The following is a 62,333-nucleotide window of genomic DNA, read 5'->3' as shown; positions in this document are numbered from 1 at the left end:
ACTCAACGCCGACTTCAACTGGGATGACTGCTTCGCCGCTGTATACCAGATGGAAAGGCGTGACGCCCGTTCCTTCCTTTGGAGTCGTTCGGATGGCCCATAGGACGCCCGACACCTCATCCACCCAGCTTCCTCCCATATGATCGAGCCGAGCGCGCAAAATACGAAGAATTTCCCGATTGGCTACTTCGGCTTGACCATTGCTTTGGGGATATGCCACGGACGTGAAGTGTTGCTCGATACCATAGCTTTTGCACCAATCTTCGAGCAACTTTCCTGCACTACAACAAAAACCTTCATAGACATCGGTTTTCCACCGGTGTCTATTTCATTTTCGACCGATGTCTATGAAGCCGATGTTAAAAGTCTGCCATTTTAGACATCGGGTTAAAACCAGTGTAGTATCACTTAACGACACCGGTCTTCGAATTGGTTATTAACCGGTGTAGTATCACTTAACGACACCGTTTCTATCACGCCCCGGAGGAGTCTCTGTCCGAAGAAATTTCGGCAGCATCTCCCCTGTACGGCGGACAATCTGAAACTTTTCTATAAGCACTATATACCTCAGCCACATGCGGCTGGAATAATAACAATAAAAGAAAACAAACACCACGCAGTTAATATCAAATTCAGCCTCTGGCTGACACAACCACGCAGTTAAAAATAAAGCAGCCCACTCGGCTGTACCAAAACTAAAACACAAAACTGCTAGCCGGCTAGGCTTACACAACCAATAACAAATACAAAATACCACATAACAACATCAACACTCCAAAAATAAAACCAGAGTACAAAGCTAAACAAACTGATACATAAAACAAACAAAGCATACGTGAAACCGATAAGTCTTCTGATGTGACGTGGGGACCAGCAGACAGGATGCTCCAAGCGACACCATAAATAACCTGGTACCTGAAAAAGATAGTGTCAACGGGGGTGAGTTCAACAACTCAACGAATACCAATGGACATGAGTAGTAAGATATATCTAACAGCAACAAACATGGAATACAGCTTCCTAATCATATATAGGAAATATGCAAAACTGAAAGGTAACTGAGGAAGCTGTACTCACCAGGAACTCCTATCCAGACAAAAGGGTCGTCAAACCGAAAGTGTCAATAATCCTGTATGCAGGTCAAAGGTATGCATCCAACCAAAATGCAGCAACCAAATACAGCAACCACAATCACAATAATATAAATACATCAATGCATATGATGCTAATGATGTGTCCTGGTCACCCCTGACGCCAGTCAATCCTCTCACACACAAATGGTGAGACCGAGTGGGTAGGGCTATGACAACCGTGCACTCTGTCGTCACTGCTCCTGATGAGTGACCGAGTGGACGGGATGCTGTCGGAGTACTCCTGTCCTGTGACCCCAAATCATAAATGGGGGAGCTCAATGCTCTCAACTCCGGTACACGATGGCGGGAGGTATCTCTGCCACTACCACGGTGAGTCACACGACCAGCGGGCAAGCGAGTCCACCGTCACGGCTACTACTGTTGCTACACTAAATGCCGTGAGCTAAACAGAAGGAATCGATCGCCGGCTACCACGCCGGTCATATGACCAACGGAGCAAAACAGCAGCGCCACACACCTGCGATATACCACTAATCCATGAGTGGTGGTGTGCGCATCATGTAATGGCGCTGGGCTCAACCATAGTGGAGCCGACAATCGCACAGCATGCAATCATGATGCATGTTACTATGCATAGCAAAAACTGATCAACATAACCATATCCATATATATAATATGGGTACCACAACATCAGTGAGTCAAATCTACAGATCTAGGGTATACAGGTCCTCTATGGTATAACAACCTAGATCCTAAACATATCTCCCTTCCATAACATATGTACCAACAATATACACAGATCAAAGAATCAAAATCTAGGTACACGAATCATATGTGATATACAAATAGAGGTACACAAGCCGGTCATGGCATAAAAACCTAAGTATCAGATAATCTCGATACACATGACTGAAACCAAAAGTCCAGAACCTAGTCCTAACCTCAGTAAAACATGGTATGTCACTTATTCTAGAAACTAAGATACTCATGGTAACACAGTACTCATGGCAATAAATCACATGATATAAGCACGGATACGTCACAGGCGATAAACCTAACATGCTATGGATATCAAACAATGACATACCAAAGACAAACATGTTCATTGCTTGTAGTTATAAAATACTATGCATATCCAAAGACAATATCATAAAAGATAAGTCAAGAGGTACCCGCCTCCAATAGATCGTATGTCTTCTAATCAGAGCTCTTGTCTCAAATCAAAACCCTGAAATAAATATACAATCAATCACTTAGGTTTATCGTAGATCGGACAATGCAAGCCAAAATCTCAATAAATCCAATCTAACAATCTCATCCTTTTCTTCCAAAATCCATCCAACACATGAAAATCATTTCTTAACCAATCCATTCAAATTGGGACTTGCAATAAGCATAGTCCATCACAATAACTTAATCTAAACCAATCATAAGAACTCACCCAAATCCAAGATGATCGCTGATGGCTCACAGTCGAAGGGGTTCCCTGCCCAAAACAGAATGACCGGTGCTTTGGATCGCTAGTGAACAATGTTGGCTAAGTTACAAAGACTGGTAGATAAACAATCACAAACTCTAACTACAAATCAAACTTGCATCACTACAAATCTGATATCATTCTTCTTACCTCAACACCAAACACCGCTGTAGGGTTGTCAACTCTCTACTCAGGGCTGAAGCAAGGATCGTTGCTGTTGAAATTTTAAAGCTTTGCTGCTAAAATCCACCGTATAGATTCTGTCCAGAACAGGTTCAAGAACAAAACACCCTTAGTTGGAAACGATTTACACTGTTCGGATCAAGAACAGAAGATGAAAAATCAACATTCCAAACTTACCTCAACCGGAACCTAGGACACAGAGGAAGGCTCGGCCGCACCTAAACTAGGCACAGAACAGTAAGGGGAGGAGTGGTGCTCTGCCCACAGAGAGAGTCGGAGAGGTGGCTCGTCGCCGACGGCAGAGGGGTCAGCGTCGCGGCAGAAGGCCGGCGATAGGGCACAGGGAATCGGCTCGCGGTGTGCAACAGGGAGGAGCGGCGGTGGTGGCTCGCTGCTCTCTAGGGCACAAGAGAAGATGAAGAGAGGCGCGGTGAAGAGATGAGAAGAGGAAGAAGCTTCGGCGCTGCACAGAGGAGAAGAGCACAGAGAGAAGAAGAAAGTCGGCTTCTCCCTTGGTCCGGCTTAAGCACGCGTGGGAGAAGAGAGGAGAGAACCGCCGAGTGGCCGACGGTTAGGGCACCGAAGGAGAAGGGCGCGGCGGCGTCGGGGAGAAGAAGGAAAGAGCGCGGGGTTGGCTCGGGTTCGGCGACAAAAGCAAAGGAAAAGAAATAAAGAAATAAAGAAATAAAGAGGAAAAGGATATATAAATATAATCTTTTCCTCGCTTAAATTGGGTAGCCTAAACAGGCTTTTCCGGACCCCGTTCTTGTCCCCGTTAACTCGTCCATACGAGCTCCGAAAAATTTCCGAAAAATATCCAAAAATTCCGGAAAATTCCCTTATTAATATTCGCCTATTTTCAGTATTTTACAGTTTCATCAACGGTGTAAAACCGATGTAATATTGTATGTTAATAACACCAGTTTTGGCAGCGGTAAATGACCGATGTAATATTAGTTAATAACACCGGTTTTGCAGCGGTGGAAAACCGATGTAATATGTATATTTTTTAACAGCACAAATTTGATTTTAAAACCGACAATAACAAAAAAAAATACACAAATATTTATAAATTATACAAATATTCTTCATTCAATAATATCCATAAAATACACAAATATTCACAAATTATATAAATAATCTTCTTACAACAGTATCCATAAAATACCCAAACATTCTTTTTACATCAAAAGCTAGCTAATAGATATCAAAATCAAGATAGAACATTCTTTTAACAACACATCAAGGTAGAACCGCACTTCAAATGTAATCTAGCATGCATTCCGCCCAATCGAACCGCACTTCATCAATTTCAACTCTAGAGTAGTTGAGATTTGTAAACTGTAAAAACACATAAATAATATATTAGTAAAGATGTAATTTTGAAAGCTGGAAATGGTAAAGATGCAATAATGTAACCTCACTCCAAGTGCCTTCTCCACTGCCGGCACCAAGCGTCCTCATAGGATTCAAATTTTACTCTAATGATACAATTCTACCGCTTTCTGCCTCCCTCTCTCTCTCTCGAGCCCTCACCACGCTGGCAGAGGGCGGGAGGTGTGGCAGCAAAATTTCTTGATTCAGAGCCACAAGGAACAGGTGGTGGAGGTGGGTCACACAAAATCATATTAATATTTACTCATTAATTATGTGTAATAAACAATGCATCATCAACATACAAGCCACTCGAGAGAAACTTAGCAGTGAAATAAGATTGATTACCTGAAAGATCATTTAAGTGCTTTAGATTAGCAACAAACTTATAGAACGATGGACTCAATCAGCTCCTGCAGCGGGGCGATTTCCTTCTTGTCGATCAACCCAAACTCCTGCGTCACAATAACACGAACATGTCGATTCTCAAATGGGTATGAAAGGTTGACGAAAGCAATGAAATTTTAAGTGGAGGTAGGCACTTACATAAGTGAAAAGAATGAAATGCTTGAAGCAGGTGTTGAGATGTGCTTCTTCCTTGAGGCTCACAATCTTCTGGAAATGAGAGTGATAAATGTGTGCGTAAACACGGAACAACCGCTTGAATATTGTCTTCACGACGTCTTTGAAGTTTGCAGGAAAAGGTGTTCCTACAAAAAAAAACATCAGATAATGAAGATCAGCAATTTAAGCTCCCTTAGTTGTTGTTGTATTAGAAGAATGATTAATTGAACACTTGGATCGACAGGCTCTACCGAGCTTTTGAGGGAAAATAGATTCATCGTCGAGCTGAACTTCAATCGACTCCATCAGGTACTCAACATACTTTGGCGCTGAGACTTCAATAGGTTTCTTTATTTGCACACCATCCGCCCATCTATATTCGTACCTACAAGTACAAATATGCAAATAAACATATGATACAAATACAACTCATTGCGGGATCACAGAAGTAAATTATTTGCAAAATTTGATATTTTGCTTCCCTATGATGATATTGGATGAAATATCGTGCAATTCTTCTAAGAAATATGTATGGATCATGACCCATAAAGGTAACTCTGCTAATGATGATTCCTAAGGGAGGTAAAGTATCAGCAACTTTCAATCTGGTTATGACAAAATGGAAAAATTATAACAAGTTAGATTCACTGAAACTAGTATCTTGCAATAAGGAGGCATTAATGGAATTTACTCAAGAGTATTAGAAATATACACTGAAAATTTATGAATCAAGAAATATATGCAACAAAAGTTTCAATACAAGGTAAACCTCTTGATGCTAAAGAACCATAAAAGAAGCTTTAATAAAATAATAGTTGAATTTAAGTAAAAACTCGACAAACAAACCATATCCGAACTAATTGAGACCAACTGCATACTGAATCTTTACCATTTCCAGCTTTCAAAATTGCATCTTTACCATTTCCAGCTTTCAAAATTGCATATAACTATCCGAAACAACACCCTTGAACAAGTTTAAGTAAGCATATGACTATTCCTACTGCCAGTGACTATATATTTATGTATGAGCACTGATGAGCTTACATTGCACTAGACGTGCAATTTTGAGATACAAGATCATGCACTGTAGCCATGGATAAAGGGACTCCACTTAGCTGAGTTGTAGCTTCCACAGACATTACCACAAGCTTCTTCCATCCCATCCTTTGAGACACCCTCGTTACATATGTTTGCGAAAGCTCGTATATACTTCATGCCATATTGAGTGAGCGATCCACAATGCAACTCGAATGCTTGGACCTAAGGTTTTTTGTTAACACATGGTCATGTTTAATAAAATAGATTGTGAAGATGAATACGCTAGAGCACAATATTTACCACTGTTTTCAAGCAAACCCAATCATCAACCAGAGCCTGACCAGATGGCCTCACGGTTTTGAGGACTAAAGGTGTAACATCCGATCCAAAAATTAGATTGCCGATGAGTTCGATCCTTTAGATTGTGATTCTCACTGCCATAAATATAATTAGAAGGTTAGCAATGCCATCATATTGAAAAGGCTCCTATGTTTGGAGGATTTATACCCTTAAAAACAGGCTGTGTCAAAATTAAGAACCAAGATATGACTTTTGCAACAGTAAAATTTACATTCTGTTATTGTGACAACAGTAACCACACGCTAATTTCTTGACAAAGTTTTTCAAGAAAGACCAAGTTATGGCTTTGAGAAGAGTAAAAGGTCAAAAGCATTTAATGTCCGAAGCAAACTTTTCTTGGGGAAATTTTAAACAAATAAAGCTATGTCATTAGCAAGACTTAAAAGTGTAGCTATTCTGTAATGCACTAACATCTTGTAATTAAAACTAAGTTACTAATCAGAAAATTCAACAATTGAACTTGGATTCGATGCTCTAATCCAATTTGTTGTACTTCAGTGCCTCTTTGTTGTTTCATCTCAAAAGAAACAAAATCACTGAAGAAGGAAATACATTTAAAAAAAAAATTCCTTAGCGGAACCAAACAATCTAATGTCAGCCCATTAACATGAAAAAAAATAAATAAAATGCAATAAAATGTTTAGACCTTTTGAACTTGACAACAGATATGACTTGTTTAGGTATAAAACTCAAACCTGTCTTCCATCCATGCAACGCTGTACAAGTCACCAAGGCAAGTCATATATTCCGGTGGTGGTGGTGGTGGAGGATCCATCCCAGGACAGTAAGTTCCCTAGCTGCTTTCAACCGCATTGGATGCTGTTGTCACATATACATTAAGGTCTTCTGGCATTAAACCTTCAAAGATACTGCCACTCTCACATGTTTCCACATAAATAATCTAATGATCGATATATTAACATTTGCATTCATCTAAACAAACCAAACGTTTTATTATGGAATGAGCACTCTCTGTCGATAACATATATAGTGCATATTGAGGAACAATTAGAGAATAATAACAACAATAGAGAATAACACTGGCTGCCAAACTCATAATGTTTCAATAGCTTCCAAGTGATCAGAAGGTTACTGCAACCAATACATAGCTTGACTAAGGCCCAATTTCACCAGAAAAAACAGTAGCACAATGGTTTTTGGACAAGCATTTTGATGCTCTTTTCAAGATTTACAAATTAGCATCTAGATTTGAAAGTCATGCTTCTCAAGGTTAATGCAAGCAAGTGTAACGCATATGAAGTAATGAAATCCAATTATCATGCTTGCGAAATAATTTGATAGGAAAATAATCTCTATAAGTAGAGAAAAGAATCCATCTAGCAGATGGATAAACTACCAGGTGATATAAGTATTAATATAGAAAAAAGGATAAAAGCACAAAAGATAAATGCCACCATGAGACGCGCAGACTTATCTTGCCAGTGAAAAATCCTATTACTGGCCAATCCAAGCCACATCGGTGCTCTGTCAGCTGACTATTCTGTATTTGGTGGCAGATCCTTGAGTATCTGAGATCCTACAAACCGTCTTCGTAATCCAGATTATGATAATCCAACGCTTTCTAAGTAGCGCCAGTTGCATCCGTTTCTAACGGAATAATGCCGCCTCAAGCATATGTGGTTCAGAACTTTCAACAAACACAACCTGTTCAAGACCAGGCTGAGGACACGGATGACCTTGTCTTCTTGCTTCAGATACTTGTACCTGTTGCATTACTTTAGAATGGCACTTATAGTTTCTCAATAACTGCATTAATTGTGGATTTAAGAGTGTTCGAACGAATATAAAAATAGGAAAAAGGATGCGTGGGCAATTTAGAAATCTGGATATGGCGTTCAGCTTCAGAGATCATGTGAAAATACTCCTTGACCTCTAGATTCCATGTAACTATAGCGGCGAAAGAAGAGGTGCGATTGGCACCCAACGACAACGTTAGTCCATCCTCCCACGGATCTTCGGGACGCTTCAAGGCGTCACATAACTGACTCGTCCTCCCACATGAAAAGATGTTTATTGGGCAAGTGACTGAATCTTCACCGGCGCTTGAGGGAGGGAGGCAACGCAAGTTGGAAGAGGTTTAGTGCCTCCATGAACTCCTTGGTGCCAGACCGTGCGACAAGGTGCGGCGTTCAGCTTGCTCTTGTTGGTGAGACCCTCGAACCGGATCTTATCGAGTGCCTGCAGTCACACGATTTGCTTCAGCAACGACAACACAGGGGAAAAAAACGGGAGCAGCAACATGAAAGCAGCGATGTCTCACATCTGAGGCGTTGCTAATCAGCTCGCGCAGGAAGATCTCCTTGTTGGAGTAGAAGGTGTTGATGATGAGACTCAACAACTGGTTGATCTCCGCCTGGAACGCGAAGGTCTCCGTCTCCCCATCTGCACGTCCGTCATCACCTCGATCGAAAGAAACTGGTTTCGCGAACGGGAACCGGAATCGAATGAATCAAGTGCTTCGATGTGATCTCGTCGGCCCCTACCTTAGCCGGGAAGAGCGAAGAGAGGAAGGAGGAGGAGGAAGAGAGGATTGGACGAGGAGGCAGGAACGATTTATGCTACGATTTTGTTTAGGACCGAAGCAGGTGATTTTGATCCTAATCGAGAGAGGAAGGGGCATCGATCCAGGAAGGGGAAGAAATCCAAGTAGGGGAAGAGGGAGATGAGGCTGAGAGATGGTCGGAGGTTTAGGTTTAGATTTAGGGTGAGAGAAGGGGCGCGATATTGGTTTAAGTTTAGAGGGAATTTTGCGAAATATTGTAAATTTTGGCTGGTGAAAAAATTTAATTATTTTTTTTTGGTTCATTAACACCGGGTTTTAAAAACCACTGTTAAAATCAATGTCTATTAACAAAAAAAAAGGCGCTCATAGACATCGGCTAAAAAACCGATGTCTATGAGCGAAAATCTGTGCTCATAGACACCGGTTTTTGAAAAAATCGGTGTAAAATACTCAAAGACATCGTTTTTTTGCTTAAAACTGTTGTTGTTCCACCGATGTCTATGAGGGTTTTTCTTGTAGTGCTGTGAATTGCCGCCCGTTATCGGAGATAAGTCGACGGGGGATGCCGAACCGACAGATGATGTTCTGCCAAATAAATTTCTTGATCATCTGCTCGGTGATCTTGGCTAGCGGCTCGGCCTCCACCCACTTGGAAAAATAATCAACCGCCACCAATAAAAATTTCCGCTGTCCGGTTGCCATGGGAAACAGACCCACAATATCCATTCCTCATTGGTCGAACGAGCAAGAGACAGTAGCGGCCTTCATTTCTTCCGTCGGTCGATGAGAGAAATTATGATACCTTTGACAAGAAAGGCACGTCGCGACGGTCCGAGCGACGTCTGCTTGTAAAGTTGGCCAGAAGTATCCGGCCAGCAGTATCTTTTTAGCTAGTGATCGCCCGCCCGGATGACCTCCGTATGATCCTTGATGTACTTCTTGGAGGATGTAAGCCGAGTCTTCCGAGTTCACGCATTTCAATAGCGGGCGGGAGAAAGCCTTCTTGTATAATTGATCTCCAATGAGTGTGAACCGACCGGCTCTCCTCCTTAACAGCTGGGCTTCGTTCCGATCGGACGGTGTGGCGCCCGAGCGTAAAAACTCCGTGATGGGTGCCCTCCAGTCGCTCGGAAACGTGAGGCATTCCATCCGGTCGACGTGCGCCACCAAAGATACTTGTTCAATTGGCTGCTGGATGACGACCGACGTTATTGAGCTTGCCAGTTTAGCTAACTCATCGGCCGCTTGATTTTCCGCTCGGGGTATCTTCTGGATAACGACCTCTCTGAAATTGGCCTTGAGCTTTTCGAAGGCTTCCGCATAGAGTTTGAGCCGAGCGTTATTAATCTCAAAGGTACCTGTGAGTTGCTGAGCGGCCAACTGCGAATCCGAATGAAGCGTTACCCGACCGGCTCCAACATGCCGAGCTGCCTGCAAGCCGGCTATGAGGGCTTCATACTCAGCTTCATTATTTGTAGCTTTATAATCCAGCCGGACGGATAAGTGCATCTTTTCTTCTTGGGGAGAGAGCAGCAGTACTCCGATCCCGCTTCCGAGCCGAGTGGACGATCCGTCCACATATATCCTCCACATAGCTTTCGGCTCTGGATTCTGCACCTCAGTCACAAAATCTGCCAAGGACTGCACTTTGATTGCCGAGCGAAGCTGATATTGGATGTCAAATTCACTCAACTCTATCGTCCATTTGATGAGTCGCCCGGACGCTTCTGGATTCAGTAATACTCACCCGAGCGGGCTATTGGTTTTGACAATGATGGTATGCGCCAGGAAGTAGGGACGAAGGCGCCGAGCGGCGAGGACCAGAGCGAAAGCCAACTTCTCGAGTCCAGTGTAGCGAGATTCAGCATCTTTTAAAATATGACTAAGAAAATACACAGGCTCTTCCCCGCTCGCCCTCACTAGTGCCGAGCCGATTGCTTGCTCGGTTGAAGACAAGTAGATACAAAGTGGCTCACCCGCAGCCGGCTTGGCTAATACCGGGAGAGAGTTCAGATATGCCTTCAAATCTTCGAACGCCCGATCGCATTCTTCGTCCCAGTGAAACTTAATGGCCTTGTGCAAGATTTTGAAAAAAGGAAGGCTCCGGTCGGCGGTTTTGGATATGAATCTGGACAAAGCAGTTATCCGACCGGTCAAACACTGCACTTCCCTCATATTTCGCGGAGGCGACATGTCTTGTAGAGCTTTCACCTTGCTGGGATTTGCTTCGATACCCCGCTCGATCACTATGTATCCTAAGAAACACCCTCCTTTTGCTCCGAACAGGCATTTCTGAGGATTTAGCTTGACTCCATATTTCCGTAACGTTCGGAAGGTTTCCTCCATGTCTTTGAAGAGGTCTGCCGCTCGGGCGGACTTGATAAGAATGTTGTCCACATAAACTTCTAGATTTCGTCCGATCTGCTCCTTGAACACTTTGTTCATCAAGCGTTGATAGGTGGCTCCCGCGTTCTTCAATCCGAACGGCATCACATTATAGCAGTAGGTGTCGTCGGCCGTCACGAAGCTAACTTTTTCTTGATCTTGCCGGGCGAGCAGCACTTGATGATATCCCTGATAGGCGTCGAGCATGCATATCAACTCGCAGTCGGCCGTAGAATCCACCAGTTGATCGATTCGGGGCAAGGGATAAAAGTCCTTTGGGCATGCCTTGTTAAGGTCCCGGAAATCGATGCACACTCTCCACTTGTTGCCGGGCTTGGAAACTAGCACCACATTCGCCAACCAGCTAGGGAACTGGACTTCGCGTATATGGCCGGCCTCCAAGAGTTTCTCAACTTCCGCCCGGATGATGACGTTCTGCTCGGCGCTGAAGTCCCTTTTTCTTTGCTTTACTGGCCGAGCGTCCGGTCGGACATGTAGCTCGTGCTGTGCTATGCTCGGCGAAATTCCGGGCAACTCATGCGTCGACCAGACGAAGACATCACAGTTTCTTTGGAGGCATTTGATCATTTCTTCTTTCTGATTGGCTTCTAGATCGGACGCAATAAAGGTCGTGGCACAGACCACATTCGATCGGGTCGGATGAATCTGCACTTCCTCTTTTTCTTCATAAACTAAAGAGGGAGGTTTTTCAGTTATAGCGTTCACCTCGATCCGTGGCGACTTCCGAGCGGAATTGGCTTCTGCTCGGACCATCTCGACGTAGCATCGTCGAGCTGCTAGTTGATCTCCCCGTACTTCTCCCACTTTGGCCTCGACGGGAAACTTGATCTTCTGATGGAAGGTGGAGACAGCTGCGCGGAACTCGCTGAGCGCCGGTCGTCCCAAAATGACGTTGTATGAAGAGGGAGAGTCGACCACCACGAAGTTTGCTGTCCGCGTCCTCCTGAGCGGCTCCTCTCCCAGCGAGATAGCCATTCGGATTTGTCCGACCGGCAAGATTTCATTACCCGTAAACCCATAGAGGGGGGGTTGTCATGGGCAGCAGCTCGGCTCGATCAATTTGTAGTTGGTCAAATGCCTTTTTGAAGATGATGTTGACCGAGCTCCCTGTGTCAATAAAAACGCGGTGGATAGTATAATTTGCTATTACCGCTTTGATGAGGAGAGCGTCGTCATGCGGCACTTCGACTCCTTCCAAGTCTCTGGGCCCGAAGCTTATCTCGGGTCCGCTCGCCCTTTCCTGACTGCAGCCGACCACATGGATCTGGAGCTGTCGGACGCTCGCCTTCCTCGCTCGGTTAGAGTCGCCTCCGGTCGGCCCGCCAGCAATAATGTTGATCTCGCCTCGGGAAGTATTACTTCTATTTTCTTCTTCCCGAGCAGACGGTCGAGACCGTTCTCTGGACATTCGGCGATTCTCCCGCCTCGGAGAGCGATGCCGATCGGACGTCTGTGGTTTTCGTCTGTCTGCTTGCGTCCGATTGGCTTCATGATTTCTCTGTCGCCTATCGAATGAGGGCGATCGTCGACCACCACTTCGGGGAACGAGATGAGTAATCAAGGGGAGACTTCGACAATCCCTTGTGTTGTGCGTATCCGTCCGGTGGAAGGAGCAGAACATGGGGGTCCACTTCTTTTTTGGCTTGGGTCGATCGGCTGCTACTTCTTGGACATGAGTCCTAACATTGGGGGAGCGGAACGCTTCGGCCCTCGGTCCTCTCGGAGGCTGATGAGCGATGTGTGGCTTCCGCTCGGTAGGAGGTGCCCGCTCGGTTGGAGTTTCTTTTTTCCGGGCGGCTTGGGCTTCCTCCACGTTGGTGTATTCATTGGCCCGATGCAGCATATGATCATAGTCTCGGGGCGGCTTCCGAACGAGCGAGCGGAAGAAGTCCCCGTCCACGAGGCCTTGTGTGAAGGCGTTCATCATGGTTTCCGAGGTGGCCGTAGGGATATCCATGGCCACGTTGTTGAACCGCTGGATATAAGCTCTGAGCGGCTCTCTTGGCTCTTGCTTGATGGCAAACAAGCTGGCACTCGTCTTCTGATAGCGCTGACTGCTTGCAAAATGATGGAGGAAGGCCGTTCGGAAGTCCTTGAAGCTTGTGATGGACCCGTCTGGCAGTCTCCGAAACCACCGTTGAGCCGATCCAGCGAGGGTGGTCAGAAAAACTCGACACTTCACCCCATCTGTATATTGGTGAAGGGTAGCAGTGTTGTCGAACTTTCCCAAATGATCATCCGGATCGGTGGTCCCATTGTATTCGCCGATTGTCGGAGGCACGTAGTGCTTGGGCAGAGGATATCGTAGAATAGCCTCTGAAAATTGGCGATTAATCCGCTCGGGCGACGAGTCCGCTCGAGGGGCTTTTCCTTTTCTGTCTTGTCTAGGCATCTCATCCGAAGAAGATCCCCGATCTCTATTGGTTGCTGCAGCATCGGGGGTGCGGAATAGGGCCCGATGAAATGCAACGGTGGCCTGCGGTGCTTCCGCTCGGCCACCAGACGCGGACGTTGCTTGCTGCTCCGGCCGCTCGGCTGCTACTTTCTGTTTTTGCTCCACAAGCTTGGCGGCCCTCAACTTGATCAGAGCGTCGAGTTCCTCCAAGGAAAGCGTCACCGTGTGTTGTCGTCCAGCCTCGTCCATTGTTTCCGTTCGGATGCAGGAGCGTTCCCACAGACGGCGCCAAATTGATCCTGTCCGAATGCTGAATCAACGGACGCTGGGCACGTGGTGCTCCCCGGCTGCTGACGTGGATCTTCGACTGGTTGCACGAACCTCCGGCGAACCTGCATAGAAGTCGGGCCGGGAAGGGGTTCCCGGCGGCAACCCTCCGACGCTCAAGTCAGACAAGCAAGCAGTAAAAAAGAGTGGCCCCAGAGATGTTGAACGCGTACCTCCGGCGAAGTATAAGCCTCTTTATATAGAGTGGTGAGAGAGCTCCTGCACGTCCACCGAGGCACATACATGTCCGCAGCCCATACCTCGGTATGTGTCTGTCAGAAAGCTTACATGACGCCATACTGCTACAGTCCAAGTATGTCCTCGATGAGACAACAGAACACCTCGTTGTCAGACTTGGAATATGGCCTAGCCATAGGACTTGACAGCTGTCATAAGATGTTCTTGTCCTTCTCTACCAACCACAGGCTGGGGCGTCCGGCAGGCCGGTTGGACGGGGAGTTCGTCCGGCCAGCCCTCATCTTACCCGCCGGCCGGACGGCACTCACATCCCGTCCGGCCTGCCGTTGGTATCGATATGCTGGGGATATTTTCGGTAGGGTACTATGTAGGGACTGTTAGCAGTATGTCACCTTCTCTTAGGCCTTCCGCTCGGCTCCTTGCTACTGTTCCATTGAGCGTCGGAACCCCGACTTCTGTCGGGGCGCCTTTTGCCCTCGGCTATTCACCGGTTGACCGGCCGGGGCCGGTCGGGAGGTCGACCCCTCCTTCTCCGGTCGGCCCCTTGGCCTTTTGACTCCAGCGTGGCATTGACCCCTCAGAATGGGGGTCCCCTGTTCTAACCGCCAGATCAGATGTTATAACGAATTAGCGTTGCAGATGCTCTAAGAGAGATTAAGGAGAGAGAAAGTATGATGAAAAAATGAGAAAATAAAGAGAGAGAAAATAATGAGAGACAGTGTGATGAGAGAGAATACAGAGAGAAATGATAGAAAATGTGTGATGAGTGAGAATGAGGAAAGAAAAAATATGTTGAGAGAGAAAGTGTGATGATAGAATGAGGAGAGAGAAAGTATTGCAGAGAGAACAAGGAGAGAGAGTGAAATGAAAGAAAAATTGAACAAATATATTAAAGGTATTTTCATCCAAAACTTAATTCTCATTCCCGTTCCATCAAAACTCAAGGGAGGGGTGAATTTCATCCATACCTAACTTTTTGAATTTCATTCCAAAATCTTGATTCCATTCTCATTAACCAAACACAAGATTTAGAAATGAATCCATTCCCTCATTCCTAAATCTCTAAACTAAACGCTACCTTAGTTCATTAACATTTATGACCAAAACTCATAGATGATTAATTAATAAACTTATTCAAAATTAATTATATTTTATTTGATATATGAAAAAATCAATTTATAATTTTTTAATAATATTAATTTATAATATATTAAAAATTGAAAATAATATAAACTATTAGCCTGATATTTTATCTAAATTGTAAGATGGGACTCTTAATTTCTTGCTTTTTAGGAAGACTTGTAGGGAGACTTTTTGGGTTGTAAAACTTCTCTCCCAGTCTTTTGCTTTACAAGGTTATAATTCATGTAAACTCCAAATTTACAAAAGAATCATGTAAAATAATGCAGTATAGTGGCCAGCTCACTGTTGCATCTCAACATCATGAACCCATAAATCCATCTGCTTTCCAGCCTGATGACCAGTCTTCCTTGCCATAAAAGCAAACAGATTGATGGCCATTCTCAGGAAATTGAGAAAGAGCAAAGCACAGATCCCTCCATAGACAACCAAATCAAGCAAGCTCCAATCTGCAATTCCCAACAACAGGTCAATTGAGTCCTCTGTAACAAATACCCAACTGATGGCTTCCACTGCCAGCCTGATCACCAAGCTAAACCTTTCCTCCCTAAAGATTCTGCAAGCCATCCTGGAACAAAGTGCAATGGCTGTCAACACTGTGGCCTTCGACCACCCCCGGTAGCCAACAAGGCTCCCGCCAACAACCAGTGCATCCTTGCGGCACACACACGAGAGGCAGAGGCCGGAGAAGGTGGACTCTCTCAGGGCTGCCAGCCCTGTGTAGTAAGCCACTAGGATGGAGTCCAGGTGCAAACTTGCATGAAGGATCGCTGAAACAGTTGATGCTTCAAGCACCGAATACTTGATGTCGCTCTCGTCTCTGTTTCTGAAAGCCAGAGCTGAAATGTAGACGAGTTGGAGAAGAGCTGGGCCTATGTGTGAGAGGGAGAACATGGTGTTTATCCTCTGTCCATTTGCCAAGATCAGGACAACAAGAGGAAGCGCAATTGGACCCGAAGGCAGCAGATATCTTCTCTTCAATCTACCAATACTGAGATCAGCACAGGAGAGTGGTCTTCTGCTAAAATCAAGAAGAGTGAAGACAGTAGCAGAGACAAAGGATGCGAGGACAAAGAGGACCACAAGAAAGTCGATGACCGGAGGGTAGTCTTCCTGGTAAGTGCTGTCGCAGAAATAATGATAAGGGCAGTTGATGAGATCTGTGGTTTCTTCAACCTGCCATCTTGTGCACTTGAAGAACAACTTCTCTAATTTCCTCATACTTCCCGCTTGATGAAACAGTTCACGGATTCATTCTTCTGTTGCTGATGCTTTATTAGCTTCTGGCTTCCACCATCAAGCTTTTGCAGTAGTTTGGAGCTTGCTTTGAACCTCTTGATGTTGGTTGGGATGCAGCTTTAGCTTCAGCTCTTACAAAACTTGATGGAGCTTCCATCTGCATCCTTAGAGTGGCAGATTAGTCATACATATGAGAGATCAAGAGTTGTTTTCAGGTTGGTGGGTTAGGGCAGATCAGAAACTTGTTTGACTTAGTTCTGAAGCCATAAAAATTTCATAATTGCAGGTTTGGTGAGGTAGCAACATGAGACCAATACCAATGTGTAATTCTTTACACAAGCTCCTAGCAGCTACCTTTGAGCAAAATACAAAAGCAGGTGAGGCATAAGGCAGCAGGTTTTGCTCCACCAGGCATGACTTTTATGTGGAGCCAGCAGTAGATTTTTATAAAGTTAAAAGTCAACTCACCTGCAATAGTCCAGTTTAGGGGTAGAAGAAAAGGGAATTGGAATACCTTCTTCATAGGTCCAGTGGAATTGCACCAGCTTCCACTATAAAAAGATAGGAGACAAGTGGAAGCCATACGCACAAACTTGGTGCCAAATTGTGATGTTCCAAGAGTTTGGCCATCAACCTCCAGCAGCAGTAACCTGCTTATGGGAATAGCAGTAAACAAGAAGAGTTAGGCAACTTGTGACTAGAGGAAAAGAGCAAAACAAAAAATGAAGGATAAACTATTATGTTCTAGCATCTGAAAGCTTCCTAATGTACTTTTACAGGAAGCATCTTCTCATCTATCAATTTACAATTATCAGGACCAGCCTTGTCATAAATTGTTTAGTTAAGATGAGCAAACAGAATGCTGCTCTTAAATCACTTTCAGCAATTAGCTGCCTGGTCAGCATCAAACATCTATTGCAATCATTTTTATAGATAACCAAAGAAACGAGGACCAACTCAATGATCAAACAGAAGGATTGAACAAATGCACATACCTTGTGTAGTCATTTACCAACCAATTTGGTAAAAATTGAGTGAGTTCTAAAGATTGTATGCACAAATTTGATAGTAAAATCTGGTAGCACAATAGCAAAGAATATTACTAGTTAAAGCTAGAAATGTGAGGATGATGAAAATAAGAACACGCTCCCAACAATAAGCTAACATCAATCTGCCTTTCGTCCATCCATGGAAGGATTATTAAAAGGAGGGGAGAACATTGAACAAAACATACAGATACAGATTTGACTAAATGTTAACTAGAAAACAAGCATGCAAAGCAAAAAGTAAATCATGCTGTAGCATAACTTTATCTTTTGAAATTTTATTATTGAAAATCAAAGCACCAAAATAGAATAAAATAACAGACAGAATAAACCAAATCATGAATATATAGGTGTTTTATCAAATTGATCTGAATGGAACCAAATCTAACCAAAGAAATTTCAAATATTTTAGTAGGAACATTAGGAACTGAACCAAAGTTTTATGGAAGCTGAACTGAAGAGAGCAATAATATCTTAATTTACTATGTTTTGGTTGAGTTTGGGTGGAATGGCATATATATAATTCTAATTAGTTTGCTTATTGTTTGTGAATGAAAATAAATCATATAACTTAACAAAAAAAATTAAAAATAATACAATTTTGGTCTTCTTGTTGCCATTTGTAGAACCGCCCAGGTAGAAATTTATTTGAAACTGGGTATCTAACCAAAGGATTTTTTTCTTCAGAAACCAATTCAGTTTGAAATCAATAATAGACACCCCAATCAAAGTACAAGTTTTTATAGTTGGTGATCAGAAAAGACAGATCGGTAGTGTTTTATTTTCCCAAACCAATAAGTGGAGTACGAATTATCAAAGGTAATTGACAGATAGTAGTCATGAATCATATTAATAGACAGATACAGAAAATAAAAATAGAACTAGAAATATGTTCATAAATGGACTATATATAGGAAAAACTAACAGCACATAGATGAAACTTACAGTAATTCAAAAAGCAACTAAATACTATACCTAAATATATAAAATTGCATAATCATATGTGCCAATCACTGCCAGATATACACTCAAGTAATAACGAATAGGTAATAGTGGACTGATTAAAATATTTCTTAGTTGACCATGTTTTAGTCAGAAAGAAGATTCAGAGTAGAAAAAAACAACAAGAGATACCATATCTATAAGCATAATATCAACTATACAAGAATAATGCCGCATGAGCACTTATGCCTTAGATCAAGGAGATCGCAAGTACAATTTTACATTTTCTGAGCCATCTTGAATGGAAAAGCGTGAATGAATTAAAGACAAACAAGAGGGAAAATAAGAGTTGTCAAGTTTCAATCATGGCGGTATACAATGCTTCACTGTAGCAACATATGAATACAACTATAGCTATAGGGGTCACCACAAGACAAGGAATCAGTCAATATTGATCAAAAGAATGAACATTAAGAGAATGTGTTGAACATAATAGTGCAGCAGCAAAACAAACCCAAATATATGTAGAATTATGCAATTGTCATATAGTATCGCAGCAGGAATTATGTTTGATTGAAAATAACATCGCATTAGGAGTCATCATGTCCTGATAACAGTTAAGAATAAAAGAACTCTACAATCTTCCTCACTGCATGCAATATGTTATTCTAAAAAATAAATGGAACAGCTTCGTTAGTATGGAGAAGACCACCACTTCATGCCTGTTGCAATACTTTGCATGGTTAGTGAAGAATAGGAAACTATCTAAAGCAGTTCTTCCCTAACTAGATAGACTTCTCAGACCGAAAATTGTCTATTAAAAAAAATCAGATACCAACATGTGGGAAACAGTCCGATGGCATCACAGTCACAACACAGACCAATGTGATTTGACATCTGATATCGATAAACAACCAACAAAAGATACCATAGACAACAAGATCATTCCGTCAAACATAATCTAGAGCTAAGAAGTACTGCAGAATATAAAAGGAAATACACAGACAATAAGATTATTCGTTCGAACAAAATCTATAGTTAAGGAGTAATGTGGAATATCAATGTTGATTGAAGCGAACACCTCGGTCAGCAATTAATCCAACACATAAAACACGCTACCATCCTAGTTCCTACGGCCTCCATATCCACCAGGGCGGGTCGGGTATGCCTGGGCAGCAGGCGCATCAGGCTGCTTCTCAACTCCGGGGAGATCAGCCATGCCGAGTGAAGCAAGCATATCAATTGTCTCCTTGTCGACCACGATTTGGTCGACCTTTATGGCGGACTCGTCGGGAACGAAGTCCATGCGGCGCTCGCGCTCCTCCTCCTGGAGCTTAAGGGAGATGCCGCGGACAGGACCCCGCTGGATCCGGCGCATGAGGTGGGTAGAGAACCCAGCGATCTTGTTGCGGAGACGCTTCGAGGGGATAATGGCGACCTCCTCCATGATCTTCTTGTTGGTGTGGAAGTCGAGGGTCATCCGCGAGTAGTACCGCTCGATTACCTGGCGCGATGACTTCTTCACCGTCTTCGTCCGAACGCGGCCCATCTCGTCGTCGGTTCTCTCCCCTTCACTCTGCCGTGGACGGCGGCGTCGCAGTTCTTCTCCGATGAACTTCGACTCGAGGTGACACGCGGCGCAATCGCTCAGCTTCGGGGCGGAAGCGTATTATATATAGTAAATTAGAATTAGGGCATTCGTTGGTGCCCTAAAGCTTTTTTTCCTTTTTAATTTATTATTATTATTATTTTTAAAAATAGATGTTATTTTAGCAAAAATGCTAATAAAGAAGATGGCCTTTTTAAATTTTATTCATTTATTATTATAATTAACACAGGAAATAACAAGGTGTTATTTTTAGAATAAAAAGTTTTATTAAATTATAGTAATTTTTTAGTTTGATATCAATCAGTTCGATCACTTGTCAATCAAATCTAAAGATGGTAATTTATTTGTTTGAAGATAAATTTTGAATTTGAACTGAATTGGAAATTAATCGATGGCCCCACCAAACAGTGGGGAGATCGTAATTGATATATATATTGGGCCCAATCCCACAAACGATCGGATTGGATCAAGCAGTGAGTGAGCGAACGAGCGAACGGGGGCCTTCGTCGACGCGGGGGCGGGTAACAAGAAACCGTGCGATTTCACGGTCGTCGCTTCGTCCTCTTTCTCCTCCGCTGCTGCTGCTTTCTGCCATGGAGAACCCTCGCTCTCCCGCTCCCAAGCCCCGCATTTCCTCCTCGATCCCTTACTACCTCTTCGATATGCCTCCGCGCGCCTCCCCCCGCACCGTCTACAGCGATCGATTCATCCCCAGCCGCGCCGGATCCAACTTCGCCCTCTTCGGCGTCTCGTCCCCGCCTTCTGCCGCCTCGTCTGACGCCGGAAGGGAGGACGGATCTGGAGCCTACGCTTCGCTCCTGAGGGCTGTCCTCTTTGGAGCAGATCAGCCCGCCACGCCCGACCTCTCGCCGGGGGTGGCTGGGAGGGTTTCCTCGTCTACCTCGACATCCTCTTCGTCTTCGTCGGCGTTTTCGACTCCCAGTGGCAATATGTTTCGGTATAAGGTTGACGTGCCCCGGCGATCCCTTGCGGCGCAGTTTGAGGATGGGCTTCCAGGGTTCTCGCATTTCCACCCGAGGGCGCCGAGGAAGGTGCCAAAATCACCTTACAAGGTGAGTACTTTTGCTTAGATTTGTCTTTGCGCTTAATTTTACAGTGTTTACGGGAGAGACATTGGACTTCGATGAATTTGATAGGCGAGAAAATTAGAATCTTTTTCTCGTTCTGGTTCTCAAATTAGATTGCTTTCGTCTTTTAGGTGCTAGATGCGCCGGCGTTGCAAGATGATTTCTACCTAAACCTTGTTGATTGGTCTTCGCACAATGTGTTGGCTGTTGGTTTGGGTAATTGCGTGTACCTGTGGAATGCCTGCAGCAGTAAGGTACAATTTTATTTTATTTTCCTATCTTTTTGGTATTCCTGAAGGAGTAGAGTGATTCATCAATCTTTGCACGATTGCCTGTCATGTTAGGTTACCAAACTTTGTGATTTGGGCGTCGATGACAGTGTGTGTTCTGTTGGATGGGCACAGAGGGGAAATCACTTGGCTGTTGGCACTAACATGGGGAAAGTTCAGGTATTGTCTCCAATTTATTCTCCAATATACTAGCAAGTAGCAATTGCTTTTTTCCAGGGAAAGAAGGTATTCATATGTTTGTTATGCCTATTTTTAGGAAGTTTGCTATTTTATCATCGCAAATCAGGTTGTTTAAAGTGATAGTTTGTCCTTCAAGTGGATGATAATCATCTGGACATTCTTACATTCCTTGAGGATTCTTAGTTTACCACTTGTGCATAAGATCTTAATTCTATATCTTTATATCTATCTATTATCAAAACAATTTTTTTTTTTATTTCCATTAAAAATCTGCCTGAATCTTGATTTTTTGGTGCTTAACATGGTTCTGCTTTGTTCCTTGTGTTTAGCTTATAATAGTGCATAATAGAAAATCAGCTTGGTCAGTGACTATGGCCATCTTCTTTATGAATTTGTTAATAAAAATATGATTTTTCTGAGATTGCAAAACTTGAGAACAATTGTGTGACACTATCTGATGATCTACAGTTGATGAAGTAAAAGTTATATTAAATAAGAATAGGTAACCACGATGTTAATTATTCTTATTTATTCCTCATATTTGCTTGATTTCTATTTTTTCCATTTTGCTCATAGTTTACTCTTTAACATGATGTTAATCTACACACACCAAATGAATTCCAAAGAGATCCTTGACATCATTTGCTCAAGCAAAATATTCCATTTGATGCTTATCTTACATTTTACTTACATTGTTCATATATTAAGATATTTAAACAATTTTTTTCTTTTATTTCTCCTGGCCCAATTGTTTAATCAATGCTTGAAACTGCTATACAGATATGGGATGCATCTCGTTGTCGGAGGATAAGGACAATGGAGAGCCATCGTTTGCGAGTTGGAGCTCTTGCATGGAGCTCGTCTCTACTATCCTCAGGTAGCAGAGACAAGATAATTCTTCAACGAGATATTCGTGTTCAAGAAGATTTTGTGAGCAAGTTGTCGGGGCACAAATCTGAGGTAACATTTTGATACAACTTCTAGTTTTTTTTCAGACTATATCTGACTTATTTTAGTACTTATTAATCAGCTTTGCAGAACATGTCTGTATCTTTCCTTTACTGTCTTATGATGATTTTTATCTACTCAGGTTTGTGGCTTGAAGTGGTCTCATGATAATAGAGAACTTGCTTCTGGTGGAAATGATAACCGAGTAAGTTATATTTTAGTACATTTTTTATTTGTGAATATTGCTTCCGATGCATTCCAAATGGAATTTTTTCCCCATCTTTCTTCTGGCAGCTTTTTGTATGGAATCAACATTCATCACAGCCAGTATTAAAGTATTGTGAGCATACAGCAGCAGTTAAAGCAATTGCTTGGTCACCTCATGTGCATGGACTACTAGCATCTGGTGGAGGAACTGCAGATCGATGTATTCGTTTCTGGAACACTACCACAAACTCTCACTTGAACTGCATTGACACTGGGAGTCAGGTAGGTTCTTGCAAATTACCCACCAGTGACTATTTATTTATATTGTTGTTTCTACAAGACAACTTAAAAATTCACCTGTATTCTTGTAGTCTTATCGAGTATATTCTTTTGATGCTAAACTTGCAAGTTTATTGTGATTATTTGGAAACCAGCACACAAGAATAACTACAATAAGAATAGAAATAAGTAATGTTTTCCCATCTTTTGGCCTGCCTAATCAACATTTTCCCATTGTATTCACCATTTAATCCTGATTCATACTTTCTTTTGCAATGTTCATATTGCAATTTATATCATTATCTAATTTTTCTTCATACTTGAATTTGTGATAGTGCTGAAATCAATTTTCTTTCTTTTCAGCCATCATTTCATAGTTTTACATGTTTTAGTAGCTTCAGGTGTGTTCCTCAGTTTGTTATATACATCTGTAATCATGATTTTAGTGTGTTTTGTGTTGTGTAAATGTTGACCTTATGAATTATGAACTTTTTTTTAGGCTGCAAGCAAATAAAATGTTAAACTTAGTTACAAGTCAAAAATGTGAAAGACCTATGTCTTTTGGCTCAGTGAAGATAACATGTAATGCAGAGGTAGTAAAACCTGTGGAGAGTAAGCTGCATTGTCAAGTTTGTGATTTAGATCTCAAAATCTTATAATCCTAAGATCCAAATTGGCCTAAATGATCTAAATCTTAAGTAGGATCAGAAGGATTTTAATTGGGTTAGGATTTCATGAACTCAACAAATGATTTTATGTTCCCTGGCTATTTCTAGATAGATTCTTTGACAAATCAATTATTGGTTAATAGAATAAATTTGCATTCACATAGACATTTTAAAAACTGACATTCAATAAATAGCAGACATCCCTTTCCTACCATATCATCCAAAAGCCTGTTCATCTTCCAAATAGTTTTTTTTTTCATTTAATCCTTTCAATTATCATTTATTTTATAAAAGGTAGCTAAATAAAAATGCTCTATGATACCGTGACAAAAAGATGGTTAAATTTAGAAACTAGTGTAAAACTTAGTTAACCTTCAAACCTATATGTTCATATTACAGTATTCATATATTTCTACACTAATAATATGCTTTATGATATAAAATGATGTAAATTCTAATATATTCATAATAATAATAGATCTCGAGAATTAATATCTACAATAAATTTGAGATTCCAAATATAAATTTCAATACATTTGTTAAATTATTAGATCCCATGCTCTGTTAATATGATCCAATTTGATGAACTTTGATTGTTCTTACGTAGGATCTCAATGCTGACATCCTTGGTAAGCTGAGAAAATATGTTCATTTTTCAGGACTATCTATGGGAACGTGTGAAAATTTACCCTTGAAGGAAAGACCCACATAGGAAAGTGTCAAGAAGGAATTGGCACGTGATTAAAAATAGTTAGAAATGGATAGGCTAATGTATAATCAAGTATACCCTACCAATGCAGTTAAGTGCTTGGAAAAGGCATTCCACTTCTAGTTTGAGCAGTGATCCTTCTGTCATAAAATTATCTACTATCATATCTCATTTCCATCAAAAATTTCAGAAGAATGTTAGGACATGCGGCTCCATCAACATAGTTGGTGCTTTAGTTTATCTTGTATCTGATAGTCGCTACCTTAATTTATGTTTGAAACTTTTAGGTTAGCTATACTGATTCAGATGTAAGATGATCCCTTTATGAAACACTATCTTTACTAGACAAAGAATAAACTTGGATCCATAACTCTCTTGAAATGCCATTGCCTCCTGTCCATCACCAATGCTGCATCCTAGGCCATCAGCAGCAATTTGCCACTTATAACTGGATTCGGAACACTCCTTCAGTGGATGATGGAGGAAATATGAGCGGCTGAGAGGACAGGTTTCTTTGAGTGCGTGGCAATTCGTGCTCCCCCAGATTCTAGGAACAATGCAAGGGTAGTTGTGTTAAATTTCTCTTCAGAAAAAATGTGGTCAGTGCTTGTAGTTTACTGTCATTTCAATTTACTGGACCTGCACACACACACCTGAAGTTGTTTTATTATATTTATGTTTTCTATGTTTGAAGTATTTGCATTCCTGGACAATGATATCACTCCATTACACAGGTTTGCAACCTTGTGTGGTCGAAGAATGTTAATGAACTTGTCAGCACACATGGTTATTCCCAAAACCAAATAATTGTTTGGAGATACCCAACCATGTCTAAGGTTTTATTTTGACTCAGTTTTCTTCCATTTGAGCCCCCACGGTAATTTTGTTTTTCGGCCTACTGAAATAACTCATTCTGTTTTGCAGCTTGCAACACTCATAGGCCATACCTATAGGGTTTTGTACCTTGCTATCTCCCCCGATGGACAAGTAATTGTTGGTTTTGTTATTTAGATCTTTCTACTTTGCAGCATGATGTAGCTCAACATCTAACCCTTTCGTATATCATGTAGACTATTGTCACTGGTGCTGGTGACGAAACACTACGATTCTGGAATGTATTTCCATCTCCTAAATCTCAGGTAATTTTGTTTTCAACAAAAGAAATTTTGGCCGTTACCTCATTGTGCTATTAATTGTGGTGTTTCCTCTTCCTTTGTCACATTTTGTCACTCTGTGCTAACTTTTTTGTTTTTCTTTTGGTAGAACACCGGCAGTGATATTGGAGCAAGATCGTTTGGTAGAAGTCACATCCGGTGATCGCAACGTCAAAAAATCTCGGCCCCTTTCCATGCTCATTTTGTGTAGCCGCTAAATCCTTGTAACATGAAATTGTAAATTAGTTCCTACTTTCCTATGTTGATATTGTGTTGCCACGGCCACTCATGTCCTGTCGTATATATTTACTCAAGAGTCGCACGCTAAAAAAATTTGACAGGATCCATTCACAAGGCATCTCATTTGATTGTTTGAATGTGATGCAAACATGTTTGCATGCACGATCGATTTATATATCAAGTCGCCATCCTGATCGCTACTACCAGAAATTTGATAAGGAAACCATCATAACTGCTAGTCAAGCTGAGGCAAACTAATACATGAACTTAGATTGTCTAGGATCATCCACTAATGGCCTACTTCTGTTAGCACATAATGCTCCCGAAAGCATTCACTATTGGCCATTTGCATTTTTTTTTATAAGGTCATTGATGCAGTGATGAAAGGGGATCCCATCAGTCGGGTCAAAGTTGAAGAAAAGCAGCGGATAATGGAGGTTAAGGTCAGAACAGTCAAAGGTCCAAGTCTTTGAAACAAACCAATTAAGTTGAGCGACGGCCTTGTCTATCCGATTGGATGTGACAACTCGGTTGGCTCCAATCATACCTGAAGGGTCGTTCTGAGAAAGTCCGCGATTAAGGCTAATAGTCAAGTAGCAACTCCCTTGGACCGCTACACTTGAGTGGGAGGCATGTCCTGTCGAACAAAAGGTAGTCCTCCGATAACAATACAATCGAAAGGAAAGAAAAGTAGGACAATAGTTCTGTGCATTACGTCCGGACGGAGATTATTTGACTTAGCAGTGGCCAGTCGACCGCATGTGGGTCTACTAACTATCTCATCATATCCTTTTTTAGGAATTTGTATCGCTGACAATACAATATGTCCAACAAATAAATCGTACTTTAGAAGTTTTCAGACTGTCATATCAGAAAATTGTATGGTTGCTTAAGGAATGATGTCAAGAACATTTTTTGACTTGTCTTTTCCTATGACACCTACGAAAATATGTCTACGCTTTGAGATGCGTGCACAAACACTACAGTCACACTATAAAAGGAAGTTTCCATCTACGGATAGAAATATGTGCAACTTTATTTTCTACACGCCTTAATTACAATTTTCCATTTTTCTACATTACCGGAGACTAACTTGATTATCGGAGTACTAATGTCAGGAATCCCTTCTCGACCAAACACTAAGAGCATCAACGTCAGTTTCCTTATTACTATATCTAAAATTTAGAGTAAATGATCCACTTTATTAAATTTAGATAATCACTTTTCACTACACACTACATCAAATACCCTAAAATTTCCATCATCCTTAATTTTTTATTATTTTCTTCTCTTTCTTCTATTTTTTTATTATTGTATTTATGAAATGAGTGAAAGGAGAAAGATTGAGTAGGAGAGAGATTAAAAAGAAATATTATTTTATTTTTAGGACAGAGATTTTATTCTCTAAATCTAGAGAATTATTATTCATCAAATCTAAATTTAAGAAATGAATAACATAATTAATACAGAGGATTTTTAATTAACCTATTCAAAATTTAAGATAAAATTTGTGTATAGGAGATCCTCTGATATTTTTGTATTACAAAACTACAAAGTGTTGACCGCATCAAACTTCTAATCATATTTTTAATTTATCATAATTTCTGTTTTTTTTGGGATAGAATCAGTCAGAATAATTGTTTGATAGTTGACTATGTTTGAATTGTAGGTGCGTAGTTGGGTCCCCTAGCCATATTCTTCATCGTGTCCCACGATGTGAAAATCAGTAGTTTGCGTATGACAAACATATCGATTCATATAAACGACGCAGAAAACGGCCCCTCAAACGCTATTGTTATCCCGTTCTGTAATGCATTGAGATATTATAAGTTTATTGTGCCTTCGACACCACGACTAAAATAGAAACCTTCGCCCCCAGAATAGAAGTCCATAATATATCTATGCCTCTGTTTCTACCTCTCCCGTTTCCCTTCCTTTTCCTCTCATTTTGGTAACCAACAACTTTCTCCTCTGTATATCCGCCCCCTCTCCTCTTCTCTCTTCCGCTTTCCCTTTCCATCGAGCTGCTGTAGATTGTTCCACCACCGGACGATGGCTCAGGAGCAGCAATAGAAGGCAGAGACGGCCCGAGCAGCCATGAAGGACTCTGACGCCGCCAAGTCTCCCTCTTCCCTTCTCTGGGGCGTCTTTGGCGCCGGCGGCCATCACCATCGTCACAACGGTAAGGCTTCGTCCTCCCATTTCTGGTCGACCAGGGACTGCAAGCCCTACTTCCTCTTCCACCGCCTCTTCGTTTTCCTCCTCTTCCTTCTGCTCTTGTACTTCTTCTACACCTACAGCCTCCTCTCCTCCCCCTTGCCTTCCTGCGACGGTGTCGCCGTCGTCCGCCTGTCCAACTTTACCGCCGCCGTCGCGAACCGTACCGAGGTGAGATCGTCGCCATCGACACCGGCGCTGGCCGCGCCTCGGCCCCAGTCCACTGCGACGGAGCTGCAACACATTGTGTTCGGCATCGCCGCCTCCGCCAAGCTGTGGGAGAAGCGGAAGGCCTACATCAAGGTCTGGTGGCGGCCGCGGCAGATGCGCGGCTTTGTCTGGCTCGATAAGTTCGTCAAGGAGATGAAAGCTAAAGATCCTGCCCTCCCTGTTCTCAAGATCTCCGGAGACACTTCCCGCTTCCCTTACACGCATCGGAAGGGCGATCGCTCCGCCCTCCGCATCTCCCGCATCGTCTCCGAGACGTTCCGCCTCGGCCTCCCCAATGTGCGCTGGTTCGTCATGGGGGACGATGATACTGTGTTCCTTCCCGATAATCTCGCCCGCGTCCTCTCTCGATTCGACCACCGCCAGCCCTATTACATCGGCTCCCTTTCCGAGTCCCATCTCCAGAACATTTTCTTCTCCTACAGCATGGCTTACGGGGGCGGTGGATTCGCCATCAGCGCTCCCCTCGCCGCCTCCCTCGCCAGAGTCCAGGACCGCTGCCTCCGTCGCTACCCAGCTCTCTACGGCAGCGACGACCGGATCCAAGCCTGCATGGCGGAGCTCGGCGTCCCCCTAACCCGACATCCCGGCTTCCACCAGTACGATGTCTACGGCGACCTCCTCGGCCTCCTCACCGCCCACCCCGTCGCTCCGCTCGTCTCCCTCCACCACCTCGACGTCGTGCAGCCTCTCTTCCCGGGCGAAACCCAGGCCGCCGCGCTCCGACGCATCTTCGCGGGCCCCGTCCGCCTCGACTCCGCCGGGGTGATCCAGCAGTCCATCTGCTATGTGACCGCGCGGCTCTGGTCGGTGTCCGTCTCCTGGGGCTTCGCCGTCACGGTGGTCCGCGGGGTGATGTCGCCGCGCGAGATGGAGATGCCGACGCGTACTTTCCTCAACTGGTACCGCCGAGCGGACTATACGGCTTACGCGTTCAACACCCGGCCGGTGGCGCGCAACCCGTGCCAAAAGCCGTACGTCTACTACCTCGCCTCCGCCCGCTACGACAACGCCACCCGCACCACCGTCACGGAGTACGCGCTTCGCCGCGAGACCCGCCCGACGTGCCGGTGGCGGATGGCCGACCCGTCGGCGCTCGTGGACCGCATCGTCGTCTACAAGAAACCCGACCCCGGCCTCTGGGACAGAGTACTACTCAAAACCTCCATCAACTACTCAACCAACCACCTCTTACTTCCTTGATTAATCAACCACCATGAATCTTCTTTGGCAGGCACCGCGAAGGAACTGCTGCAGGGTGCTGCCCGCGGCGAAGGAGAGGAAGAAGCGGATGGCGATGGAGGTAGGAACGTGCAGAGAAAGCGAGATCAGCGAGCTAGGCAAGCAGTGAGGTCATGGTGTTTGTAGTAATGACGAGCTGAGCTACTCACTGCAACGTTTTTCCCCGCAAAAATTCAACATAGACTCTGACGCTGTTGTAGCCACCTTCGCGTGCTGTTTGGCACTCACGCGGATTTGGTGGGTTGGTGTCCACGCGTCGTGATTTGTGAGTGGCAGAGACACTGATGGTCCTAAACCGTGTAGGTCTCTTCAGTTAATTGTATATTTTATATATATATATTTTATAAAAACAATATATAATTTATTAAATTAAAAGAATTAAAATACCAATGACTTCGACGTTAAATAGAAAAGATAAATTTCCAATTCAAAATTTAGATAAATTTTTTAAAGAGCGATTCAAAATGTCGGTTGTCAAATGCGCCACCGGTTCAATCGAACCGAGTCGAACTGTGAGCCGATCGATTTTGCTTTGGTCTTGTTCTCAAATATAACCGATCCATCGATCGATCGTCGGCGATTCGATTCGATTCGATTGGGGGAGAGAGGGAAGTGATGGCGGACAAACCGAGCCGAGCTCTGGTGATCTACGGCGATGGCCACGCCAAGCTTGTCTCGCCGCTGCACTCCCATCTCCACTCCTTCGCCTCCCGCGCCTCCTGCGGCTTCCTCTCCCTCAGAGATCCTCCCGACGCTCAAGGTAACGCGCGTCGCTTCTTTTCTTGTCCGTCTCATGCAGCAGCGATCGATCTCCGTTGCTTCTTTATCCCTTAGTCAAATCTTCTGTTTTCTCGAGATAAGAGAATTGCCGATGATGATGTGACCAATCTGTAGGAGAGGGCTTAGGGTTGAAAATGAACTGGGATCGATGTTCTGTTGCTCCCCTTTGTTGAAGATCGGTTTTCGCTGTTACTCTTGTCCATTTCAACTGTTCCATGGCTGATGCCGCTAATATACAATTCTCGACTCTACTCTACATGTACATCCTAATCTCAAAGCTTGAACAAAGATTGTTTTGCGAATGAGTGACTTAAATGAGGTGCAGTCTCCTCTGGCAGTTGGATTTTTTAGAACAAAGGAGATGCTCGCCTGAAATGCATAAAGATAGTTCTTATTACACATTGGTAGGATGAAAAAACTGTATTCTAATCTTCATTTATTCCTTTTTTTCTCTGAAGGAAAGTTAACTGAGTCCCCACGTTTTGGTGCACATGGAGCAGCACATTATCGTTAGTCTAGACCTCATTGTCTAACTCGGATAGCTAATGGTGCACTACAGGCACCAGTTTTCTCTTTCTATAGCTGACGGTTATGTGTGTGTGTATACTGAAATAAAGGTTCTTTATTTACATAAACAGGAAAGAATTTCACGGATGGTTTTGTTTATTCTATTTTTGTATATTGATTAGGAAATTGCTTGAAGAAAATATATAATAATGTTTACTTGTGCAAGTGAAGCTCATCTAATTCTCACATCTTTAGTTTGGTTCTGATTCTAGGCCTATGAGGTGGATGTTTCATGATAAGGTTAAGCCTACTTTAAAATGTTTGATTTTCTGTGCTTATCTGGAAATACCATATTGGAGGTTGTTTAGAAAAAATGTTGTGTTGTCGCTCTTACTAGTTGTTGTTGGTAAGTGAGTTCAAAAACAAAACGAATGACATTTTCCATTCAGTCTTGTTTCATCTGTTAAGTGAGTTCATAACCAAATGGCATTGTCATTTAGTCCTATCTCATCTGTTTATTGATTCCCCTAAGTCAATAAACGGATATGAAGATGCAACCTTTTTCTTATTGTGTGGCATTGTTTACATCCATCGGGCCAATAAAGTTCTACTAATAACATGTAGAAGGATGCCATTCAGATTTAGAGCTACAATAGGTTAGAAAGTATTAAAATATCTACACTCCATAACAATCATATGCTTTCTTACTGAAACCTTACATCCACCTCTTTTATATGTGTTTTACACTTGACACTTAAGCACTAACACGTAGAGTTAGACATTGCATACAAGGGTGACAAGTTGTATTATGTTTGTCATTCAGGTCAATAAAATTTATATGAGATAATATAAAAATATTTAGATATTTTTTTTAAAAAAATAATAAATCTATAAGGTATAAGTTTAATGAACTTAGAGAGTTAAGTCATATAAAATTTTAATGTTTTAAAATAAATTTTCTATATAAACGGGTCAATTTCTGTCACTCATTTATATATTCGAGTTGCGTTGTATCACTTTAATTTGGTATTGTTTAATATTTCTAGCTCTAATTGCATGATTACTGACTTTTGAACTTTTAGGAAATGAAATGTTGGACACCTAGATCTGTATCTCTGTGTTGGGTAGTCAGTCTCAAAACATAGAGTAAAGGAATGATCTAAAATCTGACACTTGCTTCTCTTAGAAAATTTATTCTTTCATTGGCATTAAGGTTCATGGACATGCAATACGCTAGAGATTAGCAGCTAGCCATAATGCAGCTGGTACTTCTAGTTTTTGGTTGTGTTGAGTTATAGTTTGTCATCTTTACAGAGTACTAGAGTATTGAGACACCTATGTGTATGACATTATCTTTTTTTCTGCAAAATGTCTCGCTTTAAAAAGTATACTGTCATCTTCGATCATTCCAATTTTTCTGGTTAAACTTTTTTTTTCTCCGTGTCTTGAAATTTTGTTTCTTAACTTCACTTTTATTGTATATGATTCTCAGAAACAGAAAATGATAGAAGAATTAGAGAGATAGCACAGTTATTGGATGCATATGACTTTAATGCAGCAATGGTGAGATTTTATTGGTAATTTTTGTTCTGCATATTTAATTGAAATACAGGCGGCTGTCCATGTATTCATGTTCACATAAAACAAGGCCTAACTTAGAGACCAGAACAAATGAAAAAAAAAGGAAAATATAACACAGAGTACCTTTAAATAAACTTTTTACTAGTTTTATTTTTGTCTTTTCAGGAGGGATATCATACAGAACTAAATATCAACCGGGATAACAAAGATTTGGCAGTTCCAGCAATCTCACAAAGGTTCAACATTTTTGTCTGCTGACACAATTATTATCATACCCTAATACAACTTGTGATGGGTACATTAGAATATTACAGCAATATTCATTCACACAAATATGTAGACACATAATATTAATATCTAAAGATATACCACTTAGGTAGTCTTTGCAAACTCTAAAATAAGTCATTACAATTATTAGATAACAGAAAGCTAAAAGAAGAAAATAATTGCGCGCGTCTCAGATGAACTTGCTCTCCTTTGCAGCTAGCTTACTAGGCCACTCACTAGATTTGAAATTTTTTTATCAAAGCAATTGGCATCAGCACTATGTAGAAGTTGGATTTCTCTATGTCAAGGTCAAAACAATAATATGGTAAATGTATCAATTAAGAAAAAGCATGGAGGTGTAAGAGTAAAGCAATTATTGTATATCTTTGAGAAACTCCCTTTGGGCAATATATCACCTGTCACAGTGTACTTCACCGTTGTCCTCATTGGGACAGTGAACCACCCCCTTTAAGTCTTTAATCGGACCACCACATGACACATAGTATGAGCATACATATATTATGTGGCTAAATATGTTAGTATGCTAACACAATAATGCAATAATTATTATTAAGGATATATGTATAAAGAATGAGAAAAGCAAAATGATGCTACTCTATGACAATTGACGCAGAATTCAATTAAGGTTATAATTGGTTTGACTAGAATTAAACACAATAAGATAAGAACCTAAGTAGTCTCTAGCTCAGGTGATCCGGAATTTTATGCAATTTCAATTTATGATTTACTGATAAAAAAAAACTTTATGTTTAATGAAACAAAAATCTATTAAGATCAAAACCTATGTAGCAAACTGTAACCAGAATAAAATTCAGGTTAAATGAAATTAATTCTTTAGTTCTACATAACTCCTAGAATTGTTCAGAGAGGAAACCAAATTTAGATTGTAACTAAAACCTAAATAATTAGTTACCAGAACTAATTTATAATATTATAATAATTATTTTTTAAAAAAATAAAAAAGCAGTAGCATGTAGTGAATCGGAATTTACCAATGCAGGCAACATTAAAAGAGCAGATAAGGTAAGCATACAGTGCACTGGTTGGAGCTTTATATAGCCCAGTCCAACACTTTAAAAAGACCAAAATCACACGGGGCAAAATCAGCAAGTCTTTGTTGTGACGTCGCATGCACACAAAAAGGATTTCGACAAAAATGAGCAGATAAGGTTGCATGCACACAGATAGGATTTGAACGCAGAGATTAGAATAGAACATAGCATACAGACTTATCTGCCGAGCATCCTGAAAATTTCCAGCAAGACGGCCTTGTTGCCACATATACACTAAGTGTGGATGAATTCTGTCCAGATGGGTGATCATTTCCCACACATTTGCTCAGCCATATGACATATAGCCAACATTTTGCATCAGATTGTTACTGGCCCTTCCGGTCCTTTGCCTCACCTTAATCCATCCTCAGGTTTTGAATGAGAAAATTCATCCCCACTAATGGCAATTTTATTTGGAACTATCCTGTCCTTCCACTGCCATGGCGCCATTAGACACCTGAAGAAAAGATGATAAACAAGTTCAAGCTGCTAGTTGGTCATAACTGCAGACCATTTACTCAAATGTCTTATGAAGCAGAAGCAGCATACAGTTTAAAAATTTGATGACATAATGACAGTACCATATTGCCATTATAATTATGTTAACTAGTTAATCTGACTGCAACTATGTTAACTATTTAATCCTACTTCATTAGTCAGAATTATTTTCACAAATTAGTCTGAATTAATTGGCAGCAATTCTCTGAAATTAAATAGAATAACTCAAGATTAATCAATTAATCTGGACTATCTACTTTCTCGTTTGATTCTAGTGAAATCAATTAACCTTGATTAAATTCTGTGTCACAAAGAGATTTAACTATCATAGAACATTTCTATTAATCAATAGAGCACGATCCATCCTTTATTATTGCCCATACTTATTTTCTTAATAATTGTTATTACTCTTATATTGTCATACCTGAACACTCGTTTAGTGTCACGATGTGAGAATTTAGAACCATTCATAGTATATGTTGTGTTGTGGTCCATTCAAGTTGACTGTGGCAACAATATGGTTTGTAATCTCAATGAGGACAATGGCTGATTGTGGTAGGTGTGTATATTGCTCCAAATGAGCATGAGAGTTTCTCCATTGACCACACATGTTGTAAGTTTGCGTTCTATGATCTAATATTTGTGTTCATGCATATGGTGCTTTGCTCTTATTCCTTTATTCTTCTTCTTAATTCGCCTTTATTTTATTTGACCTCTTACATTTATTTTATAACTGTTCTGACCTTGACTTGAGGGGAGCCCACTCAACCTTGATGCTGACCCATGCTGGTTTAATAATTCTTTTTAAATTTTAATGAGCAGCCTAGTGTGCGGGTTGAAAGAAGAGCAAGGTCGTCAGAGAATTTGTTGCGTTCTTCTTTTATCTTAGTCTTATGTCATAAATGCGACAATGACTTATTTTTGTACTTTTACTTTCTATGCATTATGTTTTAAATATTATTATCATCTTTAACTATGCTCAATACCCTTGTTGTCTACATATTTTATGTGGATGGCAATTGCAGTATTATCCTAAAGAGCACATTATTATAAGGTGTTTTGGGTGTATCAATTATAAAATTTCTTACTACTTTTATAATAATTCTTTAATGTGAAAATAGACTGTCTTTATGATTATTCAGGTTTATGGATCTCAGAGCTGCCATGTTTACTAATTGCCCCATTGTCGGATCTTTTGCTTCAAATCTTGGATTTAGTGTTTCACAATTTTCTGATTTGATCAAGAGGATTCATGCTAGTGTTGATCCCAATGGAAATTTTGATAGCAATGCTATCGGATTAGAATTGCTGAAGCTTCTAGGATTTTTAGATGGAGAAGTTCTTGACGATTATGATTTTGATTTGGTGTTTTTGCACATCACACCAGATCATAAATTAAATGATGAGAAAAATGGGAAGGCCATCAGCACCGATATTAATTTTTTCAACAAATTAGTAGGTGGAGTAGTGAATGTTGCTCATGCTGGATCACTGGTGGCTTCTCGTCTACACTTTTCTGTCGTGTTAAGTTATGGTGCTGTTTCTGGTGGAGACCAGCATTTCTCCTTGAATCTGAACTCATTTGCAGAAACAAATTCTGATCTATTGTTACTTCGTCCTCGCCAAAGCTACACCATGAAAGGCGGAAACATATTGCCTGACATCAGGTTTAAGTTATTTTTGACGCCTTTACTTAAATATGGTTAGGAAGTTGTTTATCACCTATCAGATAATTGCAGGCATCACCATCCAATGTTGATTGCACAGTGGCAGGAGGGTGTAACTCGCCGGGATATGGCCATGAGATTCTGTTTTGATGATTTCAGGGAGGTAAAAAAAATGCTTTGCTAAAGAACAATGTTTTATATCAGCTAATTGAGTTCATTGCAATTTGTTTATTTATTGATACTCACAATTTTTTGATATTGTCTAGGGCTAAGTTGACTCTATTGAAAATAATGTTTTCTTATATGTCTGTCTTTTATTTTTTAGTTTTAGAATTAAAAGAAGATTCTTAGAAATAGTTTTAGATAATAATTAAAAAAATAGTATAGTAACTATAATCTTTTATTTTTTTAGTCTTGGAATATACTAAATAACTTGTATACTCTTAAGTGAAAAAAAATCTTCGTCCCACTTGTATTCAAATAAGTTATTATTTTTGCAAGATTTCCTAGATTAATATCTTGGATGTTTTTTGTCTTTTCCTAAGTCATTAATGGGGTGACTCTCTTTATTTTTTTTTAAACAAAAGGCTACCTTTTTTTACTTTGTTTTCTTATTTTGAGCAAACATACATAGTTTAAATCAAAATATTTAAATACAAATTGCTGAATGTTCCGGGAGGCAAAAAACTAATATTTGATTTTAATTGGGAGTTTAGAATTTAGATTAAAGTTTGATGATTTTAAAGACAAACTGTTGAATTTCTTGATTCTTGTTTATGGAGAAACAAACCTTTCCAGTGATTTTGTGCAGAACAAATGCCAGTGATATGCAAACTTTTGATAAACTTGAAATTGATTTTGATCTTCTGCTGAAAATTAAAATGATTTTTAACAGAATAATTTGATGTTGCTTAAAATAATTTATTTTTTGAAAAAAAGAGGAATGCCTGTTTGATATTTAGAAAGAGGAATGCAGATTAGACACTTGTCTGCAATTATTAGTTTCAAACATGAATGCAGAACTAATTTCAGTTAATTAGCCAAAATGGATTTCTTTGTGCTTAAACAATTCTTCATTCTGAACGGCCTCTTTGGAAAATTTAGTTTGTTGAATATTTCATCTTTATGCAAACACATCAACTTACTGAATTACACTGTATCGTTTGATAGGCTATTTAATATCTATCCTCTTAACTGATCTGCAACTTGACATTTGCTTTCATTCTTGTGGTGCAGCGAGGAGGTAATCTCGCAATACTTGCTGATCGGTTTCTCTATGAGGTGGCATTTAAGCTTTGGAAAGCACCTAAATACGGAGCTTGAATTCAACATACTTTTGGTTCAGTACTGGCTTCTTAAAGAGACGTGTTGCTAGGGGACTTCTTCTAACTATACCATTGAGGCATCATGTTGCCTAGTCCTCAGTCCTGTATCAGATCAATGGAGCTTGTGTCTCATGATCTCCATGAACTACATGTTTGGTTATATTCCGTATGGCAAGACATAAAACAAAAGAGTTTTCTCTAGTTTGTTCTAATGAACTCATGAGTCAATGATAACCAACTTAAGCCCTCCTGCTTTACCAACTTAAGATTGCTATCAGAAGCTAGACCGTGAGTCAAAGAGTTGGTTAAATGGGAGCTAGTGTTTCTTGGTTCATTACGTCTTGTTTCTTAAATTCTCTTCCAGAACAATTCGAGCTTACTGCAATGGTAACAACACTCTTTTCAGTGAATTTATGGGCCTTATGTCAACATTTCTTATCTTGTAGTGAAATCTGCATGAGCTTTTGGATTCTTGCATTGTTGGGAGATTGGATCAAAGACATGATTCAGGAGCTATATATGCCAGAGAACTTATCCCTACAACAGTATTTATTATTATTATGGATGTTAATGATACCATTAATTTTCATGAGACAGAAAATTCACTTTGCCTATTGAGTTTACCAAAAGTATTTTTTTTCGCTTTCACACAGTTTAAAGCTTCCAGCAGAAGATTGAATTATTTTTTAGTGTATCTCCATGCACAAATACTAGTGTTTTCTTTTCTATGGACAACTTGATTCCTAAAGTGACAAAACAACCACCACTTTAGGACAGCCACACTATAAAATGTTTCTTTCATTCCATTCCATTCCATTCTACTTTCTGCTTATTCATTGGGACTCTTTACTCCTCTCGTGCAAGGGATGAAGGTCAGTTTATCTTCCCTTTTTTTTTCTGAATGAAGTCAATCTTATAGAGATTAGTGCTCGATGAAATTGTGTCTGCATCTCAAAAATGGCATATTTTCTTCCATGTTCTAATTATCTGAGCTTCTTTTGCAGAAAATTGTACTTAAATTGGAGCTAAATGATGTCAAGGATAAGCAGAAGGCCATGAAGGCTGTCTCCATCCTTCAAGGTACCTCACCTCCCTTTTTCCACCTTGTTGTGTCTTTGATCTATTTCTACAAACTATATCACATTTTTCTACACAGGGATTGATTCAATCAGAATCGATACGAATGCGAAAACAATGACAGTGATCGGATCGGTTGACCCTGTGAGCGTCGTCACAAAACTGAGAAAATTTTGGCACACAAACATAGTCTCAATTGGACCTGCCAAGGAGGAGAAGAAGGAAGAGCCAAAGAAGGAGGAAGCAAAGAAGGAAGAAGCAAAGGAAGAGAAGAAAGAGGAGGCCAAGGAGGAGTCCAAAAAGGAAGAGATCAAAGAAGAGGCCAAGAAAGAGGATGCTAAGAAGGAGGTGCCCAAGAAGGAGCCCCTCGAGTCACAAATGACACCAGAGTTTGTGAATCCATACAAATTTTACTACTACCCTCCCATGAACTACAATCCTTACCCAACCGCACAGTATTACTATGCTCCCAGTGCTCAGGACAATCCAAACTCCTGCAACATCATGTGATCAACAGCAGCAAGAGAAGATGGCCGGCCACTCTGTATTACTTTGGTATGAAGCCGGGCCATTGCAACATGGAATTGTAACAGTGGTCATCTAAAGGTGGAGAGATTGTTGTAATGATAGGAGAATAGGTGAGGTTGTAAATATAGTGTAAATCTCAATGCTGAAGCTTTTCAGCAGAAATGGACTTCGAGTAGTGTATTGTTGGGATACCTAACTATGCAACTGCCAACATGAACTGATCGAAACTGCAAAACCACACGCATAAACTAAATGAAGATATTCGGTGAAGTTAAATAGCGTTACTTGTAATTTAATAGGTAGAGATATGAGGCAGCAATCAATCTCTTCAGGTTGCAATCTCACATCATGTTTTCTTGGCGCTTAAGATTCCCATGACGAAAGAATAAGCAGATAATATAGAAAACGAGCCTACGTGGTAGGACTGTCCATCCTCATTGAAAGCTAGCGGAGTGGCTTTCACTGGGGATGAGGAGGATGATAGGAACCCTGATAAGGAGGAATGTTAGCCTAAGCAACTCTTCGATGAAGCCAGACTGAAATCGACTGTGCTTCGCCAAGCATTTGATATGCAAAAGTACAAGAGTCCAAGAGTGGCATACGTGGAATCATTGACAGAAAGTTTTAGTGATAAGACAGGAGCGTGGATTGTTTGTTTTTCTTCGAAATTATTAAACTTTTTGTCAACGAGGCCCTATCTGAAACTCAGAGGTCGGCGGACCCATCATTGCGCTAGCAAAGGCTGAGCCGTGATTCAACTGCAGCTTTGCCCCAGAAATCTAGCCCATAAATCTAGTTTAGAAAAAGGTAGATTCCTTATCTTAGCGGTCCCTTTAGTGTCGGCCTCACGGATATGGAGGGAGGTTCATGCAGGTACACAGGCCATAGGCGCATGACTGGATAAATCCCAGATCGTCAGTTCCTGAGAATCGACCCCTGACCATTACGCCAGAGATACCATGTGCCCACTCTTCGGCAATTTGACTAAAAGCGTATTTATAATTGTAAAATTTTTAAAATATAAGTATACCTCTCAAAAAATTTATAATTTTAAATGCACCCTTAATCAATTGTTGAATTGTCTTTCATCAAAGAGTCCCAAGACATCTCTTTGTTTTTTGTTTTCAAGTAACTCTGAAGCTTTTGTAATTATATTTGCTGATAGATTTGCTATTGCACAATCATAATGTATTTGATCCCTTGGCAATATATTAGAAAAGCCCAATATCTTTTGTCTACGCATTAACATCCAGCTAATGCAAGTCCAGAAAGCATTTACACATTAATTGTTTTCTGAAAAACTCAAGAACTTGCTGAACTACATCCAGATGCACAATTTTATTATAAGAATCAAATCCAGTGTCGACACGCACGATTATGATTACACAATCGGCTGGTGACGATGATCAATAATCAGCAAACAAATATGACGTATTAGCATCCTCTTTCAAACCAAATAAATGATCGATTTGTCCGCAGCATCAAAATTGGCAGCTGACTTCTTAAGACTAAAACAAATCGTTTATATATTACAAAGTAAGACCTAGAACTATTAGTTATTCTGCTTTGTTGACCATCGCCACACCTTCAACTCGCCTGTTCCATCTCCAGTGAAAAATAAGCCACCAGGTCCAATTTGTATCGCTCTCATCTCTTCTTTTGAAAATATCTTACCTCGCTCACTGAACCTAAAATGAGCAGATAGGTTAAATTCACAGTAGGTATCAATAAATTGTACTTTAGCTTTAATGTTATAACGTTGTGTGCTTACGAAGGCAGGTCGTAAACCCGTATGATATTATCGTTACAAGAACATAATACAACAGGTTTTCCTTCCGCGTCAAGCATGCCACATAAGGCAAGTACGCCCTGAGAGATAGTGGAAATTGTTAGCACAGGAGGCTCAAGGAAATATTGTACTCCTACTGATGAGAAAGTATCTGAGTATATCATAACATATAAAGGAGAGCCATCATCCAATAAGAGAGGTTTGGATGAGGATGAAGATGAAGCAGAAAACAAATTGAAGCATTCAATGCAGTAAAGAAATTCAATCTCTACTTGAAAAATTGGGTTATGCAAAAATTGCTAGCTTACAACATAACTAGGCCCGATCTTTCTATTCTTTGAGATGAAGATTCTTTGAGATGCCTGAGTGACGAGATCATTTCCTGTATGTGTATTGATCATCTTCTCTCTTCTTAGACATCCACATCACCACATGAAAGCCATGTATGCCATGAAATCAGAGGTAGTTCCAAACAGTTCTTAAATGGGAAAAGGTTTGCTTTTTCTAATTGAAGTTAATTTATGTTACACAAAAGGAAATTATCATTCTAATTGCTGTTAATTTATGTTCCAGAATAAGAAGCTATCTTTATAATTGATGTTAATTTATGTTACAGAATGAGTTGTGTCAAATTTTTATCATGTTACTTTATGCTACAGAATAGGTTATCATTCAAATTGACGATACTCTATGTTACAGAATAAGAAGTTGTCTTTCTAAAAAGGGCAGCTTGGTGCGCGAAGCTTCCGCCAATCCAGGGTCTCAAGGAAGAGTCTATCGTACGCAGCCTTTCTCGTTGATGTTAATTTATGTTGCGGGGTAATAAAAGAAAAATCATTATAAAGCATGCAGGCAGTTATTTCATGCAAATTTAATCAAAGTTTACTAATGCACAGGTGGTTACGTGTTCCTCCTCGTGAGTGTATGTCACTTCCAGATTCCCACTTTCTGTTGCAACCCAAACCTGCACGCAACAGTATGCAATCAAGAACAAGATCAGGTGTTTTATCTAAGAATCTAGGAATGAGATAATAGAAATAAGATGACAACAAAGCACTGACATAAGAAAAATAAATTAATAAGATAACCTTGATTGTATTGTCCAAAGAAGAAGATAATAAAAAATGATCCCAACAAAGCACTGACATAACAACAGATGTGTGATCAGTGAGGGTCTGAAGGCATTGGAATGTTGCTAGGTCCCACACCTGAAGAAAAGGAAATTTTGCTATTCAGAATGCTTATTTACCTCATGGAGAAAGTTAATCACAAAACAATCATGTTAAAAAAGAAGACAGTGACTTGAAATTACGAAGGATGATATCAATTTTTTGAGTATGCAATTTCTTAAAGAATTTCAACTTTGATAATTTGAAGGTGAATTTGGAGAAAGGAGATTCTGCCTATTGTTTTCCAAATTTAAAAAAGTTACGAGTCTAGTTATGATAAATCATAGTTGTAGTCTGTGTGCATCTATTCATAGGCATGTTCAAAAATACATCAGATACTATATTTCTATTTTCAAGGTCTCAAACTATTACATTGCATATAACAATAAATGTACCAAGTTGATAGGTGTAAGAACCTTTCAAAGCTTACTTAGGTGTAGGATTTGGGCCTACAATTTAATATAACTTTATTTGGCCTAGCTTATCATTAGAAAACAAACCTAGATTGTCCTAATCTGATAATCAAAGTACAAATGCTACCAAATAATTGTTCAAGTCCATACTTTTATTGAATTATCCATAGAACCAGAGTAAAGCTTCATGGCCCCTGCAACTAGAGAAACTACTGCAAGTCGATGACCAGAGAGGGAAGCAGCAGGTTCAAAGACATTCCCGGCAGCACTGAACTTCCATGCCAATATACGTGCATCCTGCACAAAGTTAAGGCATATTTGAAGCCATATTCAGAACTTATATCAAGTCACATAGATATCATGAACAACATAAAGTAGAAAATGGAAGTGTAACTAATGATGCCAACAAGAAAAGGAGCACCTGTGTTCCAGCAAACAGCAAACCATTGCCAACGGTTAAAGAGTAAACTTGTCCAATAGGACCATCAAGGCTTTGATCTGTTACTGTTTGTGTGTTCCATGCCTGAACCAACATGCAAACAAATCCATTACTTCAACATTGCCCTATATGAAGTGACTGTGACGTATCCTAAAAGCTCTAACCTTGACAGCATTTGAAACCCCGATAAATAACCAAGGACCTTCACTGATCATACATCCAACCTCACTTCCCATGTTGATGACCCCAACGCACTTCCATAAACATGCAAGAGTCAGGCACTGCGATTCCATTTCCAATGTGACAAAAGAGATTGAAGAGCATTAATACCTGCCCAGTTTGAGTATCCCAGACCCGAACAGACTCATCCTTACTGCAAGAGTAGAGCTTATCAGACCCTGAGGGCAGAGCGATACCAGTCACTACCTATCAGAATATTCAGACGATCAGCCACTGGAAACAAGAAAAGCAAAACAAAACAAAAGGACCACCTTTTGATGCCCCTGGAGTTGGGTCAAGAGGGAGAAGCTGTCGCTCATGAACCACGTATGCAGGAACCGGCACCTCTCCCCGTAACTACAATTCCCAGCGAGGAAGTAATTGCAGACCTTGTCGGGCGCCTTGCCACCCGCTCGGCCCTTGCCCCACTTGGAGGGAGGCGCACCTGCGGAGGCAGGATTTCTAGACGCGTGCCCTTGTTGGTGCCCCCGCTTTGCAGGCCCGTCGGTGGGCATGTGCTCCGGCAGCTCGCTATGGAGAAAGGCGCACGGGTGACGGTTGCAACGCCCCGCCCGCCAGTGGAAGCATACCTTGTTAGCTCTCTCGGGAACCTGCGACGGCCCCGGCCGCTGGTAGGCCCTCCTGTTTCCGTACCGATCAGCCGATTCGAAATCCATCCAGCGAACCAACACAAAACCCTAGATATCAACGAGATCCGGCGAGACGCCACAAACAGGATCAGGACCAATCCAGATGGCAAAGCCACAGAAGATGATCCACGGACGTCCAAAAATAACGAGGGATAGTCAGATTCCCCGTAAAACCCTAGACTGGAGACGAAAAAAAAAAGATAAAAAAGAGGAATAAGAACTCGAGATTGGAGAGATGCATCGAAGAACAAGAACGATGAATCGATCGAAGCTCACCGATGATCCTGTTCTTCCTTCCTCTTGGACTGGGCTCCCTCGCCGGAAGAGGTCGAGCAGCCAGCGGCCCAGCGCGGAGGGGGGGCAAATCGAGTATCTTAATTTGTGCGATTCTTTTATGCGTGTGTTTGTCTTGGATGATACGAAGTTGTGCCAAGCAGTGCAATTTTTTAATTAAACATTTCAAAACAAAACAATAAATATTAAAAGGTAAAATTAATTTATTAATATTATAAATTCAGCGAAAAACCCATCCAACGAAAAAACTTTGAACTATCTCGCACAATTCACTGCTGTAGCTAACAAAGCACTATGCTTGCTATTCGTGTGTGCACTGGGACCGTTGTGAGTATTCAATTAAGAGTGGATGATTTTTATTGATTTTTTTTAATGATAAAATTTTATGGAATTAATTAATTTTTATTGATTTGTATAGAATCGTGTAGTTATGAAAAGAATTTTATAGAGTTTTATAGATTTTTTTATAGAATTTTTACAAATATTTATAAATTTTTTTATGAGAAAGAACAATTCGTTTCGTTATTACTAATATGATAAATATTACTCCACATTCGATTCGTTATTGTATTTCTCTATGCATTGATATTTACTCGTTGTTATTCTTGAGTATCAAATAATTGATCAAAACAATCGACACCATGAACTTATTCTGGTAAGGATAATGATGTTTTATTATCTGATTCAACTAGAAATTCATCAAAATGACAGTCCTTACGAACAAAAATAATGCAATCCGATATAAGCTAAATTTTTTATAATAAAAATTTTATTTTTAAAAAGATCGTACACTTTAAAAAAATTAAAGAAAAATTAAAAAACTGTAAACTAAAAAAATCATAAACCTAAAAAAAAATTAAAGAAAAAAAATATAAACTTTAAAAAAATTAAATTAAAAAAAAAAGTAAAGTAAAAAAACGTAAAACTTAAAAAAATCATAAATTAAAAAGAACGTAAAGTAAATAAATTTTTTTTAAAAAAAAACTAAACTAAAAAAAACATAAATTTCAGAAAAAAAAAATGTAAACTTTAAAAATTAAAAAATAGAGAAAAACATAAAATTCAAAATAATAATAATAATAATAATAATAATAAAAATAAAGTTCGAAAAAAAACATGCATAATTAATTTTATAACAGAGGGTAACACACTCCTAAAATAATCTCTATGGTAGACCGTCGATATGATCAAGATGGTGAAGGAATAACATCGAGAACAGTGTTAAATTTGATCAAGGTGGTGAAGATTCTTTGTTGAATATGTGTCAAGTTAAACTATGTACTATTATATTGGTAGGCTCTGGACGGGACTCAAAGAAATAATTAAAATCGAGGAGTGAAAAGAGAAAGAACTTATTCGTAAAAAATTAAAATGATTTGAAGTTTATAGAAATCTCAAGGGTGAGGAGAAGACTTTCTATTCTATATTTAAACTTATACCAAGTATTTTTGAGAGCTCTCATTGGTTAAAATTTATATCCAAGGAATTCTAAAAGAATCCATTAAAATCTATTAAAATTTTAGATACCAACATATTTTCATAGTTTTAAAAAATTGAGTTTGAATACCACATGATTTTTTAAAACTCTATAAAAATCCAATTTGGATAATATTAGATTTCTATAGAGTTTATAAAAGTCTAAATTTAATACACCTAGATTTTTAAAATCCACAAAAGTCATTCAAATTAATTAAAAGTCCAACATTGAATACACCCCCTGAAGATTTACATGATCTCATTTTTTTTATAAAATTCTCAATTTCATAAAGATTTTATTATGATTACAATGAATAAAATCATAAGATTTTGAATTTTTACATTTTAAATTATTTTCACTACGTATGTTCTCTTCAATATCTCTTAATTTCTAGCCTTCCCTTATTATGTTTCTTTTTTTTGTTGGTGACACTTTCTCCATTAATCAATAAGAAACATGAATTAGAAATTTTTTTATTTTAACCATATAATGTAAAATAAAAATGTTAGATTTTTTTTTAGTTCCGCTTCTCCTTCTTTTCTAACTCTCCCTTTGATTCTCTCACTCGTTGATATTGGAAAAGAGAAATCGTACCTAACACTGACACTATCATACTGATCCGATTAATGATAGTACGTTTCTTGCTTGATCAAATTCAAATGCAGCGTCTGATCAAAATGGAGGAATTTATTATTTTCGAGCAATAACGAATCAGATATCTCTACCATTTCACCTCCGTGATATATATTAAGTTTAACTTTTATTTAGATACATTTACGGTCATAAATATATTATTTGCAACGTCTTAGGCAGTTGAATAGTGCATGAGGAAAGGTAGACATCTAACTACTAATCGTTGAATAGTGCATGGGGAAAGGTAGACATCCAACTACTAACCGGAATTTGACCTTCAGACCTCAGCCAACTGTTTATCCTGAGGGAATTCCTTTATTTTCATTCTATCATTTATAACTATTCTGATTTAAGTGATAAAAAAAAAAGATAGTCCACATGACAACAACTTTACCATTGTGTCAAAGCTTTCCTTCAATTTAGGTGATAAAAAATATAATTTATTTTTTCTTTTACTATGTGCATAAAAGATTCATTAATTCTTGATAAATAATAATAGTTAATTTAGTTTCGGTACAATTTTTATTTTGTAAAGATTGTGATGACGACGAGTTAAGCACAAGAGTATGATTTTTTATTTTTTTTCTTGTACTTACGTGGGTATGATGAGGAGTTGAACACAAGAACATTATTTTTTTTCTCCATCTTTCACTTAAGTTATTAAATAGATTTAAAAATCTTTTTTCCTTTTAAAACAAGTTTAAATACTTGACTAAATAAATTATACATTTATTATCTCGTTGAGATATATTATTATATCTAATAATAATACATAATATTGTAAAGTTTATATTTCTCTAAATTAGGTTATTAAAATTTGAATATAAAAATTTAATTAATAATTTTATATCTCAAAAAGTAAATAAAAAAATAAATTTTATGTAAAAATTTATTTTTTAAAATTAAAATTTTAAATTGTAATTTTTTTAAAACCACTGTTTTCCATCTTAAATCTAAATGTTTGTTGGTAATAAGTCCGAATGAAAAAAAAAGGTGGGAGAAATTGTCCTTTAAAACAATATCAAAGATTTAATTTTTTTTCCGCCTGGGGCTCAAATAAGCCTGAGCCGACCCGTGTGTGCTCAGCTTGATCCTGTCTGAATCGCCGAATCAAGGGACGCTGGGCACGTGGCGCTCTCCTAGTCGATGGCACAGGCCTCCGAAGCTCCGGCGATCCTGCACAGAAGTCGGGCCGGGAAGGGGTTCCCGGCGTCGACCCTCCGACGCTCAAGTCAGGTAAGTAGTGGAAAAAGGAGCTCCCAAACTTGTAGAATGCGTACCTCCGGCGAAGTCTACGGTTCTTTATATAGGGCGATGAAAAAGCTCTTACACGCCTATCGAGGCGTGTGCGTATCCGCAACCCATGCCTCGGTGTGTGCCTGTCAGAAAACTTACCTGACGCCATACTGCAACAGTCTCATCGCGCCTTCGATGGGACAACAAGACACCCCGTTGTCAGACTAGGAGTATGACTTAGTCATGTGACTTGACGGCTATCAGGAGATGTTCCTGTTCTCCTTTACCGCCGGTCGGGATGTACGTCCGGCCGGCTGGATGGAGAACATCGTCCGGACGACCTTCATCCCCTGCGCCGACCGGACGGCACGCCCCTCACATCTCGCCTGTCGCTTGTGCTGAGATGCCGGGGAGACTTCCAGGCGAGTGACTTCCTCTCGGCTCTAAGACATTGTTTCATTGAGCGTCGGAACCCCAACCCGGTCAGGGCGCCTTTTACTACCGAATGTCCATTGGTCGGCCGATCGGCCTTATCCATTTCTTCCAAGTTCGGTCGGCTCACCCTTCTCCGACGGGCTACTTGGCCATTTGACCTCCACGTGGCGTTGACCCCTCGTTAGGGGGTCCCGGGCTCTTACCACCGGATCACTTGCCTTCCCTTCGAGTCTAGTCAAAGGAGGCGAAGTCCGACTGACTGGACTGCCGATCTGACAGAACAACGATAATTGCATTGGGCCGCTCGGCAAGGTCTAATGATGCTCGCCCGTTCGGCGATATCTGGTCCGTGCCTTGTGGTCTCTTGGACTCCATGTCCTATGCTCTCCCCTACTATTCATCACGTGCATTGCGCACGGTAAGGGGAGCTCATTAAATGCGGCCAGTATCCAGCTGACATGTGGCGGTCATGCGTTTGTCAGAGTATGGCGGTGGCGTCACTTCCGATGGGACAGCCGCCGTTTGAAATGGACGGCTGGATGATGACCTCGTTATCGACGACCTGGATCGGACGGTGGAGGTTGCTCCTGGGCGGCGATATAAAGCCCGCGACTCCGTTTCCGCCGCCTTGTTGCTTCATCTTCCTCCGGCGCTCCTCTGCTCGTTTTTTTCTCCGGCGACCTCGCCCCTCAATTCTTCGGCAACCCCCAGGCCCCCGTCGATCATCTTTCTTGCTCGTAAAACCCTCCTTCTCGTTCCCAACGTTTTCTTCTTTCTGTTAATCGTTTCCTTCAGTCGGTTTTCCTCCATTCCTTGCTTGAACCTTCCCTTTTGGTCCCGTATCCTTGTCTGTCGACCATGACTAGCACCTCGCAGCCGACCGGCGGTGCTCCGGGTCTTTGGTATTCGAACATGGAAAGCCGGTTCGACGAGGAGGACGCCTTGCGCCTCACTCGAGCCTATGACCTACCGATCGACCACCAAATATTGTTAGCCACACCGGCCGATCGGCCTCACGATCCGCCGCCCGGCACTGTTCTTTTCTTCCGAGACCAATTTCTGGCCGGACTGCGTTTTCCACCCCACAAGTTTTTCTTAGAAGTTTGCAATTATTTTCGCATTCCGCTCGGCCAGGTAGTTCCCAACTCTATTAGGCTGCTGAGCGGAGTGATAGTTTTATTCAAACTGAACGGCATCTCCTTAGAACCAAAATTTTTTCACTACTTTTTTTATCCCAAGCAAGCCAAGTGGGGCACCTTTGTTTTCCAGTCTAGGATAGGCTTCGTCCTTTTTGATAATATGCCGAGCTCCAACAAACATTGGAAGGAGCATTTTTTCTATATACGTTTTCCCGAGCGGCCAACTTTTCGCACCAAGTGGCAGGCGGCGATGCCATCGCAACCGGAGCTCGGCAAATTTAGAGGTGACGCGACCTACCTTCATGCAGCCGAGCAGCGCTATCATATTGACAAGCTACTCCTCCCGGGAGTAATGCACATATTCGGCTTGTCCTCTACCACAGCCAAGCTGCCCTGCAGCATGAGTAAGTTTCCTTATCTTCCCGTTTGTTTTGTTCTAACTGATTTATTTTTTGCTCTTGCAGCTGAAGTCATGTGGCGCGCCAAAGCTACCGAGAAGCTCAAATTGAAGGCCGCTCAGATTGAGGCGGTGACGAACAAGGAGGCCGCTGAACGGGGCCTTGCTCCAACTGATCCGGCCGGCGAAGAAGGTGAGGGGACACCAACTGTCCCCGAAGCCTCAGACGCCCCTGCCTCTCACGATGAGGCCGCGGACGACATAGAACCTCCTACCGAAGCCGAGGTGGAGGGCCGTTCGGCCGATGATGTGCCACTACGCTCTCGGAAACGCCGACGATCAGAATCCGCATCTGCCTCGACTACACTTGATGAGCCACAGCCCGAGCGGGGCGCGGATGCACCGGTGCTGTCCGGGACGGTTTCCCTCGAGAGTACTTCGACCCCTCATGGTTCTCCGAGGGCCAGCTCTGAGGTGTCGCCGTCCAGCCCTTCAAGAACTTTGCGCCGTATCAGGCGCTTGGGCGAGCTTCCCTCCTCGTCCACCGGTGGCCCGTTCGGTAAGGCCGACGCTTCCCAGAGCGAGCCGAGCGGCCAAAATTTAATTAAAACCGTTCTGCGCCTTCCTTCGGAGGCGTACATGGCTACTGCTGATCGGCCTGTGGTCCCCGAGTAGCAGATTACCTTGACAGGCCCTCTGGCCCAAGCTTGGGTGGACACTCGGCGTCGAATAGCCAAGATGACTCCCGGGCAACTCGGCGACAGCAATCTACAACAGGCCACCGGGGTATGCTCTGTTTCTTTGTTTACGTATTTAAATTATGTTTTTAACCTGTCCACATTTGCTAGCAGAACTGGGTGGAGCAGATCGCCATTAGCGATCGATTAGCCGAACTGGAGGACGAGTTGAAAAAACAAAAAGCTGCGGGGGGTGTCGGGCCGTCGACGGCCGCTCTGGAGAAGGCCAAAAAACTACTGGATGTCGAACGGAAAAGGGCTTCCGATCTAGCGAGCAAGGTCGTTCGGCTTGAAACGATGATCAAGCAACGAGATAAGGAGATCAAAACGGCGACCACTCGGAAGCAACAGGCCATCAATGATATGGACCGCATGAAGGTGGAGATCAGGGGGCTGGAACAACGCATCAAAGATTTGGACGCCCTGTTAGCCACCGAGAAGGAGAGCCGCTCGGCCGATCTCCAAAGATTTGATGGAGATTTGAAGGATCTTCAGGCCGCCAGCGACGCTGCCCACGCCGCGCTCAAAGAATATCAAGAGGGGGAGTCGGCTCGCTCCGAAGAAGGGAGGAAGGAGTTCCTCCGCTCGGAAGACTTCGGAGAGAAGTTTACCGACAAGATATCCCTCACTTTCGAGGAGGCGATCAAGGCGGCGGTGGGCTATTTGAAGACCAAAGGCCACCTGCCTGCCGAGCTGACCATCCCCCCCGAGGACCTCACGAGCGTGATGGACTCCATCCCCGACGCTCTTTTTGATTTTGATGTGTGAGGAGCGTTTTTATGAACTTTTTTGTATTCCCTTCGTTCGGCCCAACTTATCTCTGTAATGACTTATTTGATTTACCTAATGAGTAATAGATGACCTTCTGCTCCTTTCACTTCTGTTTTAGCAAGGCATTTTTCCGTCGTCACGCCAAAGTGTTCTTTATATCCTTTCCGCTCGGCACCACGCTTCTGTCCGGCTCAATTCGATCGTCTTAATGACATCTATCATGCGACCGCGCAGCTGCTAGGCTTCGAACGTAACCGCTCGGCATTTACATGCTAATATCCCTAACTTCCACTGACCCACTTTTTCTTTGTGCCTTACCCCCAAAGGGTTTTTCCGTAGATTTTTGATAAGCGAGCCGTTCAGCCGTATAACCAGGCTATCGTTGATTGTATCATGTGACTGGCTATCCGCTTCATGGTTAACTTTTAATTGATTATATATGCCTTGCCGAGGGGCGAGGGGTCTTCGATATCGAGCGTGCGGCTCGTTTAATGTACCTCCGGCCTAACGGTCCGGGGCCTTCAATATAGAGCCTTTGGCTCGGATACAATTCCCCCTGTCGAACGGCGCGGGGTCTTCGTCTTCGAGCATTCGTCTCGTATATTTATATGCCCCGGCCGAACGGAACGAGGTCTTCCCGCAGTAAGCCGTTCGGCGGAGGATGCTCAATGTGTTTTCATCTTTTTGCTTCCTGCATTACAAGTACACAGGCGACTAGCATATACACAAAAATAAATTACATTCGTGCACCTTTCATCCAGCTCGATAAGGCTGGAGATGATTTGCACTCCACGGTCGATCTAGCTGCCGCCCGGCTTCATCCTCCAAATAATAACTTTGAAGGGGTCCGCCCACGGTGCCTCCAATTTGCCGACGTCGCCGACCGGCTTGACTTTCTTCCAGACGAGATCGTCGACCTGGAATGATCTGGGGATTACGCGGCGGTTGTAGTTTTGCTTCATCCGCTGCCGGTACGCCATCAGCCGAACGGACGCCTTGGCTCGCTCCTCGTCGACCAAATCCAGCTCCATATTCCTCCGTTCGGCGTTGCCATCATCATAGCTCATCCTCCGGACGGACTCAACGCCGACTTCAAACGGAATGACCGCCTCGCCGCCATACACCAAATGGAACGGTGTGACGCCCGTCCCTTCCTTCGGAGTCGTTCGGATGGCTCATAAGACGCCCGACACTTCATCTGGCCAACTTCCTCCCAAATGGTCGAGCCGAGCGCGCAGAATACTAAGAATTTCCCGATTGGCCACTTCGGATTAACCGTTGCTTTGGGGATAAGCCACGGACGTGAAGTGTTGCTCGATGCCGTAGCTTTTGCACCAATCCCCTAGCATCTTCCCTGTGAATTGCCGTCCATTGTCTGAGATCAATCGACGAGGGATGCCGAACCGACAGATGATGTGTTGCCAGATAAATTTTTTGACCATCTGTTCGGTGATCTTGGCAAGCAGCTCGGCCTCCACCCACTTGGAAAAATAATCAACCGCCACTAGCAAAAATTTCCGCTGCCCGGTCGCCATCGGGAATGGACCAACAATATTCATTCCCCATTGATCGAACGGACATGAAACCGTTGATGCCTTCATTTCTTCCGCCGGTCGGTGGTTGAAGTTATGGTACTTTTGGCATGAAAGGCACGTTGACACTGTCCGAGCGGCATCTGCTTGTAAAGTCGGCCAGAAGTATCCAGCTAGCAGGATCTTCTTAGCTAGTGCTCGTCCGCCCGGATGTCCTCCGCACGATCCTTGATGTACTTCTTGGAGGATGTAAGCCGAGTCCTCCGAGCTCACGCATTTCAACAACGGGCGTGAGAAAGCCTTTTTATAAAGCTGATCGCCGATGAGTGTGAACCGACCGGCTCTCCTTCTTAGCAGCTGGGCTTCATACTCATTGGATGGTGTGGCGCCCGAGCGGAGGAACTCTATGATGGGCGTCCGCCAGTCGCTTGGAAATGTGAGGCCTTCCATCCGGTCGACGTGCCCCACCAACAGTACTTTTTCAATTGGCTGCTGAATGGCGACCGACGTTATTAAACTCGCGAGCTTGGCTAGCTCATCGGCTGCTTGATTTTCTACTCTGGGTATCTTCTGAACAATAACTTCTCGAAAATCAGCTTTGAGCTTCTCGAAGGCTTCAGCGTAGAGCTTGAACCGAGCACTATTGATTTCGAAGGTACCAGAGAGCTGCTGAGCGGCCAACTGCGAGTCCGAGTGGAGTGTTACCCGACCGGCTCCCACATGCCGGGCGGCCTGCAAGCCAGCTATGAGGGCCTCATACTCCGCCTCATTGTTGGTAGCTTTATAATCCAGCCGGACGGATAGGTGTATCTTTTCTTCTTGTGGGGAGAGCAGCAATATTCCAATCCCGCTTCCGAGCCGAGTGGACGACCCATCCACATATATTCTCCACATAGCTTCCGGCTCCGGCCTTTGCACCTCAGTCACAAAATCGGCCAAGGATTGCGCTTTGATCGCCGAGCGGGGCTGGTATTGGATATCAAATTCACTTAGCTCTGTCGTCCATTTGATGAGCCGTCCGGATGCCTCGGGATTTAGTAGAACACGTCCGAGCGGGCTATTGGTTTTGACAATAATAGTATGCGCCAGGAAATATGGACGAAGGCGCCGAGCGGCGAGGACCAGAGCGAAAGCTAGCTTTTCGAGCCCAGTGTAGCGAGATTCAGTCTCCGCTCGCCCTCACCAATGCTGAGCCGACTGCCTGCTCGGTCGAGGACAGATAAATACAAAGTGGCTCACCAATAGTCGGCTTGGCTAATACCGGGAGTGAATTCAGATATGCCTTCAAATCTTCGAACGCTCGGTCGCATTCTTCGTCCCAGTAAAATTTTGTTGCTTTGCGTAAGATCTTGAAAAAAGGAAGGCTCCGGTCGGCGGTTTTGGAGATGAATCTGGATAGAGCGGTTATCCGACCGGCCAAACGCTGCACTTCCCTTGTATTTCTTGGGGGCGACATGTCTTGTAGGGCTTTCACCTTGTTGGGATTTGCTTCGATTCCCCGCTCGGTCATTATGTACCCCAGAAAACGCCCCCCTTTTGCTCTGAACAGGCACTTCTGGGGATTTAGCTTGACTCCATATTTGCGCAGCGTTCGGAAGGTTTCCTCCATGTCTTTGAAGAGATCTGCCGCTCGGACGGATTTGATGAGAATGTCGTCCACATAAACTTCTAGGTTCCGCCCGATCTGCTCTCTGAACACTTTATTCATTAAACGCTGATATGTGGCTCTCGCATTTTTTAATCCGAACGGCATCACATTATAGCAATAAGTGCCGTCGGCCGTCACGAAGCTGACCTTTTCTTGATCTTCACGGGCGAGCGGCACTTGGTGATAGCCCTGGTAGGCGTCGAGCATACAGATTAATTCGCAGCCGGCCGTAGAGTCCACCAGCTGGTCTATTCGAGGCAGAGGATAAAAATCTTTCGGGCAAGCTTTGTTGAGATCCCGAAAATCTATGCTCACTCTCCATTTGTTGCCCGGTTTGGAGACTAATACTACGTTCGCTAGCCAGCTCGGGAACTGAACCTCGCGAATATGGCCGGCTTCCAGAAGCTTCTCCACCTCCGCCCGAATGATGACGTTCTGCTCGGCGCTGAAATCTCTTTTCTCTGCTTTACCGGCCGAGCGTCCGGTCGGACATGTAACTCGTGCTGCGCTATGCTCGGCGAAATTCCGGGCAGCTCATGTGTCGACCAGACGAAGACATCATGATTTCGTCAGAGGCATTGGGTCAGCTCTTCTTTCTGCTTCTCCTCCAGATCGGACGCAATAAAAGTTGTGGCCTCCGATCGGGATGGGTGAATCTGCACTTCCTTTTTTTCTTCATAAATTAAAGAGGGTGGCTTTTCGGTGATGGCGTTTACCTCGATCCGGGGCGCCTTCCGAGCGGAATTGGCTTCTGTTTGGACCATCTCGATGTAGCATCGCCGAGCTGCTAACTGATCTCCTCGTACCTCTCCCACTTTGTCCTCCACGGGGAACTTGATCTTCTGATGGAAGGTTGAGACGACCGCTCGGAATTCGCTGAGCGCCGGTCGTCCCAGAATGACGTTGTAGGACGAGGGAGAGTCGACCACCACAAAGTTTGTTGTCCTTGTCCTCCTGAGCGGCTCTTCTCCCAATGAGGTAGCCAGCCGGATCTGTCCGACCGGCTGAACTGCGTTACCCGTAAACCCGTAGAGCGGAGTTGTCATGGGTAACAGCTCGGCTCGATCTATTTGCAGCTGATCGAACGCCTTCTTGAATAAGATGTTGACTGAGCTCCCTGTGTCAACAAATACGCGGTGAATTGTGTAATTGGCTATTACCGCTTTGATGAGCAGAGCATCGTCGTGGGGTACTTCAACTCCTTCCAAGTCCCCTGGCCCGAAACTGATTTTCGGTCCGCTCGCCCGTTCTTGGCTGCAGCCAACGACATGGATTTGGAGCTGCCGGACGCTCGTCTTTCTTGCTCTGTTAGAGTCTCCTCCGGTTGGCCCGCCAGTAATAACGTTAATCTCGCCTCGGGAGGTATTGCTTTTATTTTCCTCTTCCCGAGCGGATGGTCGAGACCGTTCTCTGGACGCTCGGCGATTCTCCTGCCTTGGGGAACGGTGCCGATCGGGAGTTTGTTGCTGTCGCCTATCAGCTCGCATCCGATCGGCTTCATGAATTCTTTGTCGCCTGTCGACTGAGGGAGACCGCCGTCCGGCATTCCGGGGTACGGGATGAGACACGAAGGGAAGACTTCGACAATCCCTTGTGTTGTGCGTATCCGTCCGGTGGAAGGAGCAGAACCTCGGGGTCCATTTCTTCTTTGGCTTGGGCCGAGCGGCGAATACCTCTTGCACGTGGGATCTGGCATGGGGGGATCGAATTGCTTCGGCCCTTGGTCCTCTGGGCGGCTGATGGGTTGCGGGTTGTTTCCGCTCGGCTGGAGGAGCCCGCTCGGTTGGAATTTCTTTTTTCCTAGCCGCTTGTGCCTCTTCCACGTTGATGTACTCGTTCGCCCGGTGTAGCATGTGATCATAGTCCCGGGGCGGCTTTCGGATGAGCGATCGGAAGAAATCCCCATCCACCAGGCCTTGTGTGAAGGCATTCATCATGGTTTCTGAGGTGGCTGTTGGAATGTCCATCGCCACTTGGTTGAACCGCTGGATGTAAGCTCGAAGCGATTCACGAGCTTCTTGCTTGATGGCGAACAGGCTCACGCTCGTTTTCTGGTAGCGTCGACTGCTCGTAAAATGGTGGAGGAAGGCCGTTCGGAAATCTTTGAAGCTTGTGATGGATCCGTCCGGCAATCTCCGAAACCACCGTTGAGCCGAGCCCGAGAAAGTGGTAAGAAAAATTCGACACTTTACTCCATCTGTGTATTGATGGAGAGTAGCTGTGTTATCGAACTTACCCAGATGATCATCCGGGTCGGTTGTTCCATTGTACTCGCCGATCGTCGGAGGCGCGTAGTGTTTTGGCAGAGGGTCTCGTAGGATAGCCTCTGAAAATTGGCGATTGATCCGCTCGGGCGACACGTCCGCTCGGGGGGTTTTCCCCTTTCTGTTATCTCGTCTAGGCATTTCATCCGAAGAAGATCCCCTATCCCGGTGGGCTGCCACGGCTTCAGGGGTGCGGAACAGAGCCCGATGAAATGCGACGGTGGCAGGTGGTGCTTCCGCTCGGCTGCTGCCTTCTGTTTTTGCTCCACAAGCTTGGCGGCCCTTATCTCGATCAGAGCGTCGAGTTCCTCAGTCGAAAGTGTCACCGCGTGTTGTCGTCCAGCCTCGTCCATTGTTTCCGATCGGATGCAGGAGCGTTCCCACAGACGGCGCCAAATTGATCTTGTCCGAATCGTCGAACCAAGGGACGCTGGGCACGTGGCGCTCTCCTAGTCGATGACACAGGCCTCCGAAGCTCCGGCGATCCTGCACAGAAGTCGGGCCGGGAAGGGGTTCCCGGCGGCGACCCTCCGACGCTCAAGTCAGGTAAGTAGTGGAAAAATGAGCTCCCAAGCTTGTAGAATGCGTACCTCCGGTGAAGTCTACGGTTCTTTATATAGGGCGATGAAAAAGCTCCTACACGCCTATCGAGGCGCGTGCGTATCCGCAGCCCATGCCTCGGTGTGTGTCTGTCAGAAAACTTACCTGATGTCATACTGCAACAGTCCCATCGCGCCTTCGATGGGACAACAAGACACCCCGTTGTCAGACTAGGAGTATGACTTAGTCATGTGACTTGACGGCTATCAGGAGATGTTCCTGTTCTCCTTTACCGCCGGTCGGGACGTACTGCGCCGGCCGGACGGCACGCCCCTCACATCTCGCCTGTCGCTTGCGCTGAGATGCCGGGGAGACTTCCAGGCGAGTGACTTCCTCTCGGCTCTGAGACATTGTTTCATTGAGCGTCGGAACCCCAACCCGGTCAGGGCGCCTTTTACTACCGAATGTCCATTGGTCGGCCGATCGGCCTTATCCATTTCTTCCAAGTCCGGTCGGCTCACCCTTCTCCGAAAGGCTACTTGGCCATTTGACCTCCACGTGGCGTTGACCCCTCGTTAGGGGGTCCCGGGCTCTTACCACCGGATCACAGCTTATTTTGAAGCTAATCTTTGATAACGTATGCCAATTTTGAAGCTTCCTCTTCACTTTTTAACCTGATAACGTATGAACGGGCGATGACGCCGTCCTTCATCCTTCATCCTTCGAATCAGCTGCTACTCCAGGCCCACTGCTCTTAGTAAACATAATATCGAATGCTTAAGTTCACATACATTAAAGAGTTCAACAGAGTTTTTTGTTTTATCTAACAACGCTAAACCTTGTATGGTTTTTGCACGAAGACACGCCAGCCGCTACGGAAGGAAGTAAGGCTGCTAGCGATGCGTGGTCTCATGGAGATTTTCTGTGCCGTAATTATATACTCAACGCCTTGGACAACACGTTATATAACGTATATTGTTCTCTGGAGACGGCAAAATCTTTGTGGGAATTCCTTGAGAAGAAATACAAGACCGAAAATGCTGGATTGAAGAAATTCATCGTTGGTCGATTTCTGGATTTCAAGATGGTGGACTCAAAAAGCGTCTCATCTCAAGTCCAAGATATGCAATTAATAATGCATGATCTGGACGCCGAAGGCATGAAGCTGAACGAGACATTCGCAGTTGCTGCGGTAATTGAGAAGCTCCCTCCGTCATGGAAGGATTTCAAGAATTACCTAAAGCACAAGCAAAAGGAAATAAGGCTGCAAGACCTGATCCTGAGGCTACGAATAGAAGAGGATAATCGAAAGTTATCCGACTCCAGAGGAACCAAGCGGACTATAGACGAAATATCCAACCTGGTCGAGCCGAACGCCAAAAAGCCGAAGCAGTTCAAAAGGAAGGCTCAAGCAAAGAAGTTCAAAGGCTCCTGCTACAACTGTGGAAAGGCAGGACACCTATCCAAGGACTGCAGACGCCCAAAGAAGCCAACCAAGGGGCCAAAGGATGTTGCGAATCATGTCGCAACCTCTCTTGAGGACTTGGATCTCACTGCGGTTGTATTTGAAGCCAACTTGGTGGATACCAACCCGAAGCAGTGGTTCATCGATACTGGAGCAACTCGTCATATCTGTTCCGATAAAGCGATGTTCTCCAAGTATACTCCGATAAATGGCAGGAAGCTCTATATGGGTAATTCCACGACGTCGCCAATTGTTGGACTCGGAAAAGTTGTTCTGAAGATGACGTCTGGAAAGGAGCTAACACTCATTGATGTACTCCATGTTCCCGACATCAGTAAGAACCTAGTTTCTGGAGCGGCATTGGTCAAGGCTGGATTTAGGCTAGTGTTCCAGTCAGACAACTTTGTACTTACGAAGAATAGTGTCTTCGTAGGAAAGGGGTACCTAGAAAAGGGTCTATTCAAAATGGTTGTAATGCCTGTACTCCGAAATTTTGATGGTAATAAAATAAATGCTTCCAGCTATGTTGTTGAGTGTTTTAATTTATGGCATGATCGACTCGGACATGTGAATAATAATACTCTCAAACGTCTCGTCAAATTAAATTTATTACCAAACGTCAATGTTGACGGAACACTCAAATGTGAAGTGTGCGTGGAAGCGAAAATGACGAAACTACCTTTTCATTCGGTGGAAAGGACGACAACTCCTCTAGAGTTAATACATAGTGATCTATGTGACTTGAAATTTGTGCAAACTAGAGGAGGTAAAAAATATTTTATTACTTTTATCGATGACTGCACAAAGTTCTGTTATGTCTTTCTTTTAAGAAGTAAAGGCGAAGCCCTAGAGGCGTTCAGAACCTATAAAACAGAAGTTGAAAACCAACTTGACAAACGAATTAAAATAATTTGAGCGATAGAGGTGGAGAATATGGTGCACCGTTTGATGAATTTTGTGCAGAATCGCATTATCCATCAAACAACGGCACCTTACTCACCTCAATCAAACGGTGTTCGAACGTAAAAATCGGACACTAAAAGAAATGATGAATGCTTTGTTGATAAATTCAGGCTTACCTCAAAACTTGTGGGGGGAAGCAATATTATCGCCAAATCATATTCTCAACAGAATCCCTCATAAGAAAAATGATAAAACTCCATATGAACTATGGAAAGGCCACGAGCCATCGTACAAATACCTGAAAGTGTGGGGGTGCTTGGCAAAGGTCGAAGTACCTAAACCAAAGCAAGTAAAGATCGGACCTAAAATGTTTGATGCGATATTTGTCGGATATGCCCATAATAGTAGTGCATATCGTTTCCTAGTTCACAAATCAGACATTCCTGATATACATGTGGGAACAACCATAGAATCTCGGAATGCGATATTCTTTGAAAACGTATTCCCAAATAAAAAGGGAAACGTTGAAAGTGATAACAACGGAAGTTCAAACAAAAATGACGTTACCGAACTTAGCTGTTATAAAAGGACTATTGACGATCAAAGTGAAGAGCCACGTCGTAGCAAACGGGCTAGAGTTGAGAAATCGTTCGGGCCAGATTTCATGACTTTCATGTCAGAAATGGAACCAAGAACATTAAGTGAAGCTCTCTCTAGACCCGATGCTCCAATGTGGAAAGAAGCTGTCAATAGTGAAATTGAGTCTATCATGAATAATCATACTTGGGAATTAGTAGACCTTCCTTCTGGTAATAAACCATTAGGTTGTAAGTGGATACTAAAACGTAAGTATAAAGCTGATGGATCAATTGACAAGTATAAGGCCAGACTTGTAGCCAAGGGGTACAAGCAAGAGGAAGGCCTTAATTACTTCGATACATACTCACCGGTGACAAGGATTACGTCCATACGAGTGCTAATAGCCATTGCAGCACTGTATGACCTTGAAATACATCAAATGGATGTTAAGACTGCATTCTTAAATGGTGAGTTGGAAGAAGAAATTTATATGGAGCAACCCGAAGGGTTCATGGCTCCTGGAAATGAGAAAAAGGTGTGTCGACTTGTTAAGTCGTTGTACGGACTTAAGCAAGCGCCTAAACAATGGCACGAAAAATTTGACAAAGTAATGCTGTCAAACGAATTCAGAATAAATGAATGTGACAAATGCATTTATGTCAAAAACACACCTGAAGGCTATGTAATTGTCTGTCTATACGTAGACGACATGCTAATAATGGGCAGTAATCATGATGTAATCATGACTACAAAGAAAATGTTGACCAGAAATTTTGATATGAAAGATATGGGTCAAGCAGATGTTATATTGGGAATTAAAATTCTCAGGACATCAGAAGGGATAGTTTTAACACAATCCCATTATGTAGAATCTGTATTGAAAAAATTCAATGCGTACGATCTCTCTTCAGTGAAAACACCTATGGATCTAAGTCAACACTTAGCGAAAAACCATGGTGAGACCATATCGCAATTGGAATATTCTCGGATAATAGGCAGTTTGATGTATCTCACAAACTGCACACGTCCGGATATTGCCTGTACGGTCAACAAACTGAGTCGTTTTACGAGTAATCCAAACGACACCCATTGGAAAGCATTGATGCGAGTTCTCAGATATTTGAAATATACTATGAACTATGGATTACATTATGGAAAATATCCCGCTGTATTGGAAGGATATTGTGATGCTAATTGGATATCAGATACAAAAGACTCCAAATCCACTAGTGGATATGTATTCATGATCGGTGGGGGAGCAGTATCTTGGAAATCCACTAAGCAGACTTGCATTGCTCGGTCAACTATGGAATCCGAGTTTATAGCACTAGACAAAGCAGCTGAGGAAGCTGAATGGCTGCGGAATTTCTTGGAAGATATTCCGAGCTGGATGAAACCTGTGCCTGCCGTACTAATCCACTGTGATAGTCAATCGGCGATTGGAAGGGCACAGAGTAATATGTATAATGGGAAGTCACGACATATACGTCGTAGACATAATACCATTAGGCAGTTGATCTCGAATGGAGTGATTGCAATCGACTATGTTAAGTCCAAAGATAATTTGGCAGATCCTCTAACGAAAGGGTTGAGTCGAGATCAAGTATACTGCTCATCAAGAGGAATGAGATTAAAAATCTACAACTATAGCGGTAACCCAACCTTGTTGACTGGAGATCCCAAGATCTTGGTTCAATGGGACAACGAAGTTACAGAAGTTGTGGTCCAGCACATTAGATAGTTTATCTCTATCCCAATCCTAGGATGAATTTGTGCTGTCCTACCTCATGTAGTGAGGTTAAGCTTATGCTTTTAGTGACTTCTATACCTGATAAGGTGGAGTATGGTAGGATACTCTTGATAGAAGTGTCACCTATGTGAGTGTGAAGACAGGTCGCTTCAATGAAACACTCATGAATCCAAGATGGTATCCATGGCCGAAACGGAACCAACAATGAGAATCTAAAGTAGGTGAGATAGATCTCTGTGTGGGTGTTATTGTCTAAGTATACACCAACAGCTGAGCAGTTCAAGACATCACGTTCACTGCGCAGCCTAGTATACTCGATAGCATTTCACTACGGAAGGTTCAAAGCCACAAGCTACCTCTCCCGATGCAGTGACTTATCGATTGGACTCTTGTAAAATGTCAGCATGCATACACGCATTGTATTAATTTCCATTCATGTGGGGGATTGTTGGATATTGGGGCCTTAAATGGACCAAAACGATTTAGAGGAAGGAAGCCATCAATTGTTGAAAGTCGTAATTGACTTCAAAATTGAAATCTACGATTCGCGTAGATAGATTTAGACTATTAATTTGCTCAAAACCGATTAAGGGTGAATGAGAAATTAATATTTAAAGTCAACCCAAAATAACATTTGTTATTCATTAATAAAGTGCATAGGAGAATAGTCCCACATCGGAAATTCTCGATGTGTATTCTCTACTTATTAATGAAGATGTGTTAATGGAGTTAACACAAAAAATAAAAGGACAGGTGACCCCTTAGCCCAGGGCGAGCAGGTGCTCGCACCTGTGAGCCCGCCACCCGCCACGTGCGCACGTGCGCAATGGGCGCTTTGTAGGCGCACTTTGCACTTTAAATTTATGCTCCAGGTGACATTGCAGTGCCTGCGTGGCACTCGGGTGACGTGTCAGGCCCACTGCTCTTAGTAAACATAATATCGAATGCTTAAGTTCACATACATTAAAGAGTTCAACAGAGTTGCCTCTCACACCTTAGATGAATTCATAGTTTAGTCCTCACCGATGTCAACAGAGTAGCAAAGACGACACCGGAAGGAGGGCGGGAATGGAAAGGTTACAGATTCAACTAGTCATGAGCAATTTCCAGATTAGTTTTTGATGAAGATTTTTAAGATTTAACATGAATCTCCACCCGAATTAGTACTTTAATAAACTATAATTT

The 62,333-nt window shown here is 42.4% G+C and overlaps 8 protein-coding genes across 9 annotated transcripts; 4 read left to right on the top strand and 4 right to left on the bottom strand.

Annotated features, from left to right (window-relative positions):
• Window positions 1-4,379: 4,379 nt before the first annotated feature.
• Window positions 4,380-5,855, bottom strand: LOC121986992 (MOB kinase activator-like 1A). The gene is made up of 5 exons (XM_042540911.1): window positions 5,737-5,855; window positions 5,236-5,297; window positions 4,944-5,120; window positions 4,675-4,838; window positions 4,380-4,583 (listed from the first exon to the last, which is right to left on the bottom strand). Exons 1-5 carry the CDS (start codon window positions 5,853-5,855, stop codon window positions 4,515-4,517), a joined length of 591 nt encoding a protein of 196 aa, XP_042396845.1. The 3' UTR covers window positions 4,380-4,514.
• A 9,356-nt stretch (window positions 5,856-15,211) lies between these two features.
• Window positions 15,212-17,104, bottom strand: LOC121985638. Its single transcript, XM_042539211.1, has one exon. The coding sequence runs from the start codon at window positions 16,299-16,301 to the stop codon at window positions 15,363-15,365; it is 939 nt and encodes a 312-aa protein (XP_042395145.1). The 5' UTR covers window positions 16,302-17,104; the 3' UTR covers window positions 15,212-15,362.
• Window positions 17,105-19,296: 2,192 nt separating this feature from the next.
• Window positions 19,297-19,981, bottom strand: LOC121985639 (40S ribosomal protein S17-like). Its single transcript, XM_042539212.1, has one exon. It carries the CDS (start codon window positions 19,854-19,856, stop codon window positions 19,431-19,433), a length of 426 nt encoding a protein of 141 aa, XP_042395146.1. The 5' UTR covers window positions 19,857-19,981; the 3' UTR covers window positions 19,297-19,430.
• Window positions 19,982-20,380: 399 nt separating this feature from the next.
• LOC121985637 (protein FIZZY-RELATED 2-like) lies at window positions 20,381-25,793 on the top strand. The gene is made up of 10 exons (XM_042539210.1): window positions 20,381-20,989; window positions 21,136-21,258; window positions 21,349-21,453; window positions 22,255-22,434; window positions 22,565-22,627; window positions 22,717-22,911; window positions 25,020-25,121; window positions 25,210-25,272; window positions 25,356-25,424; window positions 25,549-25,793. The coding sequence occupies exons 1-10, from the start codon at window positions 20,510-20,512 to the stop codon at window positions 25,600-25,602; spliced, it is 1,434 nt and encodes a 477-aa protein (XP_042395144.1). The 5' UTR covers window positions 20,381-20,509; the 3' UTR covers window positions 25,603-25,793.
• A 1,701-nt stretch (window positions 25,794-27,494) lies between these two features.
• LOC121985634 lies at window positions 27,495-29,735 on the top strand. The gene is made up of 2 exons (XM_042539207.1): window positions 27,495-29,273; window positions 29,359-29,735. The coding sequence occupies exons 1-2, from the start codon at window positions 27,777-27,779 to the stop codon at window positions 29,473-29,475; spliced, it is 1,614 nt and encodes a 537-aa protein (XP_042395141.1). The 5' UTR covers window positions 27,495-27,776; the 3' UTR covers window positions 29,476-29,735.
• Window positions 29,736-29,911: 176 nt separating this feature from the next.
• LOC121985635 lies at window positions 29,912-37,493 on the top strand. Its single transcript, XM_042539208.1, has 6 exons — window positions 29,912-30,126; window positions 32,146-32,216; window positions 32,400-32,470; window positions 35,215-35,739; window positions 35,812-35,902; window positions 36,976-37,493. Exons 1-6 carry the CDS (start codon window positions 29,982-29,984, stop codon window positions 37,060-37,062), a joined length of 990 nt encoding a protein of 329 aa, XP_042395142.1. The 5' UTR covers window positions 29,912-29,981; the 3' UTR covers window positions 37,063-37,493.
• A 154-nt stretch (window positions 37,494-37,647) lies between these two features.
• On the top strand, window positions 37,648-38,865 carry LOC121985636 (heavy metal-associated isoprenylated plant protein 39-like). The gene is made up of 3 exons (XM_042539209.1): window positions 37,648-37,936; window positions 38,069-38,144; window positions 38,221-38,865. The coding sequence occupies exons 1-3, from the start codon at window positions 37,931-37,933 to the stop codon at window positions 38,649-38,651; spliced, it is 513 nt and encodes a 170-aa protein (XP_042395143.1). The 5' UTR covers window positions 37,648-37,930; the 3' UTR covers window positions 38,652-38,865.
• A 1,114-nt stretch (window positions 38,866-39,979) lies between these two features.
• LOC121985633 (zinc finger CCCH domain-containing protein 17-like) lies at window positions 39,980-43,773 on the bottom strand. 2 transcript variants are annotated; one of them, XM_042539206.1, is made up of 10 exons: window positions 43,625-43,773; window positions 42,971-43,528; window positions 42,810-42,905; window positions 42,644-42,733; window positions 42,462-42,563; window positions 42,191-42,337; window positions 41,547-41,666; window positions 41,363-41,422; window positions 40,441-40,538; window positions 39,980-40,357 (listed from the first exon to the last, which is right to left on the bottom strand). In XM_042539206.1, exons 2-10 carry the CDS (start codon window positions 43,373-43,375, stop codon window positions 40,222-40,224), a joined length of 1,254 nt encoding a protein of 417 aa, XP_042395140.1. In that variant the 5' UTR covers window positions 43,376-43,528; window positions 43,625-43,773; the 3' UTR covers window positions 39,980-40,221. The 2 variants fall into 2 exon arrangements, 1 of the variants encoding a protein (XP_042395140.1); XR_006113226.1 differs by lacking the exon at window positions 39,980-40,357 and adding an exon at window positions 40,767-40,866.
• Between the last annotated feature and the right edge of the window lie 18,560 nt (window positions 43,774-62,333).

This window comes from Zingiber officinale, chromosome 5B (assembly GCF_018446385.1).
Source record: "Zingiber officinale cultivar Zhangliang chromosome 5B, Zo_v1.1, whole genome shotgun sequence".
Lineage (NCBI taxonomy): Eukaryota > Viridiplantae > Streptophyta > Magnoliopsida > Zingiberales > Zingiberaceae > Zingiber > Zingiber officinale.
The sequence above is the reverse complement of the archived record's forward strand: the minus strand, read 5'-3'. Positions and strand labels throughout refer to the sequence as shown.

What these genes read in the sequence shown, in the direction of transcription:
- LOC121986992 (XM_042540911.1), bottom strand. Translation starts at nt 5,855, where the DNA reads ATGGGATGGAAGAAGCTTGTGGTAATGTCTGTGGAAGCTACAACTCAG. An exon ending in TATTTTCCCTCAAAAGCTCG is followed by an intron (nt 4,839 to 4,943) that starts GTAGAGCCTGTC and finishes TTTTTTTTGTAG; the next exon opens with GAACACCTTTTCCTGCAAAC. An exon ending in ATTTCATTCTTTTCACTTAT is followed by an intron (nt 4,584 to 4,674) that starts GTAAGTGCCTAC and finishes ATTGTGACGCAG; the next exon opens with GAGTTTGGGTTGATCGACAA.
- LOC121985638 (XM_042539211.1), bottom strand. Translation starts at nt 16,301, where the DNA reads ATGAGGAAATTAGAGAAGTTGTTCTTCAAGTGCACAAGATGGCAGGTT.
- LOC121985639 (XM_042539212.1), bottom strand. Translation starts at nt 19,856, where the DNA reads ATGGGCCGCGTTCGGACGAAGACGGTGAAGAAGTCATCGCGCCAGGTA.
- LOC121985637 (XM_042539210.1), top strand. Translation starts at nt 20,510, where the DNA reads ATGGAGAACCCTCGCTCTCCCGCTCCCAAGCCCCGCATTTCCTCCTCG. An exon ending in TGTCGGGGCACAAATCTGAG is followed by an intron (nt 22,435 to 22,564) that starts GTAACATTTTGA and finishes TTATCTACTCAG; the next exon opens with GTTTGTGGCTTGAAGTGGTC. An exon ending in GATACCCAACCATGTCTAAG is followed by an intron (nt 25,122 to 25,209) that starts GTTTTATTTTGA and finishes TCTGTTTTGCAG; the next exon opens with CTTGCAACACTCATAGGCCA.
- LOC121985634 (XM_042539207.1), top strand. Translation starts at nt 27,777, where the DNA reads ATGAAGGACTCTGACGCCGCCAAGTCTCCCTCTTCCCTTCTCTGGGGC. An exon ending in ACCCCGGCCTCTGGGACAGA is followed by an intron (nt 29,274 to 29,358) that starts GTACTACTCAAA and finishes CTTCTTTGGCAG; the next exon opens with GCACCGCGAAGGAACTGCTG.
- LOC121985635 (XM_042539208.1), top strand. Translation starts at nt 29,982, where the DNA reads ATGGCGGACAAACCGAGCCGAGCTCTGGTGATCTACGGCGATGGCCAC. An exon ending in ATGACTTTAATGCAGCAATG is followed by an intron (nt 32,217 to 32,399) that starts GTGAGATTTTAT and finishes TTGTCTTTTCAG; the next exon opens with GAGGGATATCATACAGAACT. An exon ending in AACATATTGCCTGACATCAG is followed by an intron (nt 35,740 to 35,811) that starts GTTTAAGTTATT and finishes AGATAATTGCAG; the next exon opens with GCATCACCATCCAATGTTGA.
- LOC121985636 (XM_042539209.1), top strand. An exon ending in GGCTGTCTCCATCCTTCAAG is followed by an intron (nt 38,145 to 38,220) that starts GTACCTCACCTC and finishes TTTTCTACACAG; the next exon opens with GGATTGATTCAATCAGAATC.
- LOC121985633 (XM_042539206.1), bottom strand. Translation starts at nt 43,375, where the DNA reads ATGGATTTCGAATCGGCTGATCGGTACGGAAACAGGAGGGCCTACCAG. An exon ending in GGGATACTCAAACTGGGCAG is followed by an intron (nt 42,734 to 42,809) that starts GTATTAATGCTC and finishes TGTTTATGGAAG; the next exon opens with TGCGTTGGGGTCATCAACAT. An exon ending in CGGGTTTACGACCTGCCTTC is followed by an intron (nt 40,358 to 40,440) that starts GTAAGCACACAA and finishes TGCTCATTTTAG; the next exon opens with GTTCAGTGAGCGAGGTAAGA.